General features: G+C 34.7%; 1 protein-coding gene across 1 annotated transcript in view; it reads left to right on the forward strand.

The window, feature by feature from the left end:
* The first annotated feature begins 71133 nt into the window (after positions 1–71133).
* PRKAR1A (protein kinase cAMP-dependent type I regulatory subunit alpha) overlaps positions 71134–72089 on the forward strand; it is an 85798-nt gene continuing 84842 nt past the window's right edge. Inside the window, exon 1 of the mRNA XM_073660366.1 lies at positions 71134–71289. The gene's annotated coding sequence lies outside the window, so the exon portion shown is untranslated. The remainder of the gene's footprint in view (positions 71290–72089) is intronic.

Genomic DNA, 72089 nt, shown 5'->3' on the forward strand with positions numbered 1-72089 from the left:
TAGTATATAGGGGTATTACAGGGTGTATATAGTATATACAGGGGTATTACCAAGTGTATATAGTATATATAGGGGTATTGCAGGGTGTATATAGTATACATAGGGGTATTACAAGGTGTATATAATTTATATAGGGGTATTACAGGGTGCATATAATATATATAGGGGTATTACGGGGTGTATAAAGTATATATAGGGGTATTACAGGGTGTATATAGTATATAGGGGTATTACAGGGTATATATAATATATAGGGTATTACAGGGTGTGTATAGTATATATAGAGGTATTGCAGGGTGTATATTGTATATATAGTGGTATTACAGGGTGTATATAATATATAGGGTATTACAGGGTGTGTATAGTAAATATAGGGGTATTACAGAGTGTATATAGTATATAGTGGTATTACAGGGTGTATATAATATATAGGGTATTACAGGGTGTGTATAGTAAATATAGGGGTATTACAGAGTGTATATAGTATATATAGAGGTATTACACGGTGTATATAGTATATATAGGGGTATTAAAGAGTGTATATAGTATATAGGGGTATTACAGGGTATATATCGTATATATAGAGGTATTGCAGGGTGTATATTGCATATATAGGGGTATTACAGGGTGTATATAGTATATATAGGGGTATTACATGGTGTATATAGTATATATAGGGATATTACAGGGTGTATATAGTAAATATAGGGGTATTACAGGGTGCATATAGTATATATAGAGGTATTGCAGGGTGTATATATAGTATATATAGGGGTATTACAGGGTGTGTATAGTATACATAGGGGTATTACAGGGTGTATATAGTATATATAGGGGTATTACAGGGTGTATATAGTATATATAGGGGTATTTCAGGGTGTATATAGTATATATAGGGGTATTACAGGGTATACAGTCATGGCCAAAAGTTTTGAGAATGACACCACAATGATATTTTCCCATGATCTGCTGGCCTCTGGTTTTTATTATTGTTTGTCTGATGTTTATATCACATACAGAAATATAATTGCAATCATATTATGAGGACCAATAGGTTATATTGACAGTTAGAATCAGTTAATGCAGCAAGTCAATATCTGCAGTGTTGCCCCTTCTTCTTCAAGACCTCTGTAATTCTCCCTGGCATGCTCTCAATCTACTTTTGGACCAAATCCTGACTGATAGCAGTCCAGTCTTGCATAATCAATGCTTGCATTTTGCCAGAATTTGTTGGTTTTTGTTTGTCCACCCGTCTCTTGATGATTGACCACAAGTTCTCAATGGGATTAAGATCTGGGGAGTTTCCAGGCCAAGGACCCAAAATCTCTATGTTTTGTTCCATGAGCCATTTAGTTATCACCTTTGCTTTATGGCAAGGTGCTCCATCATGCTGGAAAAGGCATTGTTGGGCGCCAAACTGCTCTTGGACTGTTGGGAGAAGTTGCTCTTGGAGGACATTCTGGTACCATTCTTTATTCATGGCTGTGTTTTTAGGCAAGACTGTGAGTGAGCCGATTCCCTTGGCTGAGAAGCAACCCCACACATGAATGGTTTCAGGATGCTTTACAGTTGGCATGAGACAAGACTGGTGGTAGCGCTCACCTCTTCTTCTCCGAATAAGCTGTTTTCCAGATGTCCCAAACAATCGAAAAGGGGATTCATCAGAGAAAATGACTTTGCCCCAGTCCTCAGCAGTCCACTCCCTGTACCTTTTGCAGAATATCAGTCGGTCCCTGATGTTTTTTCTGGAGAGAAGTGACTTCTTTGCTGCCCTCCTTGAAACCTGCCCTTGCTCAAAGAGTCTCCGCCTCACAGTGCGTGCAGAAGCACTCACACCAGCCTGCTGCCATTCCTGAGCAAGCTCGGCACTGCTGGTAGTCCGATCCCGCAGCTGAAACAGTTTTAAGATACGGTCCTGGCGCTTGCTGGTCTTTCTTGGGCGCCCTGGAGCCTTTTTGACAACAATGGAAGCTCTCTCCTTGAAGTTCTTGATGATGCGATAGATTGTTGACTGAGGTGCAATCTTTGTAGCTGCGATACTCTTCCCTGTTAGGCCATTTTTGTGCAGTGCAATGATGGCTGCACGTGTTTCTTTAGAGATAACCATCGTTAACTGAAGAGAAACAATGACACCAAGAACCAGCCTCCTTTTAAAGTGTCCAGTGATGTCATTCTTACTTAATCATAACTGATTGATCGCCAGCCCTGTCCTCATCAACACCCACACCTGTGTTAATGGATCAATCACTAAAACGATGTTAGCTGCTCCTTTTAAGGCAGGACTGCAATGATGTTGAAATGTGTTTTGGGGGTTAAAGTTCATTTTCTGGGCAAATATTGACTTTGTAAGTACAGTAATTGCTGTTAAGCTGAACACTCTTTGACATTCAGGAGTATATGCAAATTGCCATTACAAAAAATGAAGCAGTAAACTTTGGAAAAATTACTATTTGTCTCATTCTCAATACTTTTGGCCATGACTGTATATAGTATATATAGGGGTATTACAGGGTGTATACAGTATATATAGGGGTATTGCAGGGTGTGTATAGTATATGTATATAGGGGTATTACAGGGTGTATACAGTATATATAGGGTATTACAGGGTGTGTATAGTATATACAGGGGTAATAAAGTGTGTATATAGTATATATAGGGGTATTACATGGTGTATATAGTATATATAGGGGTATTACAGGGTGTATATAGTATATATAGGGGTATTACAGTGTACATATAGTATATATAGGGGTATTACAGGGTGTATATAGTACTGTATATATAGGGGTATTACAGGGTGTATATAGTATATATAGGGGTATTATAGGGTGTATATAATAAATATAGGGTATTGCAGGGTATGTATAGTATATAGTGGTATTACAGGATGTATATAGTATATATAGGGGTATTACAGGGTGTATATAGTTTATATAGGGTATTTTAGGGTGTATATAGTATATATAAGGGTATTACAGGCTGTTTATAGTATATATATGGGCATTACAGAGTGTATATAGTATATATAGGAGTATTGTAGGGTGTATATAGTATGTATAGGGGTATTACAGGGAGTATATATTATATAGGGGTATTGCAGGGTTTACATAGTATATATAGGGTACTACAGTGTGTATATAGTATATATAGGGCATTTCAGGGTATATATAGTTTATATAGCATTATTGCAGGGTGTATATAGTATATATAGGGGTATTACAGGCTGTATATAGTATATAGGGGTATTACACGGTGTAGATAGTATATAGGGGTATTCCAGGGTGTATATAGTATATAAAGGGGTATTACAGGGTGTATATAGTATATATAGGGGTATTACAGGGTGTATATAGTGTATATATAGAGGTATTACAGGGTGTATATAGTATATAGGGGTAATACAGGGTGTACGTAGTATATATAGGGATATTACAGGGTGTATATAGTATATATAGGGTATTGCAGGGTGTATATAGTATACAGGGGTATTACAGGTGTGTATATAGTATATATAGGGGTATTACAGAGTGTATATAGTGTATATATAGAGGTATTACAGGGTGTATATAGTATACATGGGTATTACAGGGTGTATATAGTGTATATAGGGGTATTACAGGGTGTGTATAGTATATATAGTGGTATTACAGAGTGTATATAGTATATATAGGGGTATTACAGAGTTTAAATAGTATATAGGGGTATTACAGAGTGTATATAGTATATAAAGGGGTATTACAGGGTGTGTATAGTATATATAGGGGTATTACAGGGTGTATATATTATATATAGGGGTATTACAGAGTGTATATAATATATAGGGTATTACAGGGTGTATATAGTATATATAGAGGTATTACAGGGTGCATATAGTATATATAGAGGTATTGCAGGGTGTGTATATATAGGGGTATTACAGGGTGTGTATATTATACATAGGGGTATTACAGGGTGTATATAGTATATAAAGGGGTATTACAGGGTGTATATGTATATATAGGGTATTACAGGGTGTATATAGTATATATAGGGGTATTACAGGGTATATATAGTATATATAGGGGTATTACAGGGTGTATATAGTATATATAGGGTATTACAGGGTGTGTATAGTATATGTATATAGGGGTATTACAGGGTGTATACAGTATATATAGGGTATTACAGTATGTGTATAGTATATACAGGGGTATTAAAGTGTGTATATAGTATATATAGGGGTATTACAGGGGTATATAGTATATATAGGGGTATTACTGGGTGTATATAGTATATATAGGGGTATTACAGTGTACATATAGTATATATAGGGGTATTACAGGGTGTATATAGTATATATAGGGGTATTACAGGGTGTGTATAGTATATATAGGGGTATTATAGGGTGTATATAATAAATATAGGGTATTGCAGGGTGTGTATAGTATATAGTGGTATTACAGGATGTATATAGTATATATAGGGGTATTACAGGGTGCATACAGTTATATAAGGTATTTTAGGTGTATATAGTATATATAAGGGTATTACAGGCTGTATATAGTATATATATGGGCATTACAGAGTGTATATAGTATATATAGGAGTATTGCAGGATGTATATAGTATGTATAGGGGCATTACAGGGAGTATATATTATATAGGGGTATTGCAGGGTTTACATAGTATATATAGGGTACTACAGTGTGTATATAGTATATATAGGGCATTTCAGGGTATATATAGTTTATATAGGGTTATTGCAGGGTGTATATAGTATATATAGGGGTATTACAGGCTGTATATAGTATATAGGGGAATTACACGGTGTAGATAGTATATAGGGGTATTGCAGGGTGTATATAGTATATATAGGGGTATTACAGGGTGTATATAGTATATAAAGGGGTATTACAGGGTGTATATAGTCTATATATAGAGGTATTACAGGGTGTATATAGTATATAGGGGTAATACAGGGTGTACGTAGTATATATAGGATATTACAGGGTGTATATAGTATATATAGGGTATTGCAGGGTGTATATAGTACATATAGGGGTATTGCAGGGTGTATATAGTATACAGGGGTATTACAGGTGTATATAGTATATATAGGGGTATTACAGAGTGTATATAGTGTATATATAAGGTATTACAGGGTGTATATAGTATACATGGGTATTCCAGGGTGTATATAGTGTATATAGGGGTATTACAGGGTGTGTATAGTATATATAGTGGTATTACAGAGTGTATATAGTATATATAGGGGTATTACAGAGTGTAAATAGTATATAGGGGTATTACAGAGTGTATATAGTATATAAAGGGGTATTACAGGGTGTGTATAGTATATATAGGGGTATTACAGGGTGTACATAGTATATATAGCAGAATTGCAGTGTGTATATAGTATATAGGGGTATTACAGGTGTATATAGTATATATAGGGGTATTACTGGGTGTATATAGTATATATAGGGGTATTACAGTGTACATATAGTATATATAGGGGTATTACAGGGTGTATATAGTATATATAGGGGTATTACAGGGTGTGTATAGTATATATAGGGGTATTATAGGGTGTATATAATAAATATAGGGTATTGCAGGGTGTGTATAGTATATAGTGGTATTACAGGATGTATATAGTATATATAGGGGTATTACAGGGTGCATATAGTTTATATAAGGTATTTTAGGGTGTATATAGTATATATAAGGGTATTACAGGCTGTATATAGTATATATATGGGCATTACAGAATGTATATAGTATATATAGGAGTATTGCAGGATGCATATAGTATGTATAGGGGCATTACAGGGAGTATATATTATATAGGGGTATTGCAGGGTTTACATAGTATATATAGGGTACTACAGTGTGTATATAGTATATATAGGGCATTTCAGGGTATATATAGTTTATATAGGGTTATTGCAGGGTGTATATAGTATATATAGGGGTATTACAGGCTGTATATAGTATATAGGGGAATTACACGGTGTAGATAGTATATAGGGGTATTGCAGGGTGTATATAGTATATATAGGGGTATTACAGGGTGTATATAGTATATAAAGGGGTATTACAGGGTGTATATAGTCTATATATAGAGGTATTACAGGGTGTATATAGTATATAGGGGTAATACAGGGTGTACGTAGTATATATAGGGATATTACAGGGTGTATATAGTATATATAGGGTATTGCAGGGTGTATATAGTACATATAGGGGTATTGCAGGGTGTATATAGTATACAGGGGTATTACAGGTGTATATAGTATATATAGGGGTATTACAGAGTGTATATAGTGTATATATAAGGTATTACAGGGTGTATATAGTATACATGGGTATTCCAGGGTGTATATAGTGTATATAGGGGTATTACAGGGTGTGTATAGTATATATAATGGTATTACAGAGTGTATATAGTATATATAGGGGTATTACAGAGTGTAAATAGTATATAGGGGTATTACAGAGTGTATATAGTATATAAAGGGGTATTACAGGGTGTGTATAGTATATATAGGGGTATTACAGGGTGTACATAGTATATATAGCAGAATTGCAGTGTGTATATAGTATATAGGGGTATTACAGGTGTATATAGTATATATAGGGGTATTGCAGGGTGTATATATAGTATATAGGGGTATTACAGGGTGTATATAGTATATATAGGGGCATTAGAGGGTGTATATAGTATATATAAGGTATTACAGGGTGTGTATAGTATATATAGGGGTATTACAGGGTGTATATTGTGTATATATAGGGGTATTACAGGGTGTATATAGTATATATAGGGGTATTACAGGGTGTATATAGTATATATAGGGGTATTACAGGGTGTGTATAGTATATATATATATATATATATATATAGGGGTATTACAGGGTGTATACAGTGTATATATAGGGTATTACAGGGTGTGTATAGTATATTTAGGGGTATTAAAGTGTGTATATAGTATATATAGCGGTATTACAGGGTGTATATAGTATATATAGGGGTATTACAGGGTGTATATAGTATATATAGGGGTATTACAGTGTATATATAGTATATATAGGGGTATTACATGGTGTATATAGTATATATAGGGGTATTACAGGGTGTATATAGTATATATAGGGGTATTATGGGGTGTATATAGTAAATATAGGGTATTGCAGGGTGTGTATAGTATATAGTGGTATTACAGGGTGTATATAGTATATATAGGGGTATTACAGGGTGTATATAGTTTATATAGGGTATTTCAGGGTGTATATAGTATATATAAGGGTATTACAGGCTGTATATAGTATATATATGGGCATTACAGAGTGTATATAGTATATATAGGAGAATTGCAGGGTGAATATAGTATATATAGGGGTATTACAGGGTGTATATTATATAGGGGTATTGCAGGGTGTATATAGTATATATAGGGTATTACAGTGTGTGTATATAGTATATATAGGGTATTTCAGGTATATTTAGTTTATATAGGGTTATTGCAGGGTGTATATAGTACATATAGGGGTATTACAGTCTGTATATAGTATGTAGGGGTATTACACGGTGTATATAGTATATAAGGGTATTGCAGGGTGTATATAGTATATATAGGGGTATTACAGGTTGTATATAGTATATATAGGGGTATTACAGGGTGTATATAGTGTATATATAGAGGTATTACAGGGTGTATATAGTATATGGGGGTATTACAGGGTGTATATAGTATATATAGGGTATTGCAGGGTGTATATAGTACATATAGGGGTATTGCAGGGTGTATATAGTATACAGCGGTATTACAGGGTGTGTATAGTATATATAGTGGTATTACAGAGTGCATATAGTATATATAGGGGTATTACAGAGTGTAAATAGTATATAGGGGTATTACAGAGTGTATATAGTATATATAGGGGTATTACAGGGTGTATATAGTATATATAGGGGTATTACAGGGTGTATATAGTATATAAGGGTATTACAGGGTGTATATAGTATATATGGGGGTATTACAGGGTGTATACAGTATATTTAGGGGTATTGCAGGGTGTATATAGTACATATAGGGGTATTGCAGGGTGTATATAGTATATATAGGGTATTGCAGGGTGAATATAGTACATATAGGGGTATTGCAGGGTGTATATAGTATACAGCGGTATTACAGGGTGTGTATAGTATATATAGTGGTATTACAGAGTACATATAGTATATATAGGGGTATTACAGAGTGTAAATAGTATATAGGAGTATTACAGAGTGTATATAGTATATATAGGGGTATTACAGGGTGTATATAGTATATATAGGGTATTGCAGGGTGTATATAGTACATATAGGGGTATTGCAGGGTGTATATAGTATATATAGGGTATTGCAGGGTGTATATAGTACATATAGGGGTATTACAGGGTGTATATAGTATATATATAGGGTATTGCAGGGTGTATATAGTACATATAGGGGTATTGCAGGGTGTATATAGTATATATAGGGTATTGCAGGGTGTATATAGTACATATAGGGGTATTACAGGGTGTATATAGTATATATAGGGTATTGCAGGGTGTATATAGTACATATAGGGGTATTGCAGGGTGTATATAGTATACAGCGGTATTACAGGGTGTATATAGTATATATAGGGGTATTACAGAGTATATATAGTGTATATATAGAGGTATTTACAGGGTGTATATAGTATACAGAGGTATTACAGGGTGTATATAGTGTATATAGGGGTATTACAGGGTGTGTATAGTATAAATATAGTGGTATTACAGAGTGTATATAGTATATGCAGGGGTATTACACAGTGTAAATAGTATATAGGGGTATTACAGTGTGTATATAGTATATATAGGGGGATTACAGGGTGTATATAGTATATATAGGGGTATTACAGGGTGTATATAGTAAATATAGGGTATTGCAGGGTGTGTATCTTATATATAGTGGTATTACAGGGTGTGTATAGTATATATAGTGGTATTACAGGGTGTATATAGTATATATAGGGGTATTACAGGGTGTATATAGTATATATAGGGGTATTACAGAGTGTACATAGTATATGTAGGGTATTACAGGGTGTATATAGTGTATATAGGGGTATTACAGGGTGTATATAGTAAATATAGGGAATTACAGGGTGTATATGGTATATATAGAGGTATTACAGGGTGTATATAATATATATAGGGTTATTGCAGGGTGTATATAGTATATATAGGGGTATTACAGATGCATATAGTATATATAGGGGTATTACAGGGTGTATATAGTATATATAGGGGTATTGCAGAGTGTATATAGTATATAGAGGTATTGCAGCGTGTGTATAGTATATATATAGGGGTATTACAGGGTGTATATAGTATATATAGGAGTATTACAGGGGGTATATAGTATATATACGGGTATTACAGAGTGTATATAGCATATATAGGGTATTACAGGGTGTATATAGGGGTATTACAGGGTGTATGTAGCAAATATAGGGTATTACAGAGTGTAAATAGTTCATATAGGGTATTTCAGGGTGTATATAGTTTATATAGGAGTATTACAGGGGGTATATAGTATATATAGGGGTATTACAGAGTGTATATAGCATATATAGGGTATTACAGGGTGTATATAGGGGTATTACAGGGTGTATGTAGCAAATATAGGGTATTACAGAGTGTAAATAGTTTATATAGGGTATTTCAGGGTGTATATAGTATATATAGGGGAATTACAGGGTGTATATATTATATATAGGGGTATTACAGGGTGTATATAGTAAATATAGGGTATTACAGGGTGTATATAGTATATATAGAGGTATTACAGGGTGTATATAGTATATATAGGGGAATTACAGGGTGTATATAGTATATATAGGTGTATTGCAGGGTATATATAGTGTATATATAGGGGTAATACAGGGTGTATATAGTATATATAGGTGTAATACAGGGTGTATATAGTATATATAGGTGTATTGCAGGGTATATATAGTGTATATATAGAGGTATTACAGGGTGTATATATAGTATATATAGGGGTATTACAGGTGTCTGTAGTATACAGGGGTATTACAGGGTGTATATAGTATATATAGGGGTATTACCGGGAGTATATATATGGTCATTACAGAGTGTATATAGTATATATAGTGGTATTACAGGGTGTATATAGTGTATATAGGGGTATTACAGGGTGTATATAGTATGTATAGGAGTATTGCAGGGTGTATATAGTATATATAGGGGTATTACAGGGTGTATATAGTATATATGGGTATTGCAGGGTGTATATAGTATATATAGGGGTATTACCAGGTGTATACAGTTTATATAGGGTTAATGCAGGATGTATATGGTATATATAGGGGTATTTCAGGGTGTATATAGTATATAGGGGTATTACAGGTGTATATAGTATATATAGGGGTATTACAGGTGTGTATAGCATATAGGGTTATTACAGTTGTATATAGTATATATAGGGGTATTACAGGGTGTGTATAGTATATATAGGGGTATTACAGTGTGTATATAGTATATAGGGGTATTACAGAGTGTGCATAGTATATATAGGGGTATTACAGGGTGTGTATAGTATACAGGGATATTACAGTTGTAAATAGTATATATAGGGGTATTACAGGGTGTATATAGTATATATAGGGGTATTACAGGGTGTATATAATATATAGTGGTATTGCAGGGTGCATATAGTATATATAGGGGTATTACAGGATGTATATAGTATATATAGGGGTATTACAGGGTGTATATAGTATATATAGGGTATTGCAGGGTGTATATAGTATATATAGGGGTATTACAGGGTGTATATAGTATATAGGGGTATTACAGAGTGTGTATAGTATATATAGGGGTATTACAGGGTGTGTATAGTATACAGTGATATTACAGTTGTATATAGTATATATAGAGGTATTACAGGGTGTATATAGTATATATAGGGGTAATACAGGGTGTATATAGTATATATAGGGGTATCACAGGGTGTATATAGTATATATAGGGGTATTACAGAGTGTATATAGTATATATAGGGGTATTGCAGGGTGTACATAGTATATATAGGGTATTACTGGGTGTATATAGTATATATAGGGGTATTACAGAGTGTATATAATATATAGGGTATTGCAGGGTGTATATAGTATATGTAGGGGTATTACAGGGTGCATATAGTATATATATAGGGTTATTACAGGGTGTATATAATAAATATAGGGTATTGCAGGGTGTATATAGTATATATAGGGTATTACAGTATGTATATAGTATATAGGGGTATTACAGGTGTATATAGTATATATAGGGGTATTACAGGTGTGTATAGTATATAGGTTTAGTACAGTTTTTTAGACTTAATATTAACTAACAGGCCAGACAGAATAACTGAGGTGCAGGTCGGGGGGCACCTGGGAAATAGTGACCACAACATTATACAATTCCACATGTGCTTCAGTAGGTGCCCAGCAAGGGACTCACAAAAACACTGAACTTCAGCTAAGAGATGCCCTTCACCTTATAGACTGGATAGTATCTTCAGTAATAGGAGCACGGATAGAAAATGGGAAATTTTCAAAACAGTCCTACATAGTCACTGTAGAAGGTCCATACCTTATGGGAATAAAAGGGCTAGGAATAGGAGGAAGCCAATGTGGCTAAATAAGGAAGTCAAGAGGGCAATGAAAAACAAAAAAAGGGCTTTCGGTAAACTTAAACAAGAAGGCAGCGAGGAAGCGCTAATATCTTATAGGGAAAAAAACAAAATCTGTAAGAAACAAATAAGAATAGCAAAAGAGGAGACAGAGAGACTAATTGCCAAGAAAAGTAAAACCAATCCCAAACTGTTCTTTAACTATATAAACAGTAAAAGGATTAAAACTGATGGGGTTGGCCCATTGAAAAATAACCTGGGTAAAATCATAGAGGGCGATGAGGGTAAAGCAAACCTACTCAATAGCTTCTTCTCCACTGTTTTCACAAAAGAAAACAATTTATCGGAGGAAATGCAGAGTGATAAAGTAAACCCTCCGCTAAATATCACCCACCTAACCCAGGAGGAAGTTCAGAAACGCCTAAAGAATATCAAAATAGACAAGTCACCAGGCCCAGATGGCATACACCCCCGGGTACTAAAAGAATTAAGTAATGTGATAGACAGACCGCTGTATCTTATATTCAAGCACTCTTTATGGACAGGGACTGTCCCACTAGACTGGCGCCAAGCAAATGTGGTACCAATATTCAAAAAGGGGTGTAAAAGTGACCCTGGGAACTATAGACCAGTCAGCTTAACGTCTGTTGTGGGTAAATTGTTTGAAGGATTTCTTAGAGATGCTATTGTAGAATATCTTAATGATAATAACTGTCTAACTCCATATCAACATGGATTCATGAGGGATCGCTCCTGATCGCCTTCTACGAGGAGGTGAGCTCACAGCTGGACCGGGGAGAGTCAGTGGATGTTGTAGACCTTGACTTCTCCAAAGCGTTTGATACCGTGCCACACAAAAGGTTGGTATATAAAATGAGAATGCTTGGTCTGGGGGATAATGTGTGCAAGTGGGTAAATAGCTGGCTGAGGGATAGAAAGCAGAGGGTGGTTATCAATGGAGTAAGCTCAGGGGGTGTCAGGGTTACTAGCGGGGGGCCTCAAGGGTCTGTCTTGGGCCCTCTATTATTTAATATATTTATTAATGATCTAGTGGAAGGGTTGCATAGTAAAATAGCAATATTTGCAGATGATACTAAACTTTGTAAAGTAGTTAACACAGATGAGGATAGGGCACAGCTACAGGAGGATTTAGATAAATTGGGGAGTTGGGCCAAAAAATGGCAAATGGGGTTCAATGCCGATAAATGTAAGGTCATGCACATGGGAAAGAAAAACAGCAGTCACCCATACATATTAAATGGGAAAACGTTGGGGAAATCTGACATGGAGAAGGACCTGGGCGTCTTGGTTAATAGCAAATTAAATTGGAGTGCCCAGTGTCAGGCAGCAGCTGCGAAGGCAAATAGAGTCATGGCATGCATCAGAAGAGGAATAGGGGCATATGATGAGAACATTGTTCTTCGTCTGTATAAAGCGCTGGTAAGGCCGCACTTAGAATATTGTGCACAGTTCTGGGCTCCGGTGCTCAGGAAAGACATATTGGAGCTAGAGAGGGTACAAAGGAGGGCGACTAAGGTAATAAAGGGAATGGAGGGACTAGAATACCCAGAGAGGTTGTCAAAATTAGGCCTATTTACGTTGGAAAAGAGAAGGCTTAGGGGAGACCTCATAAACATGTATAAATACATCAGGGGGCAGTACAGAGATCTCTCCCATGACCTGTTTATACCAAGGATGGTGACAAAGACAAGGGGGCACACTATGCGTCTGGAGGAAAGGAGGTTCCTGCACCAGCATAGAAGGGGATTCTTTACGGTCAGAGCCGTGAGACTCTGGAACTCTCTGGGAGAGGAAGTGGTGATGTCCAACTCACTTAATGAGTTCAAGAGAGGCCTGGACGCCTTTCTGGAGAACAAGAAAATTACATCTTATGCTTAGTGATAGTTAATTAATCCAGATTGGTGTCGGGAAGTGAATTTTTTCCTCAATGATGTAAATTGGCCTATACCGCATGGTTTTTTTTGCCTTCCCCTGGATCAACGCTGCGGAATAGCTGCAGTGCACAAGAAATAGGCTGAACTGGATGGACGCTTGTCTTTTTTCGGCCTTATAAACTATGTAACTATGTAACAGTTGTATATAGTATATATACGGGTATTACAGGGTGCGTATAGTATATATAGTGGTATTACAGGGTGTATACAGTAAATATAGGGTATTGAAGGGTGTGTATAGTATATAGAGGTATTACAGGGTGTATATAGTATATAGGGGTAATACAGGGTGTACGTAGTATATATAGGGATATTACAGGGTGTATATAGTATATATAGGGTATTGCAGGGTGTATATAGTACATATAGGGGTATTGCAGGGTGTATATAGTATACAGGGGTATTACAGGTGTATATAGTATATATAGGGGTATTACAGAGTGTATATAGTGTATATATAAGGTATTACAGGGTGTATATAGTATACATGGGTATTCCAGGGTGTATATAGTGTATATAGGGGTATTACAGGGTGTGTATAGTATATATAGTGGTATTACAGAGTGTATATAGTATATATAGGGGTATTACAGAGTGTAAATAGTATATAGGGGTATTACAGAGTGTATATAGTATATAAAGGGGTATTACAGGGTGTGTATAGTATATATAGGGGTATTACAGGGTGTACATAGTATATATAGCAGAATTGCAGTGTGTATATAGTATATAGGGGTATTACAGGTGTATATAGTATATATAGGGGTATTACTGGGTGTATATAGTATATATAGGGGTATTACAGTGTACATATAGTATATATAGGGGTATTACAGGGTGTATATAGTATATATAGGGGTATTACAGGGTGTGTATAGTATATATAGGGGTATTATAGGGTGTATATAATAAATATAGGGTATTGCAGGGTGTGTATAGTATATAGTGGTATTACAGGATGTATATAGTATATATAGGGGTATTACAGGGTGCATATAGTTTATATAAGGTATTTTAGGGTGTATATAGTATATATAAGGGTATTACAGGCTGTATATAGTATATATATGGGCATTACAGAATGTATATAGTATATATAGGAGTATTGCAGGATGCATATAGTATGTATAGGGGCATTACAGGGAGTATATATTATATAGGGGTATTGCAGGGTTTACATAGTATATATAGGGTACTACAGTGTGTATATAGTATATATAGGGCATTTCAGGGTATATATAGTTTATATAGGGTTATTGCAGGGTGTATATAGTATATATAGGGGTATTACAGGCTGTATATAGTATATAGGGGCGGTGTAGATAGTATATAGGGGTATTGCAGGGTGTATATAGTATATATAGGGGTATTACAGGGTGTATATAGTATATAAAGGGGTATTACAGGGTGTATATAGTCTATATATAGAGGTATTACAGGGTGTATATAGTATATAGGGGTAATACAGGGTGTACGTAGTATATATAGGGATATTACAGGGTGTATATAGTATATATAGGGTATTGCAGGGTGTATATAGTACATATAGGGGTATTGCAGGGTGTATATAGTATACAGGGGTATTACAGGTGTATATAGTATATATAGGGGTATTACAGAGTGTATATAGTGTATATATAAGGTATTACAGGGTGTATATAGTATACATGGGTATTCCAGGGTGTATATAGTGTATATAGGGGTATTACAGGGTGTGTATAGTATATATAATGGTATTACAGAGTGTATATAGTATATATAGGGGTATTACAGAGTGTAAATAGTATATAGGGGTATTACAGAGTGTATATAGTATATAAAGGGGTATTACAGGGTGTGTATAGTATATATAGGGGTATTACAGGGTGTACATAGTATATATAGCAGAATTGCAGTGTGTATATAGTATATAGGGGTATTACAGGTGTATATAGTATATATAGGGGTATTGCAGGGTGTATATATAGTATATAGGGGTATTACAGGGTGTATATAGTATATATAGGGGCATTAGAGGGTGTATATAGTATATATAAGGTATTACAGGGTGTGTATAGTATATATAGGGGTATTACAGGGTGTATATTGTGTATATATAGGGGTATTACAGGGTGTATATAGTATATATAGGGGTATTACAGGGTGTATATAGTATATATAGGGGTATTACAGGGTGTGTATAGTATATATATATATATATATATATAGGGGTATTACAGGGTGTATACAGTGTATATATAGGGTATTACAGGGTGTGTATAGTATATTTAGGGGTATTAAAGTGTGTATATAGTATATATAGCGGTATTACAGGGTGTATATAGTATATATAGGGGTATTACAGGGTGTATATAGTATATATAGGGGTATTACAGTGTATATATAGTATATATAGGGGTATTACATGGTGTATATAGTATATATAGGGGTATTACAGGGTGTATATAGTATATATAGGGGTATTATGGGGTGTATATAGTAAATATAGGGTATTGCAGGGTGTGTATAGTATATAGTGGTATTACAGGGTGTATATAGTATATATAGGGGTATTACAGGGTGTATATAGTTTATATAGGGTATTTCAGGGTGTATATAGTATATATAAGGGTATTACAGGCTGTATATAGTATATATATGGGCATTACAGAGTGTATATAGTATATATAGGAGAATTGCAGGGTGAATATAGTATATATAGGGGTATTACAGGGTGTATATTATATAGGGGTATTGCAGGGTGTATATAGTATATATAGGGTATTACAGTGTGTGTATATAGTATATATAGGGTATTTCAGGTATATTTAGTTTATATAGGGTTATTGCAGGGTGTATATAGTACATATAGGGGTATTACAGTCTGTATATAGTATGTAGGGGTATTACACGGTGTATATAGTATATAAGGGTATTGCAGGGTGTATATAGTATATATAGGGGTATTACAGGTTGTATATAGTATATATAGGGGTATTACAGGGTGTATATAGTGTATATATAGAGGTATTACAGGGTGTATATAGTATATGGGGGTATTACAGGGTGTATATAGTATATATAGGGTATTGCAGGGTGTATATAGTACATATAGGGGTATTGCAGGGTGTATATAGTATACAGCGGTATTACAGGGTGTGTATAGTATATATAGTGGTATTACAGAGTGCATATAGTATATATAGGGGTATTACAGAGTGTAAATAGTATATAGGGGTATTACAGAGTGTATATAGTATATATAGGGGTATTACAGGGTGTATATAGTATATATAGGGGTATTACAGGGTGTATATAGTATATAAGGGTATTACAGGGTGTATATAGTATATATGGGGGTATTACAGGGTGTATACAGTATATTTAGGGGTATTGCAGGGTGTATATAGTACATATAGGGGTATTGCAGGGTGTATATAGTATATATAGGGTATTGCAGGGTGAATATAGTACATATAGGGGTATTGCAGGGTGTATATAGTATACAGCGGTATTACAGGGTGTGTATAGTATATATAGTGGTATTACAGAGTACATATAGTATATATAGGGGTATTACAGAGTGTAAATAGTATATAGGAGTATTACAGAGTGTATATAGTATATATAGGGGTATTACAGGGTGTATATAGTATATATAGGGTATTGCAGGGTGTATATAGTACATATAGGGGTATTGCAGGGTGTATATAGTATATATAGGGTATTGCAGGGTGTATATAGTACATATAGGGGTATTACAGGGTGTATATAGTATATATATAGGGTATTGCAGGGTGTATATAGTACATATAGGGGTATTGCAGGGTGTATATAGTATATATAGGGTATTGCAGGGTGTATATAGTACATATAGGGGTATTACAGGGTGTATATAGTATATATAGGGTATTGCAGGGTGTATATAGTACATATAGGGGTATTGCAGGGTGTATATAGTATACAGCGGTATTACAGGGTGTATATAGTATATATAGGGGTATTACAGAGTATATATAGTGTATATATAGAGGTATTTACAGGGTGTATATAGTATACAGAGGTATTACAGGGTGTATATAGTGTATATAGGGGTATTACAGGGTGTGTATAGTATAAATATAGTGGTATTACAGAGTGTATATAGTATATGCAGGGGTATTACACAGTGTAAATAGTATATAGGGGTATTACAGTGTGTATATAGTATATATAGGGGGATTACAGGGTGTATATAGTATATATAGGGGTATTACAGGGTGTATATAGTAAATATAGGGTATTGCAGGGTGTGTATCTTATATATAGTGGTATTACAGGGTGTGTATAGTATATATAGTGGTATTACAGGGTGTATATAGTATATATAGGGGTATTACAGGGTGTATATAGTATATATAGGGGTATTACAGAGTGTACATAGTATATGTAGGGTATTACAGGGTGTATATAGTGTATATAGGGGTATTACAGGGTGTATATAGTAAATATAGGGAATTACAGGGTGTATATGGTATATATAGAGGTATTACAGGGTGTATATAATATATATAGGGTTATTGCAGGGTGTATATAGTATATATAGGGGTATTACAGATGCATATAGTATATATAGGGGTATTACAGGGTGTATATAGTATATATAGGGGTATTGCAGAGTGTATATAGTATATAGAGGTATTGCAGCGTGTGTATAGTATATATATAGGGGTATTACAGGGTGTATATAGTATATATAGGAGTATTACAGGGGGTATATAGTATATATACGGGTATTACAGAGTGTATATAGCATATATAGGGTATTACAGGGTGTATATAGGGGTATTACAGGGTGTATGTAGCAAATATAGGGTATTACAGAGTGTAAATAGTTCATATAGGGTATTTCAGGGTGTATATAGTTTATATAGGAGTATTACAGGGGGTATATAGTATATATAGGGGTATTACAGAGTGTATATAGCATATATAGGGTATTACAGGGTGTATATAGGGGTATTACAGGGTGTATGTAGCAAATATAGGGTATTACAGAGTGTAAATAGTTTATATAGGGTATTTCAGGGTGTATATAGTATATATAGGGGAATTACAGGGTGTATATATTATATATAGGGGTATTACAGGGTGTATATAGTAAATATAGGGTATTACAGGGTGTATATAGTATATATAGAGGTATTACAGGGTGTATATAGTATATATAGGGGAATTACAGGGTGTATATAGTATATATAGGTGTATTGCAGGGTATATATAGTGTATATATAGGGGTAATACAGGGTGTATATAGTATATATAGGTGTAATACAGGGTGTATATAGTATATATAGGTGTATTGCAGGGTATATATAGTGTATATATAGAGGTATTACAGGGTGTATATATAGTATATATAGGGGTATTACAGGTGTCTGTAGTATACAGGGGTATTACAGGGTGTATATAGTATATATAGGGGTATTACCGGGAGTATATATATGGTCATTACAGAGTGTATATAGTATATATAGTGGTATTACAGGGTGTATATAGTGTATATAGGGGTATTACAGGGTGTATATAGTATGTATAGGAGTATTGCAGGGTGTATATAGTATATATAGGGGTATTACAGGGTGTATATAGTATATATGGGTATTGCAGGGTGTATATAGTATATATAGGGGTATTACCAGGTGTATACAGTTTATATAGGGTTAATGCAGGATGTATATGGTATATATAGGGGTATTTCAGGGTGTATATAGTATATAGGGGTATTACAGGTGTATATAGTATATATAGGGGTATTACAGGTGTGTATAGCATATAGGGTTATTACAGTTGTATATAGTATATATAGGGGTATTACAGGGTGTGTATAGTATATATAGGGGTATTACAGTGTGTATATAGTATATAGGGGTATTACAGAGTGTGCATAGTATATATAGGGGTATTACAGGGTGTGTATAGTATACAGGGATATTACAGTTGTAAATAGTATATATAGGGGTATTACAGGGTGTATATAGTATATATAGGGGTATTACAGGGTGTATATAATATATAGTGGTATTGCAGGGTGCATATAGTATATATAGGGGTATTACAGGATGTATATAGTATATATAGGGGTATTACAGGGTGTATATAGTATATATAGGGTATTGCAGGGTGTATATAGTATATATAGGGGTATTACAGGGTGTATATAGTATATAGGGGTATTACAGAGTGTGTATAGTATATATAGGGGTATTACAGGGTGTGTATAGTATACAGTGATATTACAGTTGTATATAGTATATATAGAGGTATTACAGGGTGTATATAGTATATATAGGGGTAATACAGGGTGTATATAGTATATATAGGGGTATCACAGGGTGTATATAGTATATATAGGGGTATTACAGAGTGTATATAGTATATATAGGGGTATTGCAGGGTGTACATAGTATATATAGGGTATTACTGGGTGTATATAGTATATATAGGGGTATTACAGAGTGTATATAATATATAGGGTATTGCAGGGTGTATATAGTATATGTAGGGGTATTACAGGGTGCATATAGTATATATATAGGGTTATTACAGGGTGTATATAATAAATATAGGGTATTGCAGGGTGTATATAGTATATATAGGGGTATTACAGTATGTATATAGTATATAGGGGTATTACAGGTGTATATAGTATATATAGGGGTATTACAGGTGTGTATAGTATATAGGTTTAGTACAGTTTTTTAGACTTAATATTAACTAACAGGCCAGACAGAATAACTGAGGTGCAGGTCGGGGGGCACCTGGGAAATAGTGACCACAACATTATACAATTCCACATGTGCTTCAGTAGGTGCCCAGCAAGGGACTCACAAAAACACTGAACTTCAGCTAAGAGATGCCCTTCACCTTATAGACTGGGATAGTATCTTCAGTAATAGGAGCACGGATAGAAAATGGGAAATTTTCAAAACAGTCCTACATAGTCACTGTAGAAGGTCCATACCTTATGGGAATAAAAGGGCTAGGAATAGGAGGAAGCCAATGTGGCTAAATAAGGAAGTCAAGAGGGCAATGAAAAACAAAAAAAGGGCTTTCGGTAAACTTAAACAAGAAGGCAGCGAGGAAGCGCTAATATCTTATAGGGAAAAAAACAAAATCTGTAAGAAACAAATAAGAATAGCAAAAGAGGAGACAGAGAGACTAATTGCCAAGAAAAGTAAAACCAATCCCAAACTGTTCTTTAACTATATAAACAGTAAAAGGATTAAAACTGATGGAGTTGGCCCATTGAAAAATAACCTGGGTAAAATCATAGAGGGCGATGAGGGTAAAGCAAACCTACTCAATAGCTTCTTCTCCACTGTTTTCACAAAAGAAAACAATTTATCGGAGGAAATGCAGAGTGATAAAGTAAACCCTCCGCTAAATATCACCCACCTAACCCAGGAGGAAGTTCAGAAACGCCTAAAGAATATCAAAATAGACAAGTCACCAGGCCCAGATGGCATACACCCCCGGGTACTAAAAGAATTAAGTAATGTGATAGACAGACCGCTGTATCTTATATTCAAGCACTCTTTATGGACAGGGACTGTCCCACTAGACTGGCGCCAAGCAAATGTGGTACCAATATTCAAAAAGGGGTGTAAAAGTGACCCTGGGAACTATAGACCAGTCAGCTTAACGTCTGTTGTGGGTAAATTGTTTGAAGGATTTCTTAGAGATGCTATTGTAGAATATCTTAATGATAATAACTGTCTAACTCCATATCAACATGGATTCATGAGGGATCGCTCCTGATCGCCTTCTACGAGGAGGTGAGCTCACAGCTGGACCGGGGAGAGTCAGTGGATGTTGTAGACCTTGACTTCTCCAAAGCGTTTGATACCGTGCCACACAAAAGGTTGGTATATAAAATGAGAATGCTTGGTCTGGGGGATAATGTGTGCAAGTGGGTAAATAGCTGGCTGAGGGATAGAAAGCAGAGGGTGGTTATCAATGGAGTAAGCTCAGGGGGTGTCAGGGTTACTAGCGGGGGGCCTCAAGGGTCTGTCTTGGGCCCTCTATTATTTAATATATTTATTAATGATCTAGTGGAAGGGTTGCATAGTAAAATAGCAATATTTGCAGATGATACTAAACTTTGTAAAGTAGTTAACACAGATGAGGATAGGGCACAGCTACAGGAGGATTTAGATAAATTGGGGAGTTGGGCCAAAAAATGGCAAATGGGGTTCAATGCCGATAAATGTAAGGTCATGCACATGGGAAAGAAAAACAGCAGTCACCCATACATATTAAATGGGAAAACGTTGGGGAAATCTGACATGGAGAAGGACCTGGGCGTCTTGGTTAATAGCAAATTAAATTGGAGTGCCCAGTGTCAGGCAGCAGCTGCGAAGGCAAATAGAGTCATGGCATGCATCAGAAGAGGAATAGGGGCATATGATGAGAACATTGTTCTTCGTCTGTATAAAGCGCTGGTAAGGCCGCACTTAGAATATTGTGCACAGTTCTGGGCTCCGGTGCTCAGGAAAGACATATTGGAGCTAGAGAGGGTACAAAGGAGGGCGACTAAGGTAATAAAGGGAATGGAGGGACTAGAATACCCAGAGAGGTTGTCAAAATTAGGCCTATTTACGTTGGAAAAGAGAAGGCTTAGGGGAGACCTCATAAACATGTATAAATACATCAGGGGGCAGTACAGAGATCTCTCCCATGACCTGTTTATACCAAGGATGGTGACAAAGACAAGGGGGCACACTATGCGTCTGGAGGAAAGGAGGTTCCTGCACCAGCATAGAAGGGGATTCTTTACGGTCAGAGCCGTGAGACTCTGGAACTCTCTGGGAGAGGAAGTGGTGATGTCCAACTCACTTAATGAGTTCAAGAGAGGCCTGGACGCCTTTCTGGAGAACAAGAAAATTACATCTTATGCTTAGTGATAGTTAATTAATCCAGATTGGTGTCGGGAAGTGAATTTTTTCCTCAATGATGTAAATTGGCCTATACCGCATGGTTTTTTTTTGCCTTCCCCTGGATCAACGCTGCGGAATAGCTGCAGTGCACAAGAAATAGGCTGAACTGGATGGACGCTTGTCTTTTTTCGGCCTTATAAACTATGTAACTATGTAACAGTTGTATATAGTATATATACGGGTATTACAGGGTGCGTATAGTATATATAGTGGTATTACAGGGTGTATACAGTAAATATAGGGTATTGAAGGGTGTGTATAGTATATAGAGGTATTACAGGGTGTATATAGTTTATATAGGGTATTTTAGGGTGTATATAGTATATATAGGGGTATTACAGGCTGTATATAGTATATATATATATGGGCATTACAGAGTGTATATAGTATATATAGGAGTATTGCAGGGTGTATATAGTATATATAGGGGTATTACAGGGTATATATAGTATATAGGGGTTTTGCAGGGTGTATATAGTATATATAGGGGTATTACAGGGTGTATATATTATATATAGGGGTACTACATGGCGTATGTAGAATATAGGTGCATTACAGAGTGTATATAGTATATATAGAGGTATTACAGGTGTATAAAGTATATATAGGGGTATTACAGGGTGTATATAGTATATATAGGGGTATTGCAGGGTGTATATAGTATATATAGGGGTATTACAGGTGTATATAGTATATATAGATGTATTACAGGTGTATTTAGTATATATAGGGGTATTACAGGGTGTATATAGTAAACATAGGGTATTACAGGGTGTATATAGTATATAGGGGTATTACAAGGTGTATATAGTATATACAGGGGTATTACCGAGTGTATATAGTATATATAGGGGTATTACAGTGTGTATAAAGTATATATAGGGGTATTACAGGGTGTATATAGTATATAGGGGTATTACAGGGTGTATATAATAAATAGGGTATTACAGGGTGTGTATAGTATATATAGGGGTATTACAGAGTGTATATAGTATATATAGAGTTATTACACGGTGTATATATTATATATAGGGGTATTACAGAGTGTATATAATATATAGGGTATTACAGGGTGTATATAGTATATATAGAGGTATTGCAGGGTGTATATTGTATATATAGTGGTATTACAGGGTGTATATAATATATAGGGTATTACAGGGTGTATATAGTATATATAGGGGTATTGCAGGGTGTATATAGTATATATAGGGATACTAAAGGTGTATATAGTATATATAGATGTATTACAGGTGTATATAGTATATATAGGGGTATTACAGGGTGTATATAGTAAACATAGGGTATTACAGGGTGTATATAGTATATAGGGGTATTACAAGGTGTATATAGTATATACAGGGTTATTACCGAGTGTATATAGTATATATAGGGGTATTGCAGGGTGTATATAGTATATATAGGGGTATTACAGGGTGTATATAATTTATATAGGGGTATTACAGGGTGCATATAATATATATAGGGGTATTACAGTGTGTATAAAGTATATATAGGGGTATTACAGGGTGTATATAGTATATAGGGGTATTACATGGTGTATATAATATATAGGGTATTACAGGGTGTGTATAGTATATATAGGGGTATTACAGAGTGTATATAGTATATATAGAGTTATTACACGGTGTATATATTATATATAGGGGTATTACAGAGTGTATATAATATATAGGGTATTACAGGGTGTATATAGTATATATAGAGGTATTGCAGGGTGTATATTGTATATATAGTGGTATTACAGGGTGTATATAATATATAGGGTATTACAGGGTGTGTATAGTATATATAGGGGTATTACAGAGTGTATATAGTATATATAGAGGTATTACACGGTGTATATAGTATATATAGGGATATTACAGAGTGTATATAGTATATAGGGGTATTACAGGGTGTATATAGTATATATAGAGGTATTGCAGGGTGTATATAGCATATATAGGGGTATTACAGGGTGTATATAATATATAGGGTATTACAGGGTGTGTATAGTATATATAGGGGTATTACAGAGTGTATATAGTATATATAGAGGTATTGCAGGGTGTATATAGTATATATAGAGGTATTACAGGGTATATATAGTATATAGGGGTATTACAGGGTGTATATAATATATAGGGTATTACAGGGAGTGCATAGTATACATAGGTGCATTACAGAGTGTTTATAGTATATATAGCAGTATTATAGGGTGTATATAGTATATATAGAGGTATTACAGGGTGTATATAATATATATAGAGGTATTACAGAGTATATATAGAGGTATTACAGGGTGTATATAGTATATATAGGGGTATTACAGGGTGTATATAGTATATATAGGGGTATTACAGAGTGTATATAGTATATATAGGGGTATTACAGAGTGTATATAGTATATAGAGGTATTACAGGGTGTATATAGTATATATAGGGTATTACAGGATGTATATAGTATATATAGGTATTACAGGGTGTATATAGTATATATAGGGGTATTACAGAGTGTATATAGTATATAGAGGTATTACAGGGTGTATATAGTATATATAGGGGCATTACAGAGTGTATATAGTATATATAGGGGTATTACAGGGTATATATAGTATATATAGAGGTATTACAGGGTGTATATAGTATATATAGAGGTATTACAGGATGTATATAGTATATATATACAGGGGTATTACAGGGTGTATATAGTATATATATATAGAGGTATTACAGAGTGTATATAGTATATATAGAGGTATTACAAGGTGTATATAGTATATATAGAAGGATTACAGAGTGTATATAGTATATATAGAGGTATTACAGGATGTATATAGTATATATAGGGGTATTATAGGGTGTATATAGTGTATATAGGGTTATTGCAGGGTGTATATATTATATATAGGGTTATTACAGAGTGTATATAGTATATATAGGGGTATTACAGGGTGTATATATTATATATAGGGGTACTACATGGTGTATATAGAATATAGGTGCATTACAGAGTGTATATAGTATATATAGAGGTATTACAGGTGTATAAAGTATATATAGGGGTATTACAGGGTGTATATAGTATATATAGGGGTATTGCAGGGTGTATATAGTATATATAGGGGTATTACAGGTGTATATAGTATATATAGATGTATTACAGGTGTATATAGTATATATAGGGGTATTACAGGGTGTATATAGTAAACATAGGGTATTACAGGGTGTATATAGTATATAGGGGTATTACAAGGTGTATATAGTATATACAGGGGTATTACCGAGTGTATATATTATATATAGGGGTATTATAGAGTGTATATAATATATAGGGTATTACAGGGTGTATATAGTATATATAGAGGTATTGCAGGGTGTATATTGTATATATAGTGGTATTACAGGGTGTATATAATATATAGGGTATTACAGGGTGTATATAGTATATATAGGGGTATTGCAGGGTGTATATAGTATATATAGGGATAGTAAAGGTGTATATAGTATATATAGATGTATTACAGGTGTATATAGTATATATAGGGGTATTACAGGATGTATATAGTAAACATAGGGTATTACAGGGTGTATATAGTATATATAGGGGTATTACAGGGTGTATATAATTTATATAGGGGTATTACAGGGTGCATATAATATATAGGGGTATTACAGTGTGTATAAAGTATATATAGGGGTATTACAGGGTGTATATAGTATATAGGGGTATTACATGGTGTATATAATATATAGGGTATTACAGGGTGTGTATAGTATATATAGGGGTATTACAGAGTGTATATAGTATATATAGAGTTATTACACGGTGTATATATTATATTTAGGGGTATTACAGAGTGTATATAATATATAGGGTATTACAGGGTGTATATAGTATATATAGAGGTATTGCAGGGTGTATATTGTATATATAGTGGTATTACAGGGTGTATATAATATATAGGGTATTACAGGGTGTGTATAGTATATATAGGGGTATTACAGAGTGTATATAGTATATATAGAGTTATTACACGGTGTATATATTATATATAGGGGTATTACAGAGTGTATATAATATATAGGGTATTACAGGGTGTATATAGTATATATAGAGGTATTGCAGGGTGTATATTGTATATATAGTGGTATTACAGGGTGTATATAATATATAGGGTATTACAGGGTGTATATAGTATATATAGGGGTATTGCAGGGTGTATATAGTATATATAGGGATACTAAAGGTGTATATAGTATATATAGATGTATTACAGGTGTATATAGTATATATAGGGGTATTACAGGATGTATATAGTAAACATAGGGTATTACAGGGTGTATATAGTATATAGGGGTATTACAAGGTGTATATAGTATATACAGGGTTATTACCGAGTGTATATAGTATATATAGGGGTATTGCAGGGTGTATATAGTATATATAGGGGTATTACAGGGTGTATATAATTTATATAGGGGTATTACAGGGTGCATATAATATATATAGGGGTATTACAGTGTGTATAAAGTATATATAGGGGTATTACAGGGTGTATATAGTATATAGGGGTATTACATGGTGTATATAATATATAGGGTATTACAGGGGGTGTATAGTATATATAGGGGTATTACAGAGTGTATATAGTATATATAGAGTTATTACACGGTGTATATATTATATATAGGGGTATTACAGAGTGTATATAATATATAGGGTATTACAGGGTGTATATAGTATATATAGAGGTATTGCAGGGTGTATATTGTATATATAGTGGTATTACAGGGTGTATATAATATATAGGGTATTACAGGGTGTGTATAGTATATATAGGGGTATTACAGAGTGTATATAGTATATATAGAGGTATTACACGGTGTATATAGTATATATAGGGGTATTACAGAGTGTATATAGTATATAGGGGTATTACAGGGTGTATATATTATATATAGAGGTATTGCAGGGTGTATATTGCATATATAGGGGTATTACAGGGTGTGTATAGTATATATAGGGGTATTACAGAGTGTATATAGTATATATAGATGTATTGCAGGGTGTATATAGTATATATAGAGGTATTACAGGGTGTATATAGTATATAGGGTATTACAGGGTGTATATAATATATAGGGTATTACAGGGAGTGCATAGTATACATAGGTGCATTACAGAGTGTTTATAGTATATATAGCAGTATTATAGGGTGTATATAGTATATATAGAGGTATTACAGGGTGTATATAATATATATAGAGGTATTACAGAGTATATATAGGGGTATTACAGGGTGTATATAGTATATATAGGGGTATTACAGAGTGTATATAGTATATATAGGGGTATTACAGAGTGTATATAGTATATAGAGGTATTACAGGGTGTATATAGTATATATAGGGTATTACAGGGTGTATATAGTATATATAGGGGTATTACAGAGTGTATATAGTATATAGAGGTATTACAGGGTGTATATAGTATATATAGGGGCATTACAGAGTGTATATAGTATATATAGGGGTATTACAGGGTATATATAGTATATATAGAGGTATTACAGGGTGTATATAGTATATATAGAGGTATTACAGGATGTATATAGTATATATATATATATATATATATAGGGGTATTACAGGGTGTATATAGTATATATATATAGAGGTATTACAGAGTGTATATAGTATATATAGAGGTATTACAAGGTGTATATAGTATATATAGAGGTATTACAGAGTGTATATAGTATATATAGAGGTATTACAGGATGTATATAGTATATATAGGGGTATTATAGGGTGTATATAGTGTATATAGGGTTATTGCAGAGTGTATATATTATATATAGGGTTATTACAGAGTGTATATAGTATATATAGGGGTATTACAGGGTGTATATAGTTTATATAGGGGTATTACAGGCTGTAAATAGTATATATAGGGGTATTACAGAGTGTATATAGTATATATAGTTATTACAGGGTGTATATAGTATATAGGGGTATTACAGGGTGTATATAATATACAGGGTATTACAGGGTGTGTATAGTATATATAGAGGTATTACAGGGTGTATATAGTATATATAGAGGTATTACAGGGTGTATATAATATATATAGAGGTATTACAGAGTGTATATAGTATATATAGAGGTATTACAGGATATATACAGTACATATAGATATATTACAGGGTGTATATAGTATATATAGGTGTATTACAGAGTTTATATAGTATATATAGGGGTATTACAGGGTGTATATAGTATATATAGGGGTATTACAGAGTGTATATAGTATATATAGGGTATTGCAGGGTGTATATAGTATATATAGGGGTATAACAGGGTGTATATAGTATATATAGGGGTAATACAGGGTGTATATTGTATATATAGGGTATTGAAGACCGTATATAGTATATATAGGGGTATTACATGTTTATATAGTATATATAGGCGTATTACAAGGTGTATATAGTGTATATAGGGGTATTACAGGTTGTGTATATAGTATATATAGGGGTATTACAGAGTGTATATAGTATATATAGGGTATTGCAGAGTGTATATAGTATATATAGGGGTATTGCAAAGTGTATATAGTATATATAGGGGTATTAAAGGGTGTGTATAGTATATATAGGGGTATTACAGGTTTATATAGTATATATAGGGGTGTTACAGGGTGTGTATAGTATATATAGGTTATTACAGTTGTATATAGTATATATAGGGTATTACAGTGTGTATATAGTATAAATAGAGGTATTACACGGTGTATATAGTATATATAGAGTTATTACAGGGTGTATATAGTATATAGGGGTATTACACGGTGTATATAATATACAGGGTATTACAGGGTGTGTATAGCATATATAGGTGTGTTACAGAGTGTATATAGTATATATAGAGGTATTACAGGGTGTATATAGTATATATAGATGTATTACAGGGTGTATATAATATATATAGAAGTATTACAGAGAGTATATAGTATATATAGAGGTATTACAGGATGTATATAGTATATATAGGGGTAATACAGGGTGTATATAGTATATATAGTGGTATTACAGGGTGTATATAGTATATATAGAGGTATTACAGGGTGTATATAATATATATAGAAGTATTACAGAGAGTATATAGTATATATAGAGGTATTGCAGAGTGTATATAGTATATATAGGGGTATTACAGGGTGTATATAGTATATATAGTGGTATTACAGGGTGTATATAGTATATATAGGGGCAATACAGGGTGTATATAGTATATATAGGGTATTGCAGAGTGTATATAGTATATAAAGGGGTATTACAGGTTTATGTAGTATATATAGGGGTATTACAGGGTGTATATAGTGTTTATAGGGGTATTACAAAGTGTATAAAGCATATATAGGATATTGCAGAGTGTGTATAGTATATATAGGGGCATTATAGGTTTATATAGCATATATAGGGGTATTACAGGGTGTGTATAGTATATTTAGGTTATTACAGGTCTATATAGTATATATAGGGTATTACAGGTGTATATAGTATATATTGGGGTATTACAGGTATATATAGGGGTATTGCAGGGTGTATATAGTATATATAGGGGTATTGCAGGGTGTATATAGTATATTTAGGGGTATTACAGGGTGTATATAGTGTATATATAGGGTATTACAGGGTGTATATAGTATATATAGGTATTACAGGGTGTATATAGTTTATATAGGGGTATTACAGGGTGTGTATAGTATACATAGGGGTATTACAGAGTGTATATAGTATATATAGGGGTATTACAGGGTGTATATAGTATATATATAGGGGTATTACAGAGTGTATATAGTATATATAGGGGTATTACAGAGTGTATATAGTATATATAGGGGTATTACAGGGTGTATATAGTATATATAAGGGTATTACAGGGTGTATATAGTATATATAGGGGTATTTCACGGTGTATATAGTATATATAAGGGTATTACAGGGTGTATAAAGTATATATAGGGGTATTACAGGGTGTATATAGTATATATAGGGGTATTACAGGGTGTATATAGTTTATATAGGGTTATTGCAGGGTGTATATAGTATATATAGGGTTATTAAAGAGTGTATATAGTATATATAGGGGTATTACAGGGTGTATATAGTATATATAGGGGTATTACAGGGTGTATATAGTATATATGGGTATTGCAGGGTGTATATAGTATATATAGGGGTATTACCAGGTGTATACAGTTTATATAGGGTTAATGCAGGATGTATATGGTATATATAGGGGTATTTCAGGGTGTATATAGTATATAGGGGTATTACAGGTGTATATAGTATATATAGGGGTATTACAGGTGTGTATAGCATATAGGGTTATTACAGTTGTATATAGTATATATAGGGGTATTACAGGGTGTGTATAGTATATATAGGGGTATTACAGTGTGTATATAGTATATAGGGGTATTACAGAGTGTGCATAGTATATATAGGGGTATTACAGGGTGTGTATAGTATACAGGGATATTACAGTTGTAAATAGTATATATAGGGGTATTACAGGGTGTATATAGTATATATAGGGGTATTACAGGGTGTATATAATATATAGTGGTATTGCAGGGTGCATATAGTATATATAGGGGTATTACAGGATGTATATAGTATATATAGGGGTATTACAGGGTGTATATAGTATATATAGGGTATTGCAGGGTGTATATAGTATATATAGGGGTATTACAGGGTGTATATAGTATATAGGGGTATTACAGAGTGTGTATAGTATATATAGGGGTATTACAGGGTGTGTATAGTATACAGTGATATTACAGTTGTATATAGTATATATAGGGGTATTACAGGGTGTATATAGTATATATAGGGGTAATACAGGGTGTATATAGTATATATAGGGGTATCACAGGGTGTATATAGTATATATAGGGGTATTACAGAGTGTATATAGTATATATAGGGGTATTGCAGGGTGTACATAGTATATATAGGGTATTACTGGGTGTATATAGTATATATAGGGGTATTACAGAGTGTATATAATATATAGGGTATTGCAGGGTGTATATAGTATATGTAGGGGTATTACAGGGTGCATATAGTATATATATAGGGTTATTACAGGGTGTATATAATAAATATAGGGTATTGCAGGGTGTATATAGTATATATAGGGGTATTACAGTATGTATATAGTATATAGGGGTATTACAGGTGTATATAGTATATATAGGGGTATTACAGGTGTGTATAGTATATAGGTTTAGTACAGTTTTTTAGACTTAATATTAACTAACAGGCCAGACAGAATAACTGAGGTGCAGGTCGGGGGGCACCTGGGAAATAGTGACCACAACATTATACAATTCCACATGTGCTTCAGTAGGTGCCCAGCAAGGGAGTCACAAAAACACTGAACTTCAGCTAAGAGATGCCCTTCACCTTATAGACTGGGATAGGATCTTTAGTAATAGGAGCACGGATAGAAAATGGGAAATGTTCAAAACAGTCCTACATAGTCACTGTAGAAGGTACATACCTTATGGGAATAAAAGGGCTAGGAATAGGAGGAAGCCAATGTGGCTAAATAAGGAAGTCAAGAGGGCAATGAAAAACAAAAAAAGGGCTTTCGGTAAACTTAAACAAGAAGGCAGCGAGGAAGCGCTAATATCTTATAGGGAAAAAAACAAAATCTGTAAGAAACAAATAACAATAGCAAAAGAGGAGACAGAGAGACTAATTGCCAAGAAAAGTAAAACCAATCCCAAACTGTTCTTTAACTATATAAACAGTAAAAGGATTAAAACTGATGGGGTTGGCCCATTGAAAAATAACCTGGGTAAAATCATAGAGGGCGATGAGGGTAAAGCAAACCTACTCAATAGCTTCTTCTCCACTGTTTTCACAAAAGAAAACAATTTATCGGAGGAAATGCAGAGTGATAAAGTAAACCCTCCGCTAAATATCACCCACCTAACCCAGGAGGAAGTTCAGAAACGCCTAAAGAATATCAAAATAGACAAGTCACCAGGCCCAGATGGCATACACCCCCGGGTACTAAAAGAATTAAGTAATGTGATAGACAGACCGCTGTATCTTATATTCAAGCACTCTTTATGGACAGGGACTGTCCCACTAGACTGGCGCCAAGCAAATGTGGTACCAATATTCAAAAAGGGGTCTAAAAGTGACCCTGGGAACTATAGAGCAGTCAGCTTAACGTCTGTTGTGGGTAAATTGTTTGAAGGATTTCTTAGAGATGCTATTGTAGAATATCTTAATGATAATAACTGTCTAACTCCATATCAACATGGATTCATGAGGGATCGCTCCTGATCGCCTTCTACGAGGAGGTGAGCTCACAGCTGGACCGGGGAGAGTCAGTGGATGTTGTAGACCTTGACTTCTCCAAAGCGTTTGATACCGTGCCACACAAAAGGTTGGTATATAAAATGAGAATGCTTGGTCTGGGGGATAATGTGTGCAAGTGGGTAAATAGCTGGCTGAGGGATAGAAAGCAGAGGGTGGTTATCAATGGAGTAAGCTCAGGGGGTGTCAGGGTTACTAGCGGGGGGCCTCAAGGGTCTGTCTTGGGCCCTCTATTATTTAATATATTTATTAATGATCTAGTGGAAGGGTTGCATAGTAAAATAGCAATATTTGCAGATGATACTAAACTTTGTAAAGTAGTTAACACAGATGAGGATAGGGCACAGCTACAGGAGGATTTAGATAAATTGGGGAGTTGGGCCAAAAAATGGCAAATGGGGTTCAATGCCGATAAATGTAAGGTCATGCACATGGGAAAGAAAAACAGCAGTCACCCATACATATTAAATGGGAAAACGTTGGGGAAATCTGACATGGAGAAGGACCTGGGCGTCTTGGTTAATAGCAAATTAAATTGGAGTGCCCAGTGTCAGGCAGCAGCTGCGAAGGCAAATAGAGTCATGGCATGCATCAGAAGAGGAATAGGGGCATATGATGAGAACATTGTTCTTCGTCTGTATAAAGCGCTGGTAAGGCCGCACTTAGAATATTGTGCACAGTTCTGGGCTCCGGTGCTCAGGAAAGACATATTGGAGCTAGAGAGGGTACAAAGGAGGGCGACTAAGGTAATAAAGGGAATGGAGGGACTAGAATACCCAGAGAGGTTGTCAAAATTAGGCCTATTTACGTTGGAAAAGAGAAGGCTTAGGGGAGACCTCATAAACATGTATAAATACATCAGGGGGCAGTACAGAGATCTCTCCCATGACCTGTTTATACCAAGGATGGTGACAAAGACAAGGGGGCACACTATGCGTCTGGAGGAAAGGAGGTTCCTGCACCAGCATAGAAGGGGATTCTTTACGGTCAGAGCCGTGAGACTCTGGAACTCTCTGGGAGAGGAAGTGGTGATGTCCAACTCACTTAATGAGTTCAAGAGAGGCCTGGACGCCTTTCTGGAGAACAAGAAAATTACATCTTATGCTTAGTGATAGTTAATTAATCCAGATTGGTGTCGGGAAGTGAATTTTTTCCTCAATGATGTAAATTGGCCTATACCGCATGGTTTTTTTTTGCCTTCCCCTGGATCAACGCTGCGGAATAGCTGCAGTGCACAAGAAATAGGCTGAACTGGATGGACGCTTGTCTTTTTTCGGCCTTATAAACTATGTAACTATGTAACAGTTGTATATAGTATATATACGGGTATTACAGGGTGCGTATAGTATATATAGTGGTATTACAGGGTGTATACAGTAAATATAGGGTATTGAAGGGTGTGTATAGTATATAGAGGTATTACAGGGTGTATATAGTTTATATAGGGTATTTTAGGGTGTATATAGTATATATAGGGGTATTACAGGCTGTATATAGTATATATATATATGGGCATTACAGAGTGTATATAGTATATATAGGAGTATTGCAGGGTGTATATAGTATATATAGGGGTATTACAGGGTATATATAGTATATAGGGGTTTTGCAGGGTGTATATAGTATATATAGGGGTATTACAGGGTGTATATATTATATATAGGGGTACTACATGGCGTATGTAGAATATAGGTGCATTACAGAGTGTATATAGTATATATAGAGGTATTACAGGTGTATAAAGTATATATAGGGGTATTACAGGGTGTATATAGTATATATAGGGGTATTGCAGGGTGTATATAGTATATATAGGGGTATTACAGGTGTATATAGTATATATAGATGTATTACAGGTGTATTTAGTATATATAGGGGTATTACAGGGTGTATATAGTAAACATAGGGTATTACAGGGTGTATATAGTATATAGGGGTATTACAAGGTGTATATAGTATATACAGGGGTATTACCGAGTGTATATAGTATATATAGGGGTATTACAGTGTGTATAAAGTATATATAGGGGTATTACAGGGTGTATATAGTATATAGGGGTATTACAGGGTGTATATAATAAATAGGGTATTACAGGGTGTGTATAGTATATATAGGGGTATTACAGAGTGTATATAGTATATATAGAGTTATTACACGGTGTATATATTATATATAGGGGTATTACAGAGTGTATATAATATATAGGGTATTACAGGGTGTATATAGTATATATAGAGGTATTGCAGGGTGTATATTGTATATATAGTGGTATTACAGGGTGTATATAATATATAGGGTATTACAGGGTGTATATAGTATATATAGGGGTATTGCAGGGTGTATATAGTATATATAGGGATACTAAAGGTGTATATAGTATATATAGATGTATTACAGGTGTATATAGTATATATAGGGGTATTACAGGGTGTATATAGTAAACATAGGGTATTACAGGGTGTATATAGTATATAGGGGTATTACAAGGTGTATATAGTATATACAGGGTTATTACCGAGTGTATATAGTATATATAGGGGTATTGCAGGGTGTATATAGTATATATAGGGGTATTACAGGGTGTATATAATTTATATAGGGGTATTACAGGGTGCATATAATATATATAGGGGTATTACAGTGTGTATAAAGTATATATAGGGGTATTACAGGGTGTATATAGTATATAGGGGTATTACATGGTGTATATAATATATAGGGTATTACAGGGTGTGTATAGTATATATAGGGGTATTACAGAGTGTATATAGTATATATAGAGTTATTACACGGTGTATATATTATATATAGGGGTATTACAGAGTGTATATAATATATAGGGTATTACAGGGTGTATATAGTATATATAGAGGTATTGCAGGGTGTATATTGTATATATAGTGGTATTACAGGGTGTATATAATATATAGGGTATTACAGGGTGTGTATAGTATATATAGGGGTATTACAGAGTGTATATAGTATATATAGAGGTATTACACGGTGTATATAGTATATATAGGGGTATTACAGAGTGTATATAGTATATAGGGGTATTACAGGGTGTATATAGTATATATAGAGGTATTGCAGGGTGTATATAGCATATATAGGGGTATTACAGGGTGTATATAATATATAGGGTATTACAGGGTGTGTATAGTATATATAGGGGTATTACAGAGTGTATATAGTATATATAGAGGTATTGCAGGGTGTATATAGTATATATAGAGGTATTACAGGGTATATATAGTATATAGGGGTATTACAGGGTGTATATAATATATAGGGTATTACAGGGAGTGCATAGTATACATAGGTGCATTACAGAGTGTTTATAGTATATATAGCAGTATTATAGGGTGTATATAGTATATATAGAGGTATTACAGGGTGTATATAATATATATAGAGGTATTACAGAGTATATATAGAGGTATTACAGGGTGTATATAGTATATATAGGGGTATTACAGGGTGTATATAGTATATATAGGGGTATTACAGAGTGTATATAGTATATATAGGGGTATTACAGAGTGTATATAGTATATAGAGGTATTACAGGGTGTATATAGTATATATAGGGTATTACAGGATGTATATAGTATATATAGGTATTACAGGGTGTATATAGTATATATAGGGGTATTACAGAGTGTATATAGTATATAGAGGTATTACAGGGTGTATATAGTATATATAGGGGCATTACAGAGTGTATATAGTATATATAGGGGTATTACAGGGTATATATAGTATATATAGAGGTATTACAGGGTGTATATAGTATATATAGAGGTATTACAGGATGTATATAGTATATATATACAGGGGTATTACAGGGTGTATATAGTATATATATATATAGGTATTACAGAGTGTATATAGTATATATAGAGGTATTACAAGGTGTATATAGTATATATAGAAGGATTACAGAGTGTATATAGTATATATAGAGGTATTACAGGATGTATATAGTATATATAGGGGTATTATAGGGTGTATATAGTGTATATAGGGTTATTGCAGGGTGTATATATTATATATAGGGTTATTACAGAGTGTATATAGTATATATAGGGGTATTACAGGGTGTATATATTATATATAGGGGTACTACATGGTGTATATAGAATATAGGTGCATTACAGAGTGTATATAGTATATATAGAGGTATTACAGGTGTATAAAGTATATATAGGGGTATTACAGGGTGTATATAGTATATATAGGGGTATTGCAGGGTGTATATAGTATATATAGGGGTATTACAGGTGTATATAGTATATATAGATGTATTACAGGTGTATATAGTATATATAGGGGTATTACAGGGTGTATATAGTAAACATAGGGTATTACAGGGTGTATATAGTATATAGGGGTATTACAAGGTGTATATAGTATATACAGGGGTATTACCGAGTGTATATATTATATATAGGGGTATTATAGAGTGTATATAATATATAGGGTATTACAGGGTGTATATAGTATATATAGAGGTATTGCAGGGTGTATATTGTATATATAGTGGTATTACAGGGTGTATATAATATATAGGGTATTACAGGGTGTATATAGTATATATAGGGGTATTGCAGGGTGTATATAGTATATATAGGGATAGTAAAGGTGTATATAGTATATATAGATGTATTACAGGTGTATATAGTATATATAGGGGTATTACAGGATGTATATAGTAAACATAGGGTATTACAGGGTGTATATAGTATATATAGGGGTATTACAGGGTGTATATAATTTATATAGGGGTATTACAGGGTGCATATAATATATAGGGGTATTACAGTGTGTATAAAGTATATATAGGGGTATTACAGGGTGTATATAGTATATAGGGGTATTACATGGTGTATATAATATATAGGGTATTACAGGGTGTGTATAGTATATATAGGGGTATTACAGAGTGTATATAGTATATATAGAGTTATTACACGGTGTATATATTATATTTAGGGGTATTACAGAGTGTATATAATATATAGGGTATTACAGGGTGTATATAGTATATATAGAGGTATTGCAGGGTGTATATTGTATATATAGTGGTATTACAGGGTGTATATAATATATAGGGTATTACAGGGTGTGTATAGTATATATAGGGGTATTACAGAGTGTATATAGTATATATAGAGTTATTACACGGTGTATATATTATATATAGGGGTATTACAGAGTGTATATAATATATAGGGTATTACAGGGTGTATATAGTATATATAGAGGTATTGCAGGGTGTATATTGTATATATAGTGGTATTACAGGGTGTATATAATATATAGGGTATTACAGGGTGTATATAGTATATATAGGGGTATTGCAGGGTGTATATAGTATATATAGGGATACTAAAGGTGTATATAGTATATATAGATGTATTACAGGTGTATATAGTATATATAGGGGTATTACAGGATGTATATAGTAAACATAGGGTATTACAGGGTGTATATAGTATATAGGGGTATTACAAGGTGTATATAGTATATACAGGGTTATTACCGAGTGTATATAGTATATATAGGGGTATTGCAGGGTGTATATAGTATATATAGGGGTATTACAGGGTGTATATAATTTATATAGGGGTATTACAGGGTGCATATAATATATATAGGGGTATTACAGTGTGTATAAAGTATATATAGGGGTATTACAGGGTGTATATAGTATATAGGGGTATTACATGGTGTATATAATATATAGGGTATTACAGGGGGTGTATAGTATATATAGGGGTATTACAGAGTGTATATAGTATATATAGAGTTATTACACGGTGTATATATTATATATAGGGGTATTACAGAGTGTATATAATATATAGGGTATTACAGGGTGTATATAGTATATATAGAGGTATTGCAGGGTGTATATTGTATATATAGTGGTATTACAGGGTGTATATAATATATAGGGTATTACAGGGTGTGTATAGTATATATAGGGGTATTACAGAGTGTATATAGTATATATAGAGGTATTACACGGTGTATATAGTATATATAGGGGTATTACAGAGTGTATATAGTATATAGGGGTATTACAGGGTGTATATATTATATATAGAGGTATTGCAGGGTGTATATTGCATATATAGGGGTATTACAGGGTGTATATAATATATAGGGTATTACAGGGTGTGTATAGTATATATAGGGGTATTACAGAGTGTATATAGTATATATAGATGTATTGCAGGGTGTATATAGTATATATAGAGGTATTACAGGGTGTATATAGTATATAGGGTATTACAGGGTGTATATAATATATAGGGTATTACAGGGAGTGCATAGTATACATAGGTGCATTACAGAGTGTTTATAGTATATATAGCAGTATTATAGGGTGTATATAGTATATATAGAGGTATTACAGGGTGTATATAATATATATAGAGGTATTACAGAGTATATATAGGGGTATTACAGGGTGTATATAGTATATATAGGGGTATTACAGAGTGTATATAGTATATATAGGGGTATTACAGAGTGTATATAGTATATAGAGGTATTACAGGGTGTATATAGTATATATAGGGTATTACAGGGTGTATATAGTATATATAGGTATTACAGGGTGTATATAGTATATATAGGGGTATTACAGAGTGTATATAGTATATAGAGGTATTACAGGGTGTATATAGTATATATAGGGGCATTACAGAGTGTATATAGTATATATAGGGGTATTACAGGGTATATATAGTATATATAGAGGTATTACAGGGTGTATATAGTATATATAGAGGTATTACAGGATGTATATAGTATATATATATATATATATATATATAGGGGTATTACAGGGTGTATATAGTATATATATATAGAGGTATTACAGAGTGTATATAGTATATATAGAGGTATTACAAGGTGTATATAGTATATATAGAGGTATTACAGAGTGTATATAGTATATATAGAGGTATTACAGGATGTATATAGTATATATAGGGGTATTATAGGGTGTATATAGTGTATATAGGGTTATTGCAGAGTGTATATATTATATATAGGGTTATTACAGAGTGTATATAGTATATATAGGGGTATTACAGGGTGTATATAGTTTATATAGGGGTATTACAGGCTGTAAATAGTATATATAGGGGTATTACAGAGTGTATATAGTATATATAGTTATTACAGGGTGTATATAGTATATAGGGGTATTACAGGGTGTATATAATATACAGGGTATTACAGGGTGTGTATAGTATATATAGAGGTATTACAGGGTGTATATAGTATATATAGAGGTATTACAGGGTGTATATAATATATATAGAGGTATTACAGAGTGTATATAGTATATATAGAGGTATTACAGGATATATACAGTACATATAGATATATTACAGGGTGTATATAGTATATATAGGTGTATTACAGAGTTTATATAGTATATATAGGGGTATTACAGGGTGTATATAGTATATATAGGGGTATTACAGAGTGTATATAGTATATATAGGGTATTGCAGGGTGTATATAGTATATATAGGGGTATAACAGGGTGTATATAGTATATATAGGGGTAATACAGGGTGTATATTGTATATATAGGGTATTGAAGACCGTATATAGTATATATAGGGGTATTACATGTTTATATAGTATATATAGGCGTATTACAAGGTGTATATAGTGTATATAGGGGTATTACAGGTTGTGTATATAGTATATATAGGGGTATTACAGAGTGTATATAGTATATATAGGGTATTGCAGAGTGTATATAGTATATATAGGGGTATTGCAAAGTGTATATAGTATATATAGGGGTATTAAAGGGTGTGTATAGTATATATAGGGGTATTACAGGTTTATATAGTATATATAGGGGTGTTACAGGGTGTGTATAGTATATATAGGTTATTACAGTTGTATATAGTATATATAGGGTATTACAGTGTGTATATAGTATAAATAGAGGTATTACACGGTGTATATAGTATATATAGAGTTATTACAGGGTGTATATAGTATATAGGGGTATTACACGGTGTATATAATATACAGGGTATTACAGGGTGTGTATAGCATATATAGGTGTGTTACAGAGTGTATATAGTATATATAGAGGTATTACAGGGTGTATATAGTATATATAGATGTATTACAGGGTGTATATAATATATATAGAAGTATTACAGAGAGTATATAGTATATATAGAGGTATTACAGGATGTATATAGTATATATAGGGGTAATACAGGGTGTATATAGTATATATAGTGGTATTACAGGGTGTATATAGTATATATAGAGGTATTACAGGGTGTATATAATATATATAGAAGTATTACAGAGAGTATATAGTATATATAGAGGTATTGCAGAGTGTATATAGTATATATAGGGGTATTACAGGGTGTATATAGTATATATAGTGGTATTACAGGGTGTATATAGTATATATAGGGGCAATACAGGGTGTATATAGTATATATAGGGTATTGCAGAGTGTATATAGTATATAAAGGGGTATTACAGGTTTATGTAGTATATATAGGGGTATTACAGGGTGTATATAGTGTTTATAGGGGTATTACAAAGTGTATAAAGCATATATAGGATATTGCAGAGTGTGTATAGTATATATAGGGGCATTATAGGTTTATATAGCATATATAGGGGTATTACAGGGTGTGTATAGTATATTTAGGTTATTACAGGTCTATATAGTATATATAGGGTATTACAGGTGTATATAGTATATATTGGGGTATTACAGGTATATATAGGGGTATTGCAGGGTGTATATAGTATATATAGGGGTATTGCAGGGTGTATATAGTATATTTAGGGGTATTACAGGGTGTATATAGTGTATATATAGGGTATTACAGGGTGTATATAGTATATATAGGTATTACAGGGTGTATATAGTTTATATAGGGGTATTACAGGGTGTGTATAGTATACATAGGGGTATTACAGAGTGTATATAGTATATATAGGGGTATTACAGGGTGTATATAGTATATATATAGGGGTATTACAGAGTGTATATAGTATATATAGGGGTATTACAGAGTGTATATAGTATATATAGGGGTATTACAGGGTGTATATAGTATATATAAGGGTATTACAGGGTGTATATAGTATATATAGGGGTATTTCACGGTGTATATAGTATATATAAGGGTATTACAGGGTGTATAAAGTATATATAGGGGTATTACAGGGTGTATATAGTATATATAGGGGTATTACAGGGTGTATATAGTTTATATAGGGTTATTGCAGGGTGTATATAGTATATATAGGGTTATTAAAGAGTGTATATAGTATATATAGGGGTATTACAGGGTGTATATAGTATATATAGGGGTATTACAGGGTGTATATAGTATATATGGGTATTGCAGGGTGTATATAGTATATATAGGGGTATTACCAGGTGTATACAGTTTATATAGGGTTAATGCAGGATGTATATGGTATATATAGGGGTATTTCAGGGTGTATATAGTATATAGGGGTATTACAGGTGTATATAGTATATATAGGGGTATTACAGGTGTGTATAGCATATAGGGTTATTACAGTTGTATATAGTATATATAGGGGTATTACAGGGTGTGTATAGTATATATAGGGGTATTACAGTGTGTATATAGTATATAGGGGTATTACAGAGTGTGCATAGTATATATAGGGGTATTACAGGGTGTGTATAGTATACAGGGATATTACAGTTGTAAATAGTATATATAGGGGTATTACAGGGTGTATATAGTATATATAGGGGTATTACAGGGTGTATATAATATATAGTGGTATTGCAGGGTGCATATAGTATATATAGGGGTATTACAGGATGTATATAGTATATATAGGGGTATTACAGGGTGTATATAGTATATATAGGGTATTGCAGGGTGTATATAGTATATATAGGGGTATTACAGGGTGTATATAGTATATAGGGGTATTACAGAGTGTGTATAGTATATATAGGGGTATTACAGGGTGTGTATAGTATACAGTGATATTACAGTTGTATATAGTATATATAGGGGTATTACAGGGTGTATATAGTATATATAGGGGTAATACAGGGTGTATATAGTATATATAGGGGTATCACAGGGTGTATATAGTATATATAGGGGTATTACAGAGTGTATATAGTATATATAGGGGTATTGCAGGGTGTACATAGTATATATAGGGTATTACTGGGTGTATATAGTATATATAGGGGTATTACAGAGTGTATATAATATATAGGGTATTGCAGGGTGTATATAGTATATGTAGGGGTATTACAGGGTGCATATAGTATATATATAGGGTTATTACAGGGTGTATATAATAAATATAGGGTATTGCAGGGTGTATATAGTATATATAGGGGTATTACAGTATGTATATAGTATATAGGGGTATTACAGGTGTATATAGTATATATAGGGGTATTACAGGTGTGTATAGTATATAGGTTTAGTACAGTTTTTTAGACTTAATATTAACTAACAGGCCAGACAGAATAACTGAGGTGCAGGTCGGGGGGCACCTGGGAAATAGTGACCACAACATTATACAATTCCACATGTGCTTCAGTAGGTGCCCAGCAAGGGAGTCACAAAAACACTGAACTTCAGCTAAGAGATGCCCTTCACCTTATAGACTGGGATAGTATCTTCAGTAATAGGAGCACGGATAGAAAATGGGAAATTTTCAAAACAGTCCTACATAGTCACTGTAGAAGGTACATACCTTATGGGAATAAAAGGGCTAGGAATAGGAGGAAGCCAATGTGGCTAAATAAGGAAGTCAAGAGGGCAATGAAAAACAAAAAAAGGGCTTTCGGTAAACTTAAACAAGAAGGCAGCGAGGAAGCGCTAATATCTTATAGGGAAAAAAACAAAATCTGTAAGAAACAAATAACAATAGCAAAAGAGGAGACAGAGAGACTAATTGCCAAGAAAAGTAAAACCAATCCCAAACTGTTCTTTAACTATATAAACAGTAAAAGGATTAAAACTGATGGGGTTGGCCCATTGAAAAATAACCTGGGTAAAATCATAGAGGGCGATGAGGGTAAAGCAAACCTACTCAATAGCTTCTTCTCCACTGTTTTCACAAAAGAAAACAATTTATCGGAGGAAATGCAGAGTGATAAAGTAAACCCTCCGCTAAATATCACCCACCTAACCCAGGAGGAAGTTCAGAAACGCCTAAAGAATATCAAAATAGACAAGTCACCAGGCCCAGATGGCATACACCCCCGGGTACTAAAAGAATTAAGTAATGTGATAGACAGACCGCTGTATCTTATATTCAAGCACTCTTTATGGACAGGGACTGTCCCACTAGACTGGCGCCAAGCAAATGTGGTACCAATATTCAAAAAGGGGTGTAAAAGTGACCCTGGGAACTATAGACCAGTCAGCTTAACGTCTGTTGTGGGTAAATTGTTTGAAGGATTTCTTAGAGATGCTATTGTAGAATATCTTAATGATAATAACTGTCTAACTCCATATCAACATGGATTCATGAGGGATCGCTCCTGATGGCCTTCTACGAGGAGGTGAGCTCACAGCTGGACCGGGGAGAGTCAGTGGATGTTGTATACCTTGACTTCTCCAAAGCGTTTGATACCGTGCCACACAAAAGGTTGGTATATAGAATGAGAATGCTTGGTCTGGGGGATAATGTGTGTAAGTGGGTAAATAGCTGGCTGAGTGATAGAAAGCAGAGGGTGGTTATCAATGGAGTAAGCTCAGGGGGTGTCAGGGTTACTAGCGGGGGCCTCAAGGGTCTGTCTTGGGCCCTATATTATTTAATATATTTATTAATGATCTAGTGGAAGGGTTGCATAGTAAAATAGCAATATTTGCAGATGATACTAAACTTTGTAAAGTAGTTAACACAGATGAGGATAGGGCACAGCTACAGGAGGATTTAGATAAATTGGGGAGTTGGGCCAAAAAATGGCAAATGGGGTTCAATGCCGATAAATGTAAGGTCATGCACATGGGAAAGAAAAACAGCAGTCACCCATACATATTAAATGGGAAAACGTTGGGGAAATCTGACATGGAGAAGGACCTGGGCGTCTTGGTTAATAGCAAATTAAATTGGAGTGCCCAGTGTCAGGCAGCAGCTGCGAAGGCAAATAGAGTCATGGCATGCATCAGAAGAGGAATAGGGGCATATGATGAGAACATTGTTCTTCGTCTGTATAAAGCGCTGGTAAGGCCGCACTTAGAATATTGTGCACAGTTCTGGGCTCCGGTGCTCAGGAAAGACATATTGGAGCTAGAGAGGGTACAAAGGAGGGCGACTAAGGTAATAAAGGGAATGGAGGGACTAGAATACCCAGAGAGGTTGTCAAAATTAGGCCTATTTACGTTGGAAAAGAGAAGGCTTAGGGGAGACCTCATAAACATGTATAAATACATCAGGGGGCAGTACAGAGATCTCTCCCATGACCTGTTTATACCAAGGATGGTGACAAAGACAAGGGGGCACACTATGCGTCTGGAGGAAAGGAGGTTCCTGCACCAGCATAGAAGGGGATTCTTTACGGTCAGAGCCGTGAGACTCTGGAACTCTCTGGGAGAGGAAGTGGTGATGTCCAACTCACTTAATGAGTTCAAGAGAGGCCTGGACGCCTTTCTGGAGAACAAGAAAATTACATCTTATGCTTAGTGATAGTTAATTAATCCAGATTGGTGTCGGGAAGTGAATTTTTCCTCAATGATGTAAATTGGCCTATACCACATGGTTTTTTTTTGCCTTCCTCTGGATCAACGCTGCGGAATAGCTGCAGTGCACAAGAAATAGGCTGAACTGGATGGACGCTTGTCTTTTTTCGGCCTTATAAACTATGTAACTATGTAACAGTTGTATATAGTATATATACGGGTATTACAGGGTACGTATAGTATATATAGTGGTATTACAGGGTGTATACAGTAAATATAGGGTATTGAAGGGTGTGTATAGTATATAGAGGTATTACAGGGTGTATATAGTTTATATAGGGTATTTTAGGGTGTATATAGTATATATAGGGGTATTACAGGCTGTATATAGTATATATATATATGGGCATTACAGAGTGTATATAGTATATATAGGAGTATTGCAGGGTGTATATAGTATATATAGGGGTATTACAGGGTATATATAGTATATAGGGGTTTTGCAGGGTGTATATAGTATATATAGGGGTATTACAGGGTGTATATATTATATATAGGGGTACTACATGGCGTATGTAGAATATAGGTGCATTACAGAGTGTATATAGTATATATAGAGGTATTACAGGTGTATAAAGTATATATAGGGGTATTACAGGGTGTATATAGTATATATAGGGGTATTGCAGGGTGTATATAGTATATATAGGGGTATTACAGGTGTATATAGTATATATAGATGTATTACAGGTGTATATAGTATATATAGGGGTATTACAGGGTGTATATAGTAAACATAGGGTATTACAGGGTGTATATAGTATATAGGGGTATTACAAGGTGTATATAGTATATACAGGGGTATTACCGAGTGTATATAGTATATATAGGGGTATTACAGTGTGTATAAAGTATATATAGGGGTATTACAGGGTGTATATAGTATATAGGGGTATTACAGGGTGTATATAATAAATAGGGTATTACAGGGTGTGTATAGTATATATAGGGGTATTACAGAGTGTATATAGTATATATAGAGTTATTACACGGTGTATATATTATATATAGGGGTATTACAGAGTGTATATAATATATAGGGTATTACAGGGTGTATATAGTATATATAGAGGTATTGCAGGGTGTATATTGTATATATAGTGGTATTACAGGGTGTATATAATATATAGGGTATTACAGGGTGTATATAGTATATATAGGGGTATTGCAGGGTGTATATAGTATATATAGGGATACTAAAGGTGTATATAGTATATATAGATGTATTACAGGTGTATATAGTATATATAGGGGTATTACAGGGTGTATATAGTAAACATAGGGTATTACAGGGTGTATATAGTATATAGGGGTATTACAAGGTGTATATAGTATATACAGGGTTATTACCGAGTGTATATAGTATATATAGGGGTATTGCAGGGTGTATATAGTATATATAGGGGTATTACAGGGTGTATATAATTTATATAGGGGTATTACAGGGTGCATATAATATATATAGGGGTATTACAGTGTGTATAAAGTATATATAGGGGTATTACAGGGTGTATATAGTATATAGGGGTATTACATGGTGTATATAATATATAGGGTATTACAGGGTGTGTATAGTATATATAGGGGTATTACAGAGTGTATATAGTATATATAGAGTTATTACACGGTGTATATATTATATATAGGGGTATTACAGAGTGTATATAGTATATATAGGGTATTGCAGAGTGTATATAGTATATATAGGGGTATTGCAAAGTGTATATAGTATATATAGGGGTATTAAAGGGTGTGTATAGTATATATAGGGGTATTACAGGTTTATATAGTATATATAGGGGTGTTACAGGGTGTGTATAGTATATATAGGTTATTACAGTTGTATATAGTATATATAGGGTATTACAGTGTGTATATAGTATAAATAGAGGTATTACACGGTGTATATAGTATATATAGAGTTATTACAGGGTGTATATAGTATATAGGGGTATTACACGGTGTATATAATATACAGGGTATTACAGGGTGTGTATAGCATATATAGGTGTGTTACAGAGTGTATATAGTATATATAGAGGTATTACAGGGTGTATATAGTATATATAGATGTATTACAGGGTGTATATAATATATATAGAAGTATTACAGAGAGTATATAGTATATATAGAGGTATTACAGGATGTATATAGTATATATAGGGGTAATACAGGGTGTATATAGTATATATAGTGGTATTACAGGGTGTATATAGTATATATGGAGGTATTACAGGGTGTATATAATATATATAGAAGTATTACAGAGAGTATATAGTATATATAGAGGTATTGCAGAGTGTATATAGTATATATAGGGGTATTACAGGGTGTATATAGTATATATAGTGGTATTACAGGGTGTATATAGTATATATAGGGGCAATACAGGGTGTATATAGTATATATAGGGTATTGCAGAGTGTATATAGTATATAAAGGGGTATTACAGGTTTATGTAGTATATATAGGGGTATTACAGGGTGTATATAGTGTTTATAGGGGTATTACAAAGTGTATAAAGCATATATAGGATATTGCAGAGTGTGTATAGTATATATAGGGGTATTATAGGTTTATATAGCATATATAGGGGTATTACAGGGTGTGTATAGTATATTTAGGTTATTACAGGTCTATATAGTATATATAGGGTATTACAGGTGTATATAGTATATATTGGGGTATTACAGGTATATATAGGGGTATTGCAGGGTGTATATAGTATATATAGGGGTATTGCAGGGTGTATATAGTATATTTAGGGGTATTACAGGGTGTATATAGTGTATATATAGGGTATTACAGGGTGTATATAGTATATATAGGTATTACAGGGTGTATATAGTTTATATAGGGGTATTACAGGGTGTGTATAGTATACATAGGGGTATTACAGAGTGTATATAGTATATATAGGGGTATTACAGGGTGTATATAGTATATATATAGGGGTATTACAGAGTGTATATAGTATATATAGGGGTATTACAGAGTGTATATAGTATATATAGGGGTATTACAGGGTGTATATAGTATATATAAGGGTATTACAGGGTGTATATAGTATATATAGGGGTATTTCACGGTGTATATAGTATATATAAGGGTATTACAGGGTGTATAAAGTATATATAGGGGTATTACAGGGTGTATATAGTATATATAGGGGTATTACAGGGTGTATATAGTTTATATAGGGTTATTGCAGGGTGTATATAGTATATATAGGGTTATTAAAGAGTGTATATAGTATATATAGGGGTATTACAGGGTGTATATAGTATATATAGGGGTATTACAGGGTGTATATAGTATATATGGGTATTGCAGGGTGTATATAGTATATATAGGGGTATTACCAGGTGTATACAGTTTATATAGGGTTAATGCAGGATGTATATGGTATATATAGGGGTATTTCAGGGTGTATATAGTATATAGGGGTATTACAGGTGTATATAGTATATATAGGGGTATTACAGGTGTGTATAGCATATAGGGTTATTACAGTTGTATATAGTATATATAGGGGTATTACAGGGTGTGTATAGTATATATAGGGGTATTACAGTGTGTATATAGTATATAGGGGTATTACAGAGTGTGCATAGTATATATAGGGGTATTACAGGGTGTGTATAGTATACAGGGATATTACAGTTGTAAATAGTATATATAGGGGTATTACAGGGTGTATATAGTATATATAGGGGTATTACAGGGTGTATATAATATATAGTGGTATTGCAGGGTGCATATAGTATATATAGGGGTATTACAGGATGTATATAGTATATATAGGGGTATTACAGGGTGTATATAGTATATATAGGGTATTGCAGGGTGTATATAGTATATATAGGGGTATTACAGGGTGTATATAGTATATAGGGGTATTACAGAGTGTGTATAGTATATATAGGGGTATTACAGGGTGTGTATAGTATACAGTGATATTACAGTTGTATATAGTATATATAGGGGTATTACAGGGTGTATATAGTATATATAGGGGTAATACAGGGTGTATATAGTATATATAGGGGTATCACAGGGTGTATATAGTATATATAGGGGTATTACAGAGTGTATATAGTATATATAGGGGTATTGCAGGGTGTACATAGTATATATAGGGTATTACTGGGTGTATATAGTATATATAGGGGTATTACAGAGTGTATATAATATATAGGGTATTGCAGGGTGTATATAGTATATGTAGGGGTATTACAGGGTGCATATAGTATATATATAGGGTTATTACAGGGTGTATATAATAAATATAGGGTATTGCAGGGTGTATATAGTATATATAGGGGTATTACAGTATGTATATAGTATATAGGGGTATTACAGGTGTATATAGTATATATAGGGGTATTACAGGTGTGTATAGTATATAGGTTTAGTACAGTTTTTTAGACTTAATATTAACTAACAGGCCAGACAGAATAACTGAGGTGCAGGTCGGGGGGCACCTGGGAAATAGTGACCACAACATTATACAATTCCACATGTGCTTCAGTAGGTGCCCAGCAAGGGACTCACAAAAACACTGAACTTCAGCTAAGAGATGCCCTTCACCTTATAGACTGGGATAGTATCTTCAGTAATAGGAGCACGGATAGAAAATGGGAAATTTTCAAAACAGTCCTACATAGTCACTGTAGAAGGTACATACCTTATGGGAATAAAAGGGCTAGGAATAGGAGGAAGCCAATGTGGCTAAATAAGGAAGTCAAGAGGGCAATGAAAAACAAAAAAAGGGCTTTCGGTAAACTTAAACAAGAAGGCAGCGAGGAAGCGCTAATATCTTATAGGGAAAAAAACAAAATCTGTAAGAAACAAATAAGAATAGCAAAAGAGGAGACAGAGAGACTAATTGCCAAGAAAAGTAAAACCAATCCCAAACTGTTCTTTAACTATATAAACAGTAAAAGGATTCAAACTGATGGCGTTGGCCCATTGAAAAATAACCTGGGTAAAATCATAGAGGGCGATGAGGGTAAAGCAAACCTACTCAATAGCTTCTTCTCCACTGTTTTCACAAAAGAAAACAATTTATCGGAGGAAATGCAGAGTGATAAAGTAAACCCTCCGCTAAATATCACCCACCTAACCCAGGAGGAAGTTCAGAAACGCCTAAAGAATATCAAAATAGACAAGTCACCAGGCCCAGATGGCATACACCCCCGGGTACTAAAAGAATTAAGTAATGTGATAGACAGACCGCTGTATCTTATATTCAAGCACTCTTTATGGACAGGGACTGTCCCACTAGACTGGCGCCAAGCAAATGTGGTACCAATATTCAAAAAGGGGTGTAAAAGTGACCCTGGGAACTATAGAGCAGTCAGCTTAACGTCTGTTGTGGGTAAATTGTTTGAAGGATTTCTTAGAGATGCTATTGTAGAATATCTTAATGATAATAACTGTCTAACTCCATATCAACATGGATTCATGAGGGATCGCTCCTGATCGCCTTCTACGAGGAGGTGAGCTCACAGCTGGACCGGGGAGAGTCAGTGGATGTTGTATACCTTGACTTCTCCAAAGCGTTTGATACCGTGCCACACAAAAGGTTGGTATATAAAATGAGAATGCTTGGTCTGGGGGATAATGTGTGTAAGTGGGTAAATAGCTGGCTGAGTGATAGAAAGCAGAGGGTGGTTATCAATGGAGTAAGCTCAGGGGGTGTCAGGGTTACTAGCGGGGGCCTCAAGGGTCTGTCTTGGGCCCTATATTATTTAATATATTTATTAATGATCTAGTGGAAGGGTTGCATAGTAAAATAGCAATATTTGCAGATGATACTAAACTTTGTAAAGTAGTTAACACAGATGAGGATAGGGCACAGCTACAGGAGGATTTAGATAAATTGGGGAGTTGGGCCAAAAAATGGCAAATGGGGTTCAATGCCGATAAATGTAAGGTCATGCACATGGGAAAGAAAAACAGCAGTCACCCATACATATTAAATGGGAAACCGTTGGGGAAATCTGACATGGAGAAGGACCTGGGCGTCTTGGTTAATAGCAAATTAAATTGGAGTGCCCAGTGTCAGGCAGCAGCTGCAAAGGCAAATAGAGTCATGGCATGCATCAGAAGAGGAATAGGGGCATATGATGAGAACATTGTTCTTCGTCTGTATAAAGCGCTGGTAAGGCCGCACTTAGAATATTGTGCACAGTTCTGGGCTCCGGTGCTCAGGAAAGACATATTGGAGCTAGAGAGGGTACAAAGGAGGGCGACTAAGGTAATAAAGGGAATGGAGGGACTAGAATACCCAGAGAGGTTGTCAAAATTAGGCCTATTTACGTTGGAAAAGAGAAGGCTTAGGGGAGACCTCATAAACATGTATAAATACATCAGGGGGCAGTACAGAGATCTCTCCCATGACCTGTTTATACCAAGGATGGTGACAAAGACAAGGGGGCACACTATGCGTCTGGAGGAAAGGAGGTTCCTGCACCAGCATAGAAGGGGATTCTTTACAGTCAGAGCCGTGAGACTCTGGAACTCTCTGGGAGAGGAAGTGGTGATGTCCAACTCACTTAATGAGTTCAAGAGAGGCCTGGACGCCTTTCTTGAGAACAATAAAATTACATCTTATGCTTAGTGATAGTTAATTAATCCAGATTGGTGTCGGGAAGTGAATTTTTTCCTCAATGATGTAAATTGGCCTATACCGCATGTTTTTTTTTTGCCTTCCCCTGGATCAACGCTGCGGAATAGCTGCAGTGCACAAGAAATAGGCTGAACTGGATGGACGCTTGTCTTTTTTCGGCCTTATAAACTATGTAACTATGTAACAGTTGTATATAGTATATATACGGGTATTACAGGGTGCGTATAGTATATATAGTGGTATTACAGGGTGTATACAGTAAATATAGGGTATTGAAGGGTGTGTATAGTATATAGAGGTATTACAGGGTGTATATAGTTTATATAGGGGTATTACAGGCTGTATATAGTATATATATATATGGGCATTACAGAGTGTATATAGTATATATAGGAGTATTGCAGGGTGTATATAGTATATATAGGGGTATTACAGGGTATATATAGTATATAGGGGTTTTGCAGGGTGTATATAGTATATATAGGGGTATTACAGGGTGTATATATTATATATAGGGGTACTACATGGTGTATGTAGAATATAGGTGCATTACAGAGTGTATATAGTATATATAGAGGTATTACAGGTGTATAAAGTATATATAGGGGTATTACAGGGTGTATATAGTATATATAGGGGTATTGCAGGGTGTATATAGTATATATAGGGGTATTACAGGTGTATATAGTATATATAGATGTATTACAGGTGTATATAGTATATATAGGGGTATTACAGGGTGTATATAGTAAACATAGGGTATTACAGGGTGTATATAGTATATAGGGGTATTACAAGGTGTATATAGTATATACAGGGGTATTACCGAGTGTATATAGTATATATAGGGGTATTACAGTGTGTATAAAGTATATATAGGGGTATTACAGGGTGTATATAGTATATAGGGGTATTACAGGGTGTATATAATAAATAGGGTATTACAGGGTGTGTATAGTATATATAGGGGTATTACAGAGTGTATATAGTATATATAGAGTTATTACACGGTGTATATATTATATATAGGGGTATTACAGAGTGTATATAATATATAGGGTATTACAGGGTGTATATAGTGTATATAGAGGTATTGCAGGGTGTATATTGTATATATAGTGGTATTACAGGGTGTATATAATATATAGGGTATTACAGGGTGTGTATAGTATATATAGGGGTATTACAGAGTGTATATAGTATATATAGAGGTATTACACGGTGTATATAGTATATATAGGGGTATTACAGAGTGTATATAGTATATAGGGGTATTACAGGGTGTATATAGTATATATAGAGGTATTGCAGGGTGTATATAGCATATATAGGGGTATTACAGGGTGTATATAATATATAGGGTATTACAGGGTGTGTATAGTATATATAGGGGTATTACAGAGTGTATATAGTATATATAGAGGTATTGCAGGGTGTATATAGTATATATAGAGGTATTACAGGGTATATATAGTATATAGGGGTATTACAGGGTGTATATAATATATAGGGTATTACAGGGAGTGCATAGTATACATAGGTGCATTACAGAGTGTTTATAGTATATATAGCAGTATTATAGGGTGTATATAGTATATATAGAGGTATTACAGGGTGTATATAATATATATAGAGGTATTACAGAGTATACATAGAGGTATTACAGGGTGTATATAGTATATATAGGGGTATTACAGGGTGTATATAGTATATATAGGGGTATTACAGAGTGTATATAGTATATATAGGGGTATTACAGAGTGTATATAGTATATAGAGGTATTACAGGGTGTATATAGTATATATAGGGTATTACAGGATGTATATAGTATATATAGGTATTACAGGGTGTATATAGTATATATAGGGGTATTACAGAGTGTATATAGTATATAGAGGTATTACAGGGTGTATATAGTATATATAGGGGCATTACAGAGTGTATATAGTATATATAGGGGTATTACAGGGTATAGATAGTATATATAGAGGTATTACAGGGTGTATATAGTATATATAGAGGTATTACAGGATGTATATAGTATATATATACAGGGGTATTACAGGGTGTATATAGTATATATATATAGAGGTATTACAGAGTGTATATAGTATATATAGAGGTATTACAAGGTGTATATAGTATATATAGAAGGATTACAGAGTGTATATAGTATACATAGAGGTATTACAGGATGTATATAGTATATATAGGGGTATTATAGGGTGTATATAGTGTATATAGGGTTATTGCAGGGTGTATATATTATATATAGGGTTATTACAGAGTGTATATAGTATATATAGGGGTATTACAGGGTGTATATATTATATATAGGGGTACTACATGGTGTATATAGAATATAGGTGCATTACAGAGTGTATATAGTATATATAGAGGTATTACAGGTGTATAAAGTATATATAGGGGTATTACAGGGTGTATATAGTATATATAGGGGTATTGCAGGGTGTATATAGTATATATAGGGGTATTACAGGTGTATATAGTATATATAGATGTATTACAGGTGTATATAGTATATATAGGGGTATTACAGGGTGTATATAGTAAACATAGGGTATTACAGGGTGTATATAGTATATAGGGGTATTACAAGGTGTATATAGTATATACAGGGGTATTACCGAGTGTATATATTATATATAGGGGTATTACAGAGTGTATATAATATATAGGGTATTACAGGGTGTATATAGTATATATAGAGGTATTGCAGGGTGTATATTGTATATATAGTGGTATTACAGGGTGTATATAATATATAGGGTATTACAGGGTGTATATAGTATATATAGGGGTATTGCAGGGTGTATATAGTATATATAGGGATACTAAAGGTGTATATATAGATGTATTACAGGTGTATATAGTATATATAGGGGTATTACAGGACGTATATAGTAAACATAGGGTATTACAGGGTGTATATAGTATATAGGGGTATTACAAGGTGTATATAGTATATACAGGGTTATTACCGAGTGTATATAGTATATATAGGGGTATTGCAGGGTGTATATAGTATATATAGGGGTATTACAGGGTGTATATAATTTATATAGGGGTATTACAGGGTGCATATAATATATAGGGGTATTACAGTGTGTATAAAGTATATATAGGGGTATTACAGGGTGTATATAGTATATAGGGGTATTACATGGTGTATATAATATATAGGGTATTACAGGGTGTGTATAGTATATATAGGGGTATTACAGAGTGTATATAGTATATATAGAGTTATTACACGGTGTATATATTATATATAGGGGTATTACAGAGTGTATATAATATATAGGGTATTACAGGGTGTATATAGTATATATAGAGGTATTGCAGGGTGTATATTGTATATATAGTGGTATTACAGGGTGTATATAATATATAGGGTATTACAGGGTGTGTATAGTATATATAGGGGTATTACAGAGTGTATATAGTATATATAGAGTTATTACACGGTGTATATATTATATATAGGGGTATTACAGAGTGTATATAATATATAGGGTATTACAGGGTGTATATAGTATATATAGAGGTATTGCAGGGTGTATATTGTATATATAGTGGTATTACAGGGTGTATATAATATATAGGGTATTACAGGGTGTATATAGTATATATAGGGGTATTGCAGGGTGTATATAGTATATATAGGGATACTAAAGGTGTATATAGTATATATAGATGTATTACAGGTGTATATAGTATATATAGGGGTATTACAGGATGTATATAGTAAACATAGGGTATTACAGGGTGTATATAGTATATAGGGGTATTACAAGGTGCATATAGTATATACAGGGTTATTACCGAGTGTATATAGTATATATAGGGGTATTGCAGGGTGTATATAGTATATATAGGGGTATTACAGGGTGTATATAATTTATATAGGGGTATTACAGGGTGCATATAATATATATTGGGGTATTACAGTGTGTATAAAGTATATATAGGGGTATTACAGGGTGTATATAGTATATAGGGGTATTACATGGTGTATATAATATATAGGGTATTACAGGGTGTGTATAGTATATATAGGGGTATTACAGAGTGTATATAGTATATATAGAGTTATTACACGGTGTATATATTATATATAGGGGTATTACAGAGTGTATATAATATATAGGGTATTACAGCGTGTATATAGTATATATAGAGGTATTGCAGGGTGTATATTGTATATATAGTGGTATTACAGGGTGTATATAATATATAGGGTATTACAGGGTGTGTATAGTATATATAGGGGTATTACAGAGTGTATATAGTATATATAGAGGTATTACACGGTGTGTATAGTATATATAGGGGTATTACAGAGTGTATATAGTATATAGGGGTATTACAGGGTGTATATAGTATATATAGAGGTATTACAGGGTGTATATAGTATATAGGGTATTACAGGGTGTATATAATATATAGGGTATTACAGGGAGTGCATAGTATACATAGGTGCATTACAGAGTGTTTATAGTATATATAGCAGTATTATAGGGTGTATATAGTATATATAGAGGTATTACAGGGTGTATATAATATATATAGAGGTATTACAGAGTATATATAGGGGTATTACAGGGTGTATATAGTATATATAGGGGTATTACAGAGTGTATATAGTATATATAGGGGTATTACAGAGTGTATATAGTATATAGAGGTATTACAGGGTGTATATAGTATATATAGGGTATTACAGGGTGTATATAGTATATATAGGTATTACAGGGTGTATATAGTATATATAGGGGTATTACAGAGTGTATATATTATATAGAGGTATTACAGGGTGTATATAGTATATATAGGGGCATTACAGAGTGTATATAGTATATATAGGGGTCTTACAGGGTATATATAGTATATATAGAGGTATTACAGGGTGTATATAGTATATATAGAGGTATTACAGGATGTATATAGTATATATATATATATATAGGGGTATTACAGGGTGTATATAGTATATATATATAGAGGTATTACAGAGTGTATATAGTATATATAGAGGTATTACAAGGTATATAGTATATATAGAGGTATTACAGAGTGTATATAGTATATATAGAGGTATTACAGGATGTATATAGTATATATAGGGGTATTATAGGGTGTATATAGTGTATATAGGGTTATTGCAGAGTGTATATATTATATATAGGGTTATTACAGAGTGTATATAGTATATATAGGGGTATTACAGGGTGTATATAGTTTATATAGGGGTATTACAGGCTGTAAATAGTATATATAGGGGTATTACAGAGTGTATATAGTATATATAGTTATTACAGGGTGTATATAGTATATAGGGGTATTACAGGGTGTATATAATATACAGGGTATTACAGGGTGTGTATAGTATATATAGAGGTATTACAGGGTGTATATAGTATATATAGAGGTATTACAGGGTGTATATAATATATATAGAGGTATTACAGAGTGTATATAGTATATATAGAGGTATTACAGGATATATACAGTACATATAGATATATTACAGGGTGTATATAGTATATATAGGTGTATTACAGAGTTTATATAGTATATATAGGGGTATTACAGGGTGTATATAGTATATATAGGGGTATTACAGAGTGTATATAGTATATATAGGTTATTGCAGGGTGTATATAGTATATATAGGGGTATAACAGGGTGTATATAGTATATATAGGGGTAATACAGGGTGTATATAGTATATATAGGGTATTGAAGACCGTATATAGTATATATAGGGGTATTACATGTTTATATAGTATATATAGGCGTATTACAAGGTGTATATAGTGTATATAGGGGTATTACAGGTTGTGTATATAGTATATATAAGGGTATTACAGAGTGTATATAGTATATATAGGGTATTGCAGAGTGTATATAGTATATATAGGGGTATTACAGAGTGTATATAGTATATATAGGGTATTGCAGAGTGTATATAGTATATATAGGGGTATTGCAAAGTGTATATAGTATATATAGGGTATTGCAGAGTGTATATAGTATATATAGGGGTATTAAAGGGTGTGTATAGTATATATAGGGGTATTACAGGTTTATATAGTATATATAGGGGTGTTACAGGGTGTGTATAGTATATATAGGTTATTACAGTTGTATATAGTATATATAGGGTATTACAGTGTGTATATAGTATAAATAGAGGTATTACACGGTGTATATAGTATATATAGAGTTATTACAGGGTGTATATAGTATATAGGGGTATTACAGGGTGTATATAATATACAGGGTATTACAGGGTGTGTATAGCATATATAGGTGTGTTACAGAGTGTATATAGTATATATAGAGGTATTACAGGGTGTATATAGTATATATAGATGTATTACAGGGTGTATATAATATATATAGAAGTATTACAGAGAGTATATAGTATATATAGAGGTATTACAGGATGTATATAGTATATATAGGGGTAATACAGGGTGTATATAGTATACATAGTGGTATTACAGGGTGTATATAGTATATATAGAGGTATTACAGGGTGTATATAATATATATAGAAGTATTACAGAGAGTATATAGTATATATAGAGGTATTGCAGAGTGTATATAGTATATATAGGGGTATTACACGGTGTATATAGTATATATAGTGGTATTACAGGGTGTATATAGTATATATAGGGGCAATACAGGGTGTATATAGTATATATAGGGTATTGCAGAGTGTATATAGTATATAAAGGGGTATTACAGGTTTATGTAGTATATATAGGGGTATTACAGGGTGTATATAGTGTTTATAGGGGTATTACAAAGTGTATAAAGCATATATAGGATATTGCAGAGTGTGTATAGTATATATAGGGGTATTATAGGTTTATATAGCATATATAGGGGTATTACAGGGTGTGTATAGTATATTTAGGTTATTACAGGTCTATATAGTATATATAGGGTATTACAGGTGTATATAGTATATATTGGGGTATTACAGGTATATATAGGGGTATTGCAGGGTGTATATAGTATATATAGGGGTATTGCAGGGTGTATATAGTATATATAGGGGTATTACAGGGTGTATATAGTGTATATATAGGGTATTACAGGGTGTATATAGTATATATAGGTATTACAGGGTGTATATAGTTTATATAGGGGTATTACAGGGTGTGTATAGTATACATAGGGGTATTACAGAGTGTATATAGTATATATAGGGGTATTACAGGGTGTATATAGTATATATATAGGGGTATTACAGAGTGTATATAGTATATATAGGGGTATTACAGAGTGTATATAGTATATATAGGGGTATTACAGGGTGTATATAGTATATATAAGGGTATTACAGGGTGTATATAGTATATATAGGGGTATTTCACGGTGTATATAGTATATATAAGGGTATTACAGGGTGTATATAGTATATATAGGGGTATTACAGGGTGTATATAGTATATATAGGGGTATTACAGGGTGTATATAGTTTATATAGGGTTATTGCAGGGTGTATATAGTATATATAGGGTTATTAAAGAGTGTATATAGTATATATAGGGGTATTACAGGGTGTATATAGTATATATAGGGGTATTACAGGCTGTATATAGTATATATAGGGGTATTACAGGGTGTATATAGTTTATATAGAGGTATTACAGGGTGTATATAGTATATATAGAGGTATTACAGGGTGTATATAATATATATCGAGGTATTACACAGTGTATATCGTATATATAGAGGTATTATAGGGTGTATATAGTATATATAGAGGTATTACAGGGTGTATATAGTATATATAGAGGTATTACAGGGTGTATATAATTTATATAGAGGTATTACAGAGTGTATGTAGTATATATAGAGGTATTATAGGGTGTATATAGTATATATAGAGGTATTACAGGGTGTATATAGTATATATAGCGGTATTACAGAGTGTATATAGTATATAGGGGTATTACAGGGTGTGTATAGTATATATAGGGGTATTGCAGGGTGTATATAGCATATATAGGGGTATTACCGGGTGTATATAGTTTATATAGGGTTATTGCAGGGTGTATATAGTATATATATAGGGTTATTACAGAGTGTATATAGTATATATAGGGGTATTACAGGGTGTATATAGTATATATAGGGGTATTGCAGGGTGTATATAGTATAAATAGAGGTATTACAGGGTGTGTATAGTATATATAAGGGTATTACAGGTGTATATAGTATATATAGGGGTATTGCAGGTTGTATATAGTATATATAGGGGTATCGCAGGGTGTATATAGTATATATATAGGGGTATTACAGGGTGTATATAGTATATATAGGGGTATTACAGAGTGTACATAGTATATATAGGATATTGCAGGGTGTATATAGTATATACAGGGGTATTACAGGGTGTATATAGTATATATAGGGGTAATACAGGGTGTATATAGTATATATAGGGTATTGCAGAGTGTATATAGTATTTATTGGGGTATTAAAGGGTGTGTATAGTATATATAGGGTATTGCAGAGTGTATATAGTATATATAGGGGTATTACAGAGTGTATATAGTATAAATAGGGTATTGCAGAGTGTATATAGTATATATAGGGGTATTACAGGTTTATATAGTATATATAGGGGTATTACAGGGTTTATGTAGTATATATAGGGGTATTACAGGGTGTATACAGTATATATAGGGGTATTACTGGGTGTATATAGTATATATAGGGGTATTACAGGGTGTATATAGTGTATATAGGGGTATTACAGAGTGTATACAGTATATATAGAGTATTGCAGAGTGTACATAGTATATAAAGGGGTATTGCAGAGTGTATATAGTATATATAGGGGTATTAAAGGGTGTGTATAGTATATATAGGGGTATTACAGGTTTATATAGTATATATAGGGGTATTACAGGGTGTATATAGTATATAAAGGGGTATTACAGGGTGTATATAGTATATATAGGGGTATTACAGGGTGTATATAGTATATATAGAGGTATTACAGGGTGTATATAGTATATATAGAGGTATTACAGGGTGTATATAATTTATATAGAGGTATTACAGAGTGTATGTAGTATATATAGAGGTATTATAGGGTGTATATAGTATATATAGAGGTATTACAGGGTGTATATAGTATATATAGGGGTATTACAGAGTGTATATAGTATATAGGGGTATTACAGGGTGTGTATAGTATATATAGGGGTATTGCAGGGTGTATATAGCATATATAGGGGTATTACCGGGTGTATATAGTTTATATAGGGTTATTGCAGGGTGTATATAGTATATATATATAGGGTTATTACAGAGTGTATATAGTATATATAGGGGTATTACAGGGTGTATATAGTATATATAGGGGTATTGCAGGGTGTATATAGTATAAATAGAGGTATTACAGGGTGTGTATAGTATATATAAGGGTATTACAGGTGTATATAGTATATATAGGGGTATTGCAGGTTGCATATAGTATATATAGGGGTATCGCAGGGTGTATATAGTATATATAGGGGTATTACAGGGTGTATATAGTATATATAGGGGTATTACAGAGTGTACATAGTATATATAGGGTATTAGAGGGTGTATATATTATATACAGGGGTATTACAGGGTGTATATAGTATATATAGGGGTAATACAGGGTGTATATAGTATATATAGGGTATTGCAGAGTGTATATAGTATTTATTGGGGTATTAAAGGGTGTGTATAGTATATATAGGGTATTGCAGAGTGTATATAGTATATATAGGGGTATTATAGAGTGTATATAGTATAAATAGGGTATTGCAGAGTGTATATAGTATATATAGGGGTATTACAGGTTTATATAGTATATATAGGGGTATTACAGGGTTTATGTAGTATATATAGGGGTATTACAGGGTGTATACAGTATATATAGGGGTATTACTGGGTGTATATAGTATATATACGGGTATTACAGGGTGTATATAGGGGTATTACAGAGTGTATACAGTATATATAGAGTATTGCAGAGTGTATATAGTATATAAAGGGGTATTGCAGAGTGTATATAGTATATATAGGGGTATTAAAGGGTGTGTATAGTATATATAGGGGTATTACAGGTTTATATAGTATATATAGTGGTATTACAGGGTGTGTATAGTATATATAGGGGTATTACAGGGTGTGTATAGTATATATAGGGTATTACAGGTGTATATAGTAACTATAGGGTATTACAGGTGTATATAGTATATATAGGGGTGTTACAGGGTGTATATAGTATATATAGGGGTATTGCAGGGTGTATATGCTATATATAGGGGTATTACAGGGTGTATATAGTATATATAGGGGTATTACAGGTGTATATAGTATATATAGGGGTATTGCAGGGTGTATATAGTATATATAGGGGTATTGCAGGGTGTATATAGTATATAAAGGGGTATTACAGGGTGTATATAGTATATATAGGGGTATTACAGAGTGTATATAGTATATATAGGGGTATTGCAGGGTGTTTATAGTATACATAGGGGTATTACAGGGTGTATATATAGGGTATTACAGGGTGTTTATAGTTTATATAGGGGTATTACAGGGTGTATATAGTATATATAGGGTATTGCAGGGTGTTTATAGTATATATTGGGGTATTACAGGGTGTGTATAGTATATATAGGGGTATTACAGAGTGTATATTGTGTATATATAGGGGTATTACAGCGTGTATATAGTATATATAGGGGTATTGCAGGGTGTTTATAGTATACATAGGGGTATTACAGGGTGTATATAGTATATATAGGGGTATTACAGAGTGTATATAGCATATATAGGGGTATTGCAGGGTGTTTATAGTATACATAGGGGTATTACAGGGTGTATATATAGGTTATTACAGGGTGTATATAGTTTATATAGGGGTATTACAGGGTGTATATAGTGTATATATAGGGTATTACAGGGTGTATATAGTTTATATAGGGGTATTACAGGGTGTATATAGTATATATAGGGTATTGCAGGGTGTTTATAGTATATATAGGGGTATTACAGGGTGTATATAGTTTATATAGGGATATTACAGGGTGTGTATAGTAAATATAGGGGTATTACAGGGTGAGTATAGTATATATAGGGGTATTACAGAGTGTATACAAACAGAAGCTGCCCATTATCAGGCCCTGGGCAAAGTTCTCATCTTTGGAGACCTCAATGCCAGAACAGGGAGAGAAAAAGACTTTCTGACCACGGACGGAAACATCTACATATTTGGAGCAGAATCTAACGTCCACGGCTCAGTACACACAGAGAGAAACAGCTATGACAGTACAGTCAACAAAAGTGGCAAAAAGCTCCTGAACCTATGCAGAAGTTTAGGACTCCATATACTAAATGGCCGTACTAAAGGAGACTCTCTAGGAAGATTTACATTAAACTCACATGTAGGAAGGAGTGTTGTTGACTATGCCATTACAGACATGGACCCAGCAAATATCAGCGCCTTCATTGTCACCCCACAATTGCACCTGACAGATCACAGCCAACTTCTTCTATACATGAAATCCTCAAAAAACTCATCAACAGAAAATCCCCAGCTGAACGGCCTCCTCAACCTGCCTCCATCCTATAAATGGTCCAAGGCATCGGCAACAAAATATAAAGAGGTTCCAAGCAACCCCGAAATACAGGAGATGCTCCATCACTTCTACAACTACGAGTACAAGTCACACTGAGAAGGTGTGAATCAAGCTGCTAAAGATCTCATTGATATACTCTACACCATGGCCGAATTGTCCGACCTTAAAACAGTCAACTACAAGAGACCAAAAGAAAAACATATCTATGGTTGGTTTGACAAAGAATGTAAAGCTGTTCGGAAGAGCCAGAGAACAGCCTCAAACAAGAAACACAGAGACCCCAACCACCCGGACCTCAGAGATGCCTACGACACCATACAAAGGCAATACAAAACCATTCTCAGGAGGAAGAAGCAGCGTTACATCTCCACTAAACTTAACCAACTCCAAGACGCCCTCCAAGACAACTCCTTCTGGGAAGTATGGAACCACATGGACACAAAAAGCAAGAAAAGCAACATACATATCCAAAACAGCAACATCTGGCTCCAGTACTTCAGTGACCTATACAAAGACATCTCGAAGAAAGGACTAACCCAAAAACAGGAAAATATGACTGCAAAACTAAAGGCAATGGAGGAAAAAGTAAAAGATTTCCAAAACCCTCTGGATACACCAATCACATTACAGGAAGTTTCAGAGACAATGTCTTCCACAAGGTGTAAAAAAGCCAGCGGCCTGGATGGAATCCCACCGGAAATGCTGAAATACAGCCCACCAGAAATAAAGGCTGCGATAGCTAAACTGTTCAACATCGTGCTGAGCGCTGGCTACTTCCCTCACACCTGGAACCAAGGCCTCATCTCACCCATTCACAAGAGTGGGGACAGGTATGACCCTGCCAACTACAGAGGCATATGTGTCAGCAGCAACCTGGGAAAACTGTTCAACCGTATCCTAAACAATAGGATCCTCCGTTTCCTCACCGAACACAACGTCCTCAGCAAAAGCCAAGCAGGGTTCAAGCCAAACCACCGCACCACCGACCACATCTACACCTTGCACAGCCTGATTCAGAGTCACGTCCACAATACAAAGCACGGGAAGATATACGCTTGTTTTGTAGACTTTAAAAAAGCCTTTGACTCAATATGGCACCCGGGCCTGTTTCTGAAACTGCTGGAGAGCGGAATAGGAGGAAAGACCTATGATGTCATCAAAAGCTCCTACACTGAGAACCGCTGCAGCGTGAAGGTGAACGGGAAAAGAACGGCTGATTTCCAGCAGAGCCGAGGAGTCAGACAGGGCTGCAGCCTAAGTCCAACGCTCTTCAATATCTACATAAATGAGCGGCCACTGCCCTAGAATCCTCCGCGGCACCAGGTCTCACACTCCATGACGCCCAGGTTAAATTCCTGCTGTATGCAGATGACCTACTGCTGCTATCACCAACCGAGAAGGGTCTCCAAGACCATCTGAAAATCTTGGAGAAATTCAGCTCCACATGGACATTACCCATCAACCCAAACAAAACCAACATCATGGTGTTCCAGAAGAGAAAAACAAGATGGGACCAGCACTCTTCATTTGTGCTAAACAACTGCGCTCTTACAGAAACAGACAAGTACATCTACTTGGGCCTGGAAATTCATCGGTCAGGGGGCTTCAAACACGCCATAAAGACCCTGAAGGACAAGGCCTGCAAAACCTTCTATGCCATCCGTAGGAAACTGTACCATCTGAAGCCACCAGTGAGGGTCTGGCTAAAAATCTTCGATGCCATCATCACTCCAATCCTCCTGTACGGCAGCTAAGTCTGGGGTCCTCACACATACCCTGACTGGTCAAGATGGGATTCCAGCCCAACAGAAATATTCCACCTGGAATTCTGTAAGCCCCTTCTCCAGGTCCATCGGAGCACCACCAACAGTGCATGTCGGGCTGAGCTGGGCAGATTCCCACTGCACCTAGCAGTCCTGAAGAGGACGCTGTCCTTCCAGGCTCACCTACATAGTAGCAATCCAAGCTCCCATCACCATAAAGCCCTGCTACATGTAACAAACAAACCAGGACCCACTGAACAGCCCACCCAAACCCACCCTGAACAAAACAACAGCAGCAGCCTGACAAAAGCCAGAATCAGGAAGATGGTAGATGAGGCCCAGGAGAGATACGTCAGTGACTGGAGGAACGATATCAACGCCTCACAGAAACTGACCATGTACCGGAGCCTACAGAGAGGATACAGACTGGCTCCATATCTGGAGAAACTCCCGGACCCCAGAGACCGCCAGATCCTGAGCCGCTATAGACTCAGCGCCCACAATCTGGCCATCGAGGTCGGCCGGCACAGGCAAAGCTACAAGCCCAGAGAGGACAGACTGTGCCCACACTGTGACCTGGAGGCCCTGGAGGATGAGACCCACCTCCTGCTACACTGCACCAAATACTCAGCAGTGAGGGACACTCACTTCAGAAGACTCTGTCATCTCTTCCCAAACTTCATATCCATGAAGGAGGAAGAGAAAACATATATCCTGCTGGGGGAAGAAGAGCGCGCGGTGGAGACAGCGGCGCAGTATGTGAATGCATGCCAAAGGCTGCGAGAAAGAGGACTGTGATATGCCATGGACTTCCACAGCCCCCACCCTGAATATGCCCCATCCATCACCCCCACAGCCCCCATCCATCACCCCCACAGCCCCGACCCTGAATATGCCCCATCCATCACCCCCACAGCCCCCATCCACCACCCCCACAGCCCCCATCCATCACCCCCACAGCCCCCATCCATCACCCCCCACAGCCCCCATCCATCACCCCCACAGCCCCCATCCACCACTCCCACAGCCCCCATCCATCACCCCCACAGCCCCCATCCAACACCCCCACAGCCCCCATCCATCACTCCCACAGCCCCCATCCATCACCCCCACAGCCCCCATCCATCACTCCCACAGCCCCCATCCATCACCCCCACAGCCCCCATCCACCACTCCCACAGTCCCCATCCCTATCCCCTACTGCACACTTGCTTTGGCAAAACTAATGTTTATTTGGTCCTGCCAATAAAGCTTCTTTGTATTGTATTGTATTGTATTGTGTATATAGTATATATAGGGGTATTACAGGGTGTATATAGTATATATAGGGGTATTACAGAGTGTATATAGTATATATAGGGGTATTACAGGGTGTATATAGTATATATAGGGGTATTACAGGGTGTATATAGTATATATAGGGATATTACAGGGTGTATATAGTATATATAGGGGTATTACAGAGTGTATATAGTATATATAGGGGTATTACAGAGTGTATATAATATATATAGGGGTATTACAGGGTGTATATAGTATATATAGGGGTATTACAGGTTGTGTATAGTATATATAGGGGTACTACAGGGTGTATATAGTATATATAGGGGTATTACAGGGTGTATATAGTATATATAGGGGCATTTAAGAGTGTATATATTACATATAGGGGTATTACAGGGTGTATATAGTATATATAGGGGTATTACAGGGTGTGTATAGTATATATAGGGGTATTACAGGGTGTATATAGTATATATAGGGGTATTGCAGGGTGTATATAGTATATATACGGTATTGCAGGGTGTGTATAGTATATATAGGGGTATTACAGAGTGTATATAGTGGGTATTACAGGGTGTATATAGTATATATAGGGGTATTGCAGGGTGTATATAGTATATATAGGGGTATTATAGGGTGTATATAGTATATATAGGGTATTGCAGGTTGTATATAGTGATTATAGGGGTATTACAGGGTGTATATGATATATAGGGTATTACAGGGTGTATATAGTATATATAGGGGTATTACAGAGTGTATATAGTATATATAGGGGTATTACAAAGTGTATATAATATATATAGGGGTATTACAGGGTGTATATAGTATATATAGGGGTATTACAGGTTGTGTATAGTATATATAGGGGTATTACAGGGTGTATATAGTATATATAGGGGAATTACAGGGTGTATATAGTATATATAGGGGCATTTAAGAGTGTATATATTACATATAGGGGTATTACAGGGTGTATATAGTATATAAAGGGGTATTACAGGGTGTGTATAGTATATATAGGGGTATTACAGGGTGTATATAGTATATATAGGGGTATTGCAGGGTGTATATAGTATATATACGGTATTGCAGGGTGTGTATAGTATATATAGGGGTATTACAGAGTGTATATAGTGGGGTATTACAGGGTGTATATAGTATATATAGGGGTATTGCAGGGTGTATATAGTATATATAGGGGTATTATAGGGTGTATATAGTATATATAGGGTATTGCAGGTTGTATATAGTGATTATAGGGGTATTACAGGGTGTATATGATATATAGGGTATTACAGGGTGTATATAGTATATATGGGTATTACAGAGTGTATATAGTATATATAGGGGTATTACAGAGTGTATATAATATATATAGGGGTATTACAGGGTGTATATAGTATATATAGGGGTATTACAGGTTGTGTATAGTATATATAGGGGTATTACAGGGTGTATATAGGGGTATTACAAGGTGTATATAGTATATATAGGGGCATTTAAGAGTGTATATATTACATATAGGGGTATTACAGGGTGTATATAGTATATATAGGGGTATTACAGGGTGTATATAGTATATATAGGGGTATTACAGAGTGTATATAGTATATATACGGTATTGCAGGGTGTGTATAGTATATATAGGGGCATTTAAGAGTGTATATATTACATATAGGGGTATTACAGGGTGTATATAGTATATATAGGGGTATTAAAGGGTGTGTATAGTATATATAGGGGTATTGCAGGGTGTATATAGTGGGGTATTACAGGGTGTATATAGTATATATAGGGGTATTGCAGGTTGTATATAGTATATATAGGGGTATTATAGGGTGTATATAGTATATATAGGGTATTGCAGGTTGTATATAGTGATTATAGGGGTATTACAGGGTGTATATGATATATAGGGTATTACAGGGTGTGTATAGTAGATATAGGGGTATTACAGGGTGCATATAGTATATATAGGGTATTGCAGGGTGTATATAGTATATATAGGGGTATTACAGGGTGTATATAGTATATAGGGGTATTACAGGGTGTATATAATAAATAGGGTATTACAGGGTGTATATAGTATATATAGGGTATTGCAGGGTGTATATAGTATATATAGGGGTATTACAGGGTGTGTATAGTATATATAGGGGTATTACAGGGTGTATATAGTATATAGGGGTATTACAGGGTGTATATAATAAATAGGGTATTACAGGGTGTATATAGTATATATAGGGTATTGCAGGGTGTATATAGTATATATAGGGGTATTACAGGGTGTGTATAGTATATATAGGGGTATTACAGGGTGTATATAGTATATATAGGGGTATTACAGGGTGTATATAGTATATAGGGGTATTACAGGGTGTATATAGTAGTTATAGGGGTATTACAGGGTGTATATAGTATATATACGGTATTGCAGGGTGTGTATAGTATATATAGGGTATTACAGGGTATATATAGTATATATAGAGGTATTGCAGGGTGTATATAGTATATATAGGGGTATTACAGGGTGTATATAGTATATAGGGGTATTACAGGGTGTATATAGTAGATATAGGGGTATTACAGGGTGTATATAGTATATAGGGGTATTACAGAGTGTATATAGTATATAGGTTTATTACAGTGTATATATAGTATATATAGGGGTATTACAGGGTGTATATAGTATATATAGGGGTATTGCAGGGTGTATATAGTATATATATATATAGGGGTATTACAGGGTGTATATAGTATATATAGGGTATTGCAGGGTGTATATAGTATATATAGGGGTATTACAGGGTGTATATAGTATATATAGGGGTATTGCAGGGTGTATATAGTATATATAGGGGTATTACAGGGTGTATATGATATATAGGTTATTACAGTGTATATATAGTATATATAGGGGTATTACAGGGTGTATATAGTATATATAGGGGTATTGCAGGGTGTATATAGTATATATATATAGGGGTATTACAGGGTGTATATAGTATATATAGGGTATTGCAGGGTGTATATAGTATATATAGGGGTATTACAGGGTGTATATAGTATATATAGGGGTAGTACAGGTTTATATAGTATATATAGGGGTATTACAGGGTGTATATGATATATAGGTTATTACAGTGTATATATAGTATATATAGGGGTATTACAGGGTGTATATAGTATATATAGGGGTATTGCAGGGTGTATATAGTATATATAGGGGTATTACAGGGTGTATATAGTATATATAGGGTATTGCAGGGTGTATATAGTATATATAGGGGTATTACAGGGTGTATATAGTATATATAGGGGTATTGCAGGGTGTATATGATATATAGGTTATTACAGTGTATATATAGTATATATAGGGGTATTACAGGGTGTATATAGTATATATAGGGGTAGTACAGGTTTATATAGTATATATAGGGGTATTACAGGGTGTATATGATATATAGGTTATTACAGTGTATATATAGTATATATAGGGGTATTACAGGGTGTATATAGTATATATAGGGGTATTGCAGGGTGTATATAGTATATATATATAGGGGTATTACAGGGTGTATATAGTATATATAGGGGTATTACAGGCTGTATATAGTATATATAGGGTATTGCAGGGTGTATATAGTATATATAGGGGTATTACAGGGTGTATATAGTATATATAGGGGTATTGCAGGGTGTATATAGTATATATATAGGGTATTACAGGGTGTATATAGTATATATAGGGTATTGCAGGGTGTATATAGTATATATAGGGGTATTACAGAGTGTATATAGTATATATAGGGTATTGCAGGGTGTATATAGTATATATAGGGGTATTGCAGGGAGTATATATGTATACTCGTTGCGCTTTGCATGCCGGGTAATCATCAAGTGCCTCTCTCCGGCACGGAAAGGGTGTGAAGAAGGGAGGGCGTTGCTTAGTAACCAGTTCCTGTCAGATGGAGGCTGTTTGACGTCACCGGCGTATGTGATTGGCTGATTGTGCGGTTTCCGGTGAGTGCGCGGAGGAGACACCCGGACGGGAGGCCCAGGACGCCCGGATTATCCGGGACAGTGACCCGAAGACCAGCGACACGACGCCCAGCAATCTCCGGTAATGTCTGCTGCGGGGGCGGACGGTGTGCCGGTGACTGAGGAGCTGATAGGGGAAGGGCCTTACCGGGGAGACCGGAGGAGGGGAGAGAGGGACGGGGAGACCGGAGGAGGAGGGAGAGAGAGGGGACGGGGAGACCGGAGGAGGAGGGAGAGAGAGGGGACGGAGAGAGAGAGGAACCGGGGAGACCGGAGGAGGGGAGAGAGAGAGGGAGGAACCGGGGAGACAGGAGGAGGGGAGAGAGGGGACGGGGAGACCGGAGGAGGAGGGAGAGAGAGGAACCGGGGAGACCGGAGGAGGAGGAGGGAGGGAGAGAGAGGAACCGGGGAGACCGGAGGAGGGAGAGAGAGAGAGGAACCGGGGAGACCGGAGGAGGAGGGAGAGAGAGAGGAACCGGGGAGACCGGAGGAGGAGGGAGAGAGAGAGAGAGAGGAACCGGGGAGACAGGAGGAGGAGGAGGGAGAGAGAGAGAGGGGAACCGGGGAGACAGGAGGAGGAGGAGGGAGGGAGAGAGAGGGGAACCGGGGAGACAGGAGGAGGAGGAGAGAGAGAGAGGGGAACCGGGGAGACAGGAGGAGGAGGAGGGAGGGAGAGAGAGGGGAACCGGGGAGACCGGAGGAGGGAGAGAGAGAGAGGGGAACCGGGGAGACAGGAGGAGGAGGAGGGAGAGAGAGAGGAACCGGGGAGACGGGAGGAGGAGGGAGAGAGAGGAACCGGGGAGACCGGATGAGGAGGGAGAGAGAGAGAGGAACCGGGGAGACCGGAGGAGGAGGGAGAGAGAGAGAGGAACCGGGGAGACC

Source organism: Phyllobates terribilis, unplaced genomic scaffold (assembly GCF_046119375.1).
Source record: "Phyllobates terribilis strain yellow unplaced genomic scaffold, ASM4611937v1 Scaffold_25__1_contigs__length_18738178, whole genome shotgun sequence".
In the NCBI taxonomy this organism is placed as follows: domain Eukaryota; kingdom Metazoa; phylum Chordata; class Amphibia; order Anura; family Dendrobatidae; genus Phyllobates; species Phyllobates terribilis.